Source organism: Protopterus annectens, chromosome 2.part0, assembly GCF_019279795.1.
Source record: "Protopterus annectens isolate FY-2018-M chromosome 2.part0, PAN1.0, whole genome shotgun sequence".
Classification (NCBI taxonomy): domain Eukaryota; kingdom Metazoa; phylum Chordata; order Ceratodontiformes; family Protopteridae; genus Protopterus; species Protopterus annectens.
In genome coordinates, this window is record NC_056728.1 from 1,212,278,619 (window position 1) to 1,212,350,707 (window position 72,089).

Sequence of the window (72,089 nt, forward strand, 5' to 3'; positions counted from 1 at the left end):
GGGTGAGTCAGTAATAACCACTCAGTTGTACACTCCTTCACTGGCTCCTCCAGGGTTTGCATATCTAGTTGATCATGGGACATCCAGGTCACAGTCATGGCTTTATCTCTCTACACCATGAAGATGATAAATCCTGTGAACGCTTAACTGGATTTTCTTTAATTTTATGCTTTTTCCTTATCTAGTTATTCTGTATATTGTAACCTTGTTGTGATATGATGACAGGATGGAAACTGCCTGAATCATTTGGATTTCAGCAGTAGTAGTTTGGGCATTGTGAACAAATGTGTGTCTCTCAGAATTATTGTGTGTGTGTGTGTGTGTGTGTGTGTGTGTGTGTGTGTGTGTGTGTGTGTGTGTGTGTGTGTGTGTGTGTGTGTGTGTGTGTGAAGAGAGGGAAGGGTGCAAGAGAGTGAAGTCCTCCATATGAGGTGGGTGCAAGGAGCTTACCTCTGTAAAAGTATTATATAATATTTATAAAATATAAATATAATTTAATTAGTCTATTCTACATAACTTTCATGCAGCTAATAGTCAACAATACCTTAAAGATAAGCAGGCTGCCCATTAAGGTTATAGCCTAGATATGGAGTCCTACTCCCAACACAGGTATGCTTTCGAAAGACTTTTCTCTAGCATTGTTTTGTGTATTCACATGACTCATACTAAGCATATAATACTTACTGCTGTTATACAAAGTATTATTAAACAGTATGAGAACCAGACAAGTGAGTGACATTATACATTAATAAAATCATAGGTTCATAGGTTGGTACTAGGCTATCGGCCCTAAGGCCTATGCAAGCCTAGCCATAACAATTCCATGGAAATTTTTTCCCACAATATTTACTTCTCTGGGCCCCTGTCTAGCAGGGTGACTGACATGATCCCCGGGGTGAATTTCCTATCTCCCATCCAATCATCAAGGGTCCTTTTGAAGAGGGCCAATGAGGTGCTCTGCTTGACATGTATGGGCAGTCTATTCCAGAGTATGGGGAGTCTCTGGGTCAGGAACCTATCCCTCCAGCATGTTTTGTTCAATGTGATGATAAGGTTTAGATCCCTGGAGTGTGTGGCTCTGAGGGATTGGGATTTCTTTAAGTGGAGCATGGCCAACAGCACAGGGTTTGACATGGCCTTGTATGTTAAGCAGAGATCGCCTCTGAGTAGACGATATGCCACAGAGTATAGCTGGAGTTTTTTTAGACGGTCAGCATATGGCATCTGCGTTGGGCCTGTGATTCTTTTAGTGAGGTATTTCTGTGGCCTTTCCAGCTGTTGCAGATGTTGTGTGAGGTACATACCAAATGGGGCATTATACTAATGAGGGATGAGTACAGTGGGACAATGACCTCCTTTTTTCTGGATGAAAAGCCCTTAGTGATGAGGTGTGCCACGTAGAAGGATTTCCTGACTGTTGTGGTGATGTGGTTATCGAAAGTGAGACCACTGTCCACTTGTGTTCCTAAGTCTCTCATCACACTTTCGATGTTTAGTGTCCTGCCACCTATGTGGTAGTTCATGGGTACATGTTTTTTACCAAAGGGAATGACTATACATTTCTTGGCATTAAGCTTGAGCCCATGGCTCTGGCACCAGGCATCTGTTTCTGTAAGGCTCTTTAATAGAATATCCACATCATTTGGGGATTCAATACAGGCTCCCAGTTTGCAGTCATCTGCAAACTTTGTTAGCCAGAGTCCCTTAATGTTGGCCTGTACTTCAAAGAAGTAGATGCCAAACAAGAGCGGTCCCAGGACTGATCCCTGAGGTACTCCACTTGTCACTTGTCTGGAGCTGGATTTGGAGTTGGCTACTTTTACAGTCTGGGTTCTGTCAGTAAGCCAGTTGGCAACCCATCGAGTGACGTAGGGATTTATGCCCAGCTTAGTAAGTTTATCTATGATTCCAGAGTGGGGGATGGTGTCAAAGGCCTTGGCAAGGTCCAGATAGACTGTGTCATTGCCAAACGTTTACCTGTCAGGCATCTGCTTTCTTTTTCCATCCTCATTTTCCTCTTTTTTTTAAATAAAAAATATACCTGCAGCATAAGAAAACAAATTAACAAATAGAGCATGCATAATCATGCCTAACAAGGCTTAACTGTACTGTATTACATTAGCTTTCAAGGGATCAAGTGCAGCTCAAGTGACAAGAAAAGAGCAAAATGAGTTTAGGTGATGATAAAGTTTTCTTTTTTGTTCATTGTTGTGTGACATCAGAGTAGGTATATTTAAGTTGAGGGGTGTGAGAGTGCCCCCTCTACATGTGCAGGGGGGATGCAGGGTGGCTTGCCCCACTGCAAAAATAAAACTTACCTCTGAGGTTAGAAAGGCTCATTTCATGCATAGCCCTTTATGGGAAAAGTATAAGGCCACCTTTGTGAAAACTGGATGGGGAACCAAGATGGCTGGCATTCATAGAAAAGTGCTTTGCAGCTGTATCATGCTAAATGTCAAGCATCTCATCCTGCAATATGGCCTGTAGTTGGTACTATACATATCAGAGCTTGCATTACAGCAGTAGGCGTAGGAAGGATTGTATAGCTAATTAATGGAGCCATATTATGGGGACAAGTGGCTTTATGTAGGATCAGTGGAGGAGTCACATTAGCAAAGTGCACATGATTTAAGTGGTCAGCATCACAGGAAAGGCAGACAAGGGTACATAAATGTGCCCAAAGCTAGGTATGCTCATGTACAATGAATTACCTCATTGATGTCACATACACACTGGTAGACAGGTTAAGGAAGATGTACTACAGGAAAGTGTTGACCCAGTTCATCACAAAAATGGGGATAAAAGGGAGAAATAGCAGAGCTGGAAAAGGGGAATAGCAAGCAGAGAAATACATTCAAGGGTTCTTCTTCTTCTGGCTTAGGGGTCACCACAGCAGATCATCTGTCCATTCATGATTGGTGGTGGAGTTTTACAGTGTCAAGTTGCCAGCCCGACACCTAACCTTCCACAGAAGGCACACACACACCTAGGGCCAATTTAGAGTGTCCAATCCACCTACTGGATGTCTTTGGCAGGAAAGCAATGTGACCACAGGGAGGACATGCAGACTCCACACAGAAGGCACCCCAGCCAAGAATCGAACTGGAGAATCACTTGCTGTGAAGTGGCAACACTAACGGCTGCACCACCGTGGCTGCCCAGAAATACATTCAAGGGTAACCATAATGAATGACTGCTTGGGAAAACAGGCATTTTTTGTACAAATGTCTCCCCATTTTGTGTATTTGAAAAAGAATGGTAACTGCTGAAGGCAGACAGGAATGGTTGTAGGAGAGACAGAAGGAAAAGAAAAAGTTGAAGTGGCAAATTAACATAAAACATGGAAACAGAGAGGGAGAGGTGGTACTGATACAAAGGGTGGAAATAACACTGAATGAACAAAAACATCATCATCATCATCATCATCAACCCCTTTTTCGCTATTTTTTCAATCACTGCTAACTCTCACAATTCAGTGGCGCTCTTCTAAATTCTCCCACAGTTATACGTCGCAGCCACAGGTCCTCTCTCTCGCTGTCCATCCATCCATCTCTTCACTGATCATCTCTGTTTCTTCTTAACTTCTTCTTGCCTGTTCCCAGCCTTCTTCACCAAAACACCTTCTGCTTTCATGCATGTGTCACAGCCACCATAACTTATTCTCCTTGGCCATTTCTGAAATAGGATCTACTTTGGCTTCTGATCTAATGGCATAATTTCTTCATCTGCCCTACAGTGTACTTCCTACCACTCATGTCAAGCACCTCATTTCCATTATTTCTAGCTTCCTCGACTGTTCTGCCTCCACTGCCCAGTTTACTGTATCATACAGAACTACTGGTCATACCACTACTTTGTACACCTTACTTTTAGCTCTTTTGGAATTCTTCTGTCACAATCTACCCTTAATACTGTGCCATTTGCCGGAAGCACCTCTGATTCTAGCACTGCCCCCCTCGTTCTGACCTCCCTTCTCCTCAACCACCCTCCCAAGTTACTTGAAACTGACAACTTGTCCAGTATTTTCCCTACTATTATGACTTACATCTTCTTCTAATTTCTGAATGTGTCGTGACATCATGTGCCTTCAGTTTTGCATTCCATTCCTCTATCATTTTCTGAAGTTCCTGTTCGCAGTTTGTTGTGATGCCATATCATCTGTATTCAGCAGCTTTGTTGATCTGTCCCCTCTGGCCTCTTTGCTAATGTAGTCCATCATAAGTATGAACAGCAGTGGGCTTAAACCTGTACCCTGATATACAAAAATTCCCACTGGGAACCCCTCTGTGAGTCCAGACACGGTTCATACTTGTATCACTGGGTCCTTGTGCACTCATTTTATCAATGTTTCTGGGACTTGAAACCATTACAGGACTGTCCAAATCACCTTTCTTGTAGCCTTGTCATGCATTTTCTCCTGGCAATGCCCACTTGAACTCTTTCCTCATCTCTATTTTCTTCCTTACTATCTGTCTCACTGCAAACATCGGATCAGTTGTGCTGAATCTGGGTCTGAATCTGAACTGATGATCTCACATTGATATGCTGTTCTGCCCACAGTTGTGAATGACCCCTTTATTCTTGTACACTGACACTAGAATTTTTTTTCTCTTGTCATCTAGGATATGCTTTTCTGTCCATGTCGCTATGACTACCCACAGGAGTCATGCCTCCTGATTTACCTAACATGGCATCAGCAGTGATGTCATACGTATCTACTGCTGTCCTTGACTTCATTTTCCTTAGTGCTGTTCCTACTTCTTGTACTGTGGGTTATTCCTCTGTCATTGCAGGCTATGTATGGAACAGTACAGTCTGGGTAGGGTTTTCCTCATTCAGTATCTGATGAACATTCTCTCTGTCTAGATCTGATGTCTTCTGGACTGATGAGAAGATTGTTGTTGGCATCCCTTATGAATGGTGCCTAATGACTGCCTTCTTATCATTTTATCTTTGCCTAGCAGCCTGAATGAGTTTCTTTGTGTAATCTGCTGAATTGCTTTCCAGAGGCAGGTAGATTCTCTCTCACACCCTGCTATCTTAGACTCTTTGTTAGCCAACTAGTGTTCCTTCTTAGTCTGGTTCATCTTTTCTATCACCCACTTCTTCATGCACTCCTTCTTTCTTCCGATAATGTCCAAGGTGTCTGCATTTCACAACCAGCTCTCCTTATGTACTCTTGTTTCTATACCTGGCTCAGCTGCATATTTGTTCTATAATCTTCTACCTACTTCTCCTTCTAGACGTGCTATTTCCTTGAATTAACTTGCTTTCACTCCAGTCAACTTCCGGTTCTTCAGCCTGGTCTCTGTTTACCTTAGAGCAGTGGTTTTCAACTTTTTTACACTTGGGGACCAGTGAAAATAAGACAATTATTTTGGGGACCACTAAGGCAGAAATTAAAAAAAACATTATTTATAAGGAACCAATTAAAAACAATCACTGTTTGAGCATTGTATGCCAAAGGATATGAAGTCTAAAACTTCAGTCCTTTTTGTGAGGAACAGAACAAAAATATGTGGCAAAAATCTGGACGTTCTGCAAAAATCTGGACAGTTAAGAGGTATGCTACCTACCTCCCTCTTACACACACACACACACACACACACACACACACACACACACACACACACACACACACACACACACACACACATACACACACACACACACATCTACCCTTAGCTCTCAACCAAAAAGGAACAAATCACAACAGAATCAGGGACAGATCCAGAATTAATCAGGGACACTTTTCATATATTAGTATTATTAACTTGACACACTGACAAAATAACAGAAGATGAGTGAATATGTATTTTTCTAAAGTAAAAGAAGTCTGTAACTCTAATCATTGTTATTATTGTAAGTGTAATTCATCATCTTTTTTCCAAAAGTCACCACTTTTAAGTGGGATTAAGAGGGACAGAGCTAACATTTCAGTCAAAATCTGGGATGCCCCTGAATACCAGGGACAGTTGACAGGTATGCGCCTACCTACCTACTTCCCTCTTATACACACATACTTACCAGCACACAAACTCACACACCTCCCTCCCACCCTCCCTCTTAAACACACACTACATACCTCTCAACCTCTTAGCACAAAAAACCTGGGAAAAGCCAAAAATAATGGCAGGACAAAGCCCCAAAATAGGGACATATGTTAAATATTGCTTCTCAAACTTACAAAAGTTGCTAGAATAAAAGGTATTGTGCTATTGTAAATTTTCTGAAGAATATGAATTCTGAAACCCAAATGCCTGTCATTATTTAGTGAATTCTGTCCTCACTGATTTTCCATAATAAACCCCCAAAAATACAAATTTTTTACAGAACAGACTAAAAATATGAGGCAAAAATCTGAACAGTTGAGAGATACCTACCTCCCTCTTTTTACACACACACACACACACACACACACACACACACAAATAACGCACACTTCACACTTGCCCATTCGTGGTCTGCATTTAAAATGTCTTCTGGCATTCAAATTCCACAGACGAAGACATAAACAGCAGGTTGCACAGATGCAAAAGACAGGTCACACACACCTGTCATGTCTGTACGACTGGACACAAATGGTGTTCTTCTTAGAGAAGAACACCTTTTAAAAAAAAAAAAGAAAGGAAAAAATATTTTTTAATTAAAAAATAAGTCTCCCAGCCAGTGGCCCACCTCCCAGCCAGTGGAGACCCTCTCCCAGCCAGTAGGCCCTAGTCTTTCACAGACTGGCAGGAAATTTCCGCTGGACTGGTGGTTGAAAAACACTGCATAAGAGCATTCTCTGATCCCTGTTTGCAGTTGATTGTGACTACCAGACTCTAACCTTATACCTTTTGCTTGGGAGGTGAGTACCTCAACAGTTATATCAACTGTACCTTGCAGAAAAATAGATAGATGGCGGACGGGGAAGACTGGGCAACAATCACTGTATAGGCAGTGGCACACAAGGTAGGAGAAGACATGGCAGTGGCTAGAGTAAAGTACATGGGGAAATGCCATATGGTCCAAAGGCCAACCCACACAGACAACCGTCACTTATGCTATGTGCAGTCTGTGTCTCTGGTTGCCAAGCGGTTGGGATGTGTTAGTCATGGAACTCGACCTGCAATGACAGAAGACACTGCACTATTGTGATTTGGGTCTCCAGCTGTCAGTCCACTTCAGGTAACATCAGCCTACATCTATGGTCACCAGGAGGCCAGAGCACCATTCGAGGACACTATTCAAAAAGGAGCATCCCCTCTTCTGAGGAGTACTCACAGTGGCCAGTAGTGAGACCTTCAGGTCACTTTCTGTATTGTTCTCTCACTCTGTTCAGTAGTAGACCTGATGACCACTGGTTTTCCAGCAACAAAGGCAATAACCAGTTCAGACTGTATTGACTGCTGCTGTTCCTCTGTCACTGCGACAACTGGACCTGCAGAATAATAAGTAAACAAAATCTGCCTCACATGTGGTCTCATTGCTGCTTTTTCCTCATCAGACACTGCCTGTTCCTTGTCTGCTACTCCACCAAGGATGTTTTGCTGTGCTCATATATTTCATTCTTATTGTAGCTGTTTCCGCATAGCCAAGTAATGAAACATGGCATTCAGTACAATTATTTGCCTGCAGCTATCAGGTGATTATTGTAGTATCCACCAAATGCATCAGTGGAAAAGATGCATCCTTTAATTTGTTGAAAACACATTCTTCCATGTTGTAAGTCATGGTAAAGCGCTGTATTTCATGCCATTTCTGCTATGGTTTGGTGGTTATGAATGGAATCATTATCCATAATTCCAGTGTACATTCACCATCTGCTGCAGCACACGATGACACCATTATATGTTACATGCCACCCAATTGTATGGTAACTGTATATTCCTGTTTCTTTACCTGCTTCCATATTCACTTACCTAGCAGATGACCTAGCTGGAAGTCACCTCACATATAACAATATAGGTCAAATGCGTACCAAATATAAGAATCATGGGACCTGCCTGGGTGGTGTATGGAAACATTATAGATGCATTGAAAACCACATGGCAGTTAAAGAAGATGTTCTTCTTGTTGATGGATCTGACACCCTGTGGATCAGGTGAGGCCTTCATGGCAATATGTGTATAATAAATGGCTTCTAGAACATCAGAGAAATGGGCAATGGTGTAAAATGCCCACATAGTGGTGCTTCTGTCCCCTAGAGTCCTTATATATGCTCATCCATATGCTCCAATGTAATATCAATGTAAAATACACAATGCTGATGCCTGCAAAATGTCCAGCATATGCCTGTTTAGGCTCCTGAAAGGTCCCTGTACCCATAATGGTTAAAGCTACACATACCATAGTGACCATTGGGATAGACTGTCTTTGCTTGCCACTTGACTCTGCACTGGGGGGGTCCGACACAATTCAACAAGCTCATATGGTATCCCTTCTACTCAAAAGCAGTCCACGATCTGCTCCTTAGCCAGGTGGTGGTAAGTTGCTAACAATACGATCTGCACTGGCATAGAAGACTAAAGTGCATGTCTTGAGCACTGGCTCTTAGAGTAGCTACTAACATATGTTGCTGTTCTATAGCTGTTGCTGCTACTGCTATTGCAAACATTCTAACATCCTGTACACTGTTTCCTGACCTTCACAATAGATGAACACTACCAGACAATGCACCTACCTTATGTCTTTATGAATCACTCTGGCATGTTTGATGGTGTCATTGTATATTTGCAGTCCCTCTTTTGCAATGGAAACTTCATATTCTATATCATTATGCGGCCATTTAAATATGCTGTACACGTGCTATTTTTTAACCTAACTCGGTTACATTATTTTTCTCTGAATTTCGTATTCCCCCCGCCCTGTTGTGCAACCCATGATAATTTGTGTTGCACACTTTGCTAAAAACAACAGCATGTTCGTTAAGCCTCATGTTTACCCAGTAAATAATGTGCAGACTAGATGAGATGCACTCATCCTTATCTGCCATCGTCTACTTTTCTGTGTGTATTAAATTATAAGTTTACTGTTGCTTAGAATCGTGATTACTGGCATCATTTTAATGACAGAAAATAGAGTTTTCGTAAACAGTACACAAAGAAGAGCTTACAAAAATGTGTGCTGAAAATAGTATTTCCAGAATACAAGTAAAGACATTGTGTTAGAAAATTAGACTATTTTTTTTTTAAATCTGGACCCTACGTTCTACTGGCAAAAGGCGAACACAAGCAAAACTGTCAAATTTCTGATTTGAATAAAAATTCCTGAATTCTCAACCTGTTTGTCTAGAACAAACAGAAATAGCTCACTTTCATAACAAGGGCATACTTTAAATGACTGCCACTTTTGGCATACTACATTTATAAGCAGGTGTTTCAGTAGGTAGAAATGCACTTAGTAAAAAAATCTGCATCTTGCAAGACTTCTTTCTGTGAGTACAGCAGGGGGGATCATTCCTAAGTCCTCTACCAATGTCAGCACATGCTATCAGCAGATCAGCTTTGCAGCAAAGGCAATGACAGCAACAATGGAAAACCACTCCAAAATAAAGCAAAATGAACTCAAAACCATCACGCTTAATCTAACCAGATACTTCAGTTTTTGCTGTACATATAATGACTACAAACTGGAATTTTTGAGACAGCCTATACATGACTGTTAAAAGGCTTACAAATAATACCCTCCTAATTCTCATGGGTAAGCTTTTCCATCATTCTGACATTATTTTACTGTATTAGTGCAATCCATATTCAGTGGCATGTATTTTTCCTTTCAGTACAGCATGATTTCTTTTATTTTGATAACTTAATTGTTTGTTTATTCCAAGCTGTTCAAGCAAATAATTGTCCTTAATGCCTCTAAACAGCAAAAGTAAACTGTGTTTAAGTCTTAAAGACTATGTTTTCCTCATGTCTGAAATCTCTGTCAGTTGAGTCTAGTATTTTTTTATGTTTTAAGCAAGCTTTTGTGTCTCTACTAGCACAATAAATAGGCGGAAGAGGACAGCGTGTTAGTAAACAATAGTAATACATTATTGTAAGAAATAGAGACATACAGCAAAGCACACAGCCTACAAATAGAATTGCCTTATATATATATACACAAAAGTCTGGGTCACATTTCTGCAGACAAGTGACAGAACAGTTGAATCTGTTGTAAATCAAAAGTAAGCTAAAGGAGGTATAGAAGTGCACATGGAACACAAATGATGAAGAAACAATGCAGCAGCATAATTCCTGAATCACAGAACACAAAACACTTGTTACTTCAGCAGAACTCCCAGAATTTAATGTCTGCAGGAGGACCTGCCAGGTTTTGCGGTACAGGGTTTGTCCAGAGCGGTTTTTACATTTTCACTACAGTTATTTAACATTTATTTGTATATGATGCCACACAGCAGTACTACCTCCTGACCTCGACATCTGACTAGAGAAATGGTAAAATGATACCAGTACTGCTAGAAGAGTACCTTCTTCCCAGAATCCCTTGCAGACTTCAGTTAAGCATTTGCTTAGCTTGTTTGCTGAGCAGACCTTATGCTACAGATTTGGGCGCATCTTTAAGAAGTAAGCATGTGGGTCTGTGCAACAGACTGGAGCAAAAGGGAGATACATTGTATACTTAAATCATTTGGAAGTCATCTCTTCTTTGTAGCATTCTACTGACTTATCAACATTGAAATGGAGGGATTTATCTGGTAGACATTTGCACAGTAGCAATTTGTTGACAGAACATGGCTATGACATTTCTCTCACACAAGTTTACTGATGGCCCAGACTGCTGTATGCTTTGCCACAGGGACAGAGATTTTCTGAAGGTTCTGGTTTGCTCCTTTGAGGTTCCCTCACTTGAGACAATGGCAAGAGCAAAGCTTTGCATTTCATGCCATGGTTTGGTGCGTAAACAGCAGCATGGGGAAGGTGCTTACCTCTCAACTTCTCAGTGTAAGAAAGCTAGACAAAGCCAAAGTAATGGGAGGACAAATGCCCAAAAATAGGGAGAGATTTTAAATATTGTTCATATAAACTTAGAAAGTTGTTAGAGTAACAGAGTTTGCATTATTGCATATTTTCTGAAGGATATGAAGTTGTTGTTTGTCTTTTTCCTGGTAAGGGGCTGCCACAGCGGAACTCCGGTCCGCTAATGATTGGCAGTAGATTTTTTACGAAATGCCAAGGTGCCAACTCGATGCCCAACCTTCAATGAAGGCACACCCATTTACACACACATGTCTTTCGAACACTACCCAACCGCAGGAAGGACATGCAGACTAAACACAGAAGGCACTCCCAAGCCAAGCCGAGAATCGAACGTGAGAACCTCTTGCTGTGAGCTAACAATGATACCACCGTACCACACGGCATTGTGAAACTTAAATGTCTGCCACTATTTATTATTATTTAGTCACTTCAATCCCAAATGATTTGGCAAAAAATAAAAATTTTATGAGGAACAAACTGAAAATATGAGTAAAAAATCAGGACATTCTGTGAAAATTTGGACAAATGAGAAGTATGAGAAGGTGTGTATTTCATGTAATTTCTGCCATTGTCTGGAAGTTACACAGCAGCAAAGGGAAAGTGATATATTTCATGTCATTTCTGTTATGGTCTAGTGGGTGAGCTGTTATGAACAAAACAAGTCCTTAAATTTATTAGGTAGGTCCTTTTGGTCCTAGCCAGAGCATAAAACACTGGCTGTCAAGTATTCTGGGTTCTTAGCTAAGCGTAAAACACATCAAAATCAATTCTCAACGCATACACTTCCATAGCTGCTTGTATATAGCTGTTTGCAAAATTGCAATTTCACACTTAAGTCATGCTTATACTGACAAAAACATAGAAAGTGTAAGTGTTTGAAATGTATTGAAATGGCATGTGTAGTCAATAAAACATACAGTCAGGATAAAATCATGGCACACACACCCAGCATCAGTTTCAGTTAGGGAATGTAATGGCTTGTGTTATAAAATACTATGTTGTGACATTTGCATTGTAAAGACATTCTACATGCATTTCAAAAAAAATATACACGTTTACAGAGTATGACAGAAAATAATTCAAACATAGTTCCCCAGAATTATTTTTTTACTCATTGAATTTTGAATTTTTCAGTACTTTCCCAACTGGTGAGCATTTACTAAGCAGATGTTGTTCAGCATAAATCTAATTAGTGAAACAGCTAGCAGGAGCTGTATGCCTTGTTTTAAAGTTCTACAGATGTTTTATTTTCAGATAATTTACATTTGCATTAGCTTTTTCAATATTCATTACAGCTATAGTAGTAATTATCTGAGCAACAGAAATAAAGTAATTTTATTTTATGAGCTCATGGGTCCATTCCAAGGTGGCCTCTTGAGTTTCATGAATTAGAATTCCATCTACAGGAGAGTAATCTGTGTTGTCATAATTACAAAAGAACTGTTGTTATGGTTTGTGTTTATCTATGATGCTCTGTTAAGATGGACTCTTACTTAAATGGTTCATAGTTTTGTTTGCTACATTGTGTTCCCTCAAATCACTTCCTTGTAAGTATTTTTTTCCTTTCTGCACACACACTTGTAAACAACACAATTAAAAGTCCAGCAGGACTTCCAATTTTGGGTCACTAATTTGGAGATGCATGTTAGCCACTGATATGCAACAGTACCTCCTCTTAAAAGAAAACCATACATGCGAGGAGTAGGAAATACGACCTACATTAAGTCCAGACCACTTTTTAGGTAGTACATGGCTATTTTTAGGCAGTACTTGGCTACTTATAAATTGTATACGTCTTTATTTATAAGTGAACTATGTTAGTTTATGCACTAATATGTGAACGGTTTTATGTGCATTTTAGAAATATTAATGTCTGATGCTGATTTATTTCACTGATGGCTTTAAATGTGAATGAAACCTTAATTGGTGTATCATGTGACTTGAGATATATGTATAAGAAGGGGGACTGATTTTAATTGATTTGTAAAGACATCTGAAGAAGTGGGGTTTACCTGCGAAAGCGCTTGTGTTTTATTAAACGTTTTGCTACTGGAAGCTGAAGTCATCTGCGAGTCCTGCTGTTTTATTTGGATATAATATATGCACTAAATACAGCATTTTATTCATGTTCTACATGTAAAGGTGCACACACAGTTACTTTGTTCATCCTATTAACAAAAAGTGATTCAGTTTTGAAAAATATGCTCACTGTGACACATACAATGTGCGTCATGCAATTATATGCTGTTTGTTCATTTTTTTATGTGGGGAAAATAACATTAAGATATACAAGAAGAGAATTGTGAAATATAGTAACTAAAAGCAATGCCAGCAGTTCTTTATGTACAACTAATGCCATAGAAGCTCATTCTTTAAGATTTCTCAGTTTGGTAGATTAGATTAAAGCTGATGCCCTTCTAACGTTGAATGGACATGCTTCTTTAAAACCAATATTAAAGACTCGGTATTTGAAGCATTAATTGGGCACATCACTGGATAGCAATAGCAATGGCATTATAAAAGGGATACTTATGATCTCTGATGAAACTTTACAATTTATTAATAGTGTTTTTTTTAACCAAAGACTGTTTTCTTTACCAGGACTTTTTTTTCTTTTTCTTTTTTGTTCTACTCTGTGTTCTACTTTGCAAAAAATGTTGGTGTTTATGACAGGCTATGAGGCAGTAAGAAGAAAACAAAAATAAAAGCTTTTTGGTGGTCAGAAATGAATGAGTATTTAGTAGTATCCTTTATTTTCATTGTAAAGAACAAATCCTGCTGGCCATGACAGCATATTAGAATTATTATGAAATATCATGTCTTTGTAGATAAGAAAACAAATATCATATCCCAGACATCTCAAATGCGCAGGTGAAAGCTGCTCTCTCTAAAGCTAAAAACACAGCATCAATGGGACCGAATGGTGTCCCCGGCTGTGTGCTACAGGAGCTAAATGAGGAATTAAACCCGCACATAAGGCAGCTGTTTAATCTCAGCCTTACCACAGGATACGTGCCCAAGGAGTGGCATACGGCAACTGTGGTCCCACTCCACAAAGGCGGTGCCTCTACAGACCCTGGTAATTACCGCCCCATAAACTTAACAAGTCTAGTCTGCAAAGCTATGGAGAGGATCATAATGGAGCTCATAAACAAAGATATAGGGGACTTGCAGACATTGGACCCGACCCAGTTTGGCTTCGTCAAGGGCAGATCATACCTTTTGAACTTGGTCGACTTCTTCGAAACAGTCACCAAGGCCATTGATGAGGGAAAGGCAGTCCATACAGCCTACCTTGACCTTGCAAAGGCTTTACACAATACCCACTCGGGTATTGTAGAAAAACTTACCAGCTTAAATGTAAACCCATATGTCACAAGATGGGTTGCAAACTGGCTTAAGGACAGAACCCACAGGGTTAGAGTTGCTGGCGCTATGTCAGACTCCAAGCGGTCACAAGTGGTGTCCCACAGGGCTCGGTCCTTGGCCCCTATTGTTCGGCATCTACTTCTCAGAAGTACAGGCCAACATGGGAGGACTTTGGCTGACAAAGTTTGCAGGCGACTGCAAACTGGGCCATAGTGGAAAGTGCATCGGACACGGATATCCTTCAGAAGGGACTCACGGAAACAGATAGCTGGTGCCAGAGCCATGGCCTGAAGTTAAGCCAAAAATGTATAGTCATACCCTTGGGAAAAAACAAGGTAACCCCAAGCTACCATATAGGTGGCAATCCACTAAGCACAGAAGAGGTTATCAGGGACCTGGGGACCCAGGTTGACAGTGGCCTTTCTTTTGACACTCACATTGCTAAAGTGGTTAGAAAGACCTTCTACATTGCCCACCTGATCATGAAGGATTCACATCCAGATCTAGTGAGGTCATTGTTCCCTGTACTCTTCACTTATCAGACCAATGATCGAGTACAATGCCCCATTCGGGATGTATCTCACCCGACATCTGCAGCAATTGGAGAGACCCCAAAGTTCCTCACCAAAAGGATAAAGGACTCCAAAATCTGTCATATGCTGCCAGATTGAAGAAACTCCAGCTCTATTCAGTCGCATACCGTCTGCTCAGCGGTGGCGTGCCTGACATACAAGGCCATGTCCAACCGGAATTAATGGACATGCTCCACCTCAAAAATCCAAATCCACCAAAACCACTAGAGCAAGCAACTTAAACCTTAGCACGGATATAAATAGGATGTGCTGGAGGGATAGATTTATCACTCAGAGACTCCCTATGCTGTGGAATAAAATCCCAGTCCATGTGAGGCAGAGCACCTCGCTGGCTCTGTTCAAGAGAAATCTTGACCTGTGGATGGGAGATCGTAGGTTTACCCCGGGAATCATCTCTGTGTCACTGCTGGACAGAGGCACAACAAACTAATGGGCACAGTATTTTTTCATATAAGGGGTGGGGTAAGCCACAAAACTTTGGGCTAGGCTTATAAATGCCTTAGGGCAGATAGCCTAGTATAAACCTATGAACCTATGAACCTATAAGTATTACAGGTAAGCCACGTAAAATTGTAATCTTGAGGAATCACTATTCTAGATTGTGTCAAATGGTAGAAATTGTAATTTTTGCAGGGGACTGTGGTATATCTATAGCAAACCTCCCACTTCCAACATTGCAAAAACTTGGAAAAGAGGGATATTTAAAAGTAAAATGATAAACTTACTTTTTTCACTCTACTGCAACTGATCACCCAGTAAACTAGCTCTAATGTGTTAAGACTTTGATATCTTGCAACAGCGACTTTACAAAAGCAATGTTGTAAGACCAGACAAAAAAGTACCCAGTTAGCAATAGCGTTCCCCTTTCACTTCCAGCCCCTCAAGGAGAAGGGGTAAACACAGATGTAAAGCAAGTCAATTAAAATTGAGTTTCATAATTCATGTAGATAACATAGGTCAACATGATTTTGATGAATCACCTTTTTCATAGTGCAAAAGGCTGCTGTAAATAGTTTCAATTTTCTCTGGTAACCAGATGATTGGCATTATTTGACAGCAGATGGTTATGTTCATAAGTTCTTAGCACATAGTTTTATATATATATATATATATATATATATATATATATATATATATATATATATATATTAGGCTAACGACCACCACCAGGGCTTTTATAAGCATAACCATGGAATCCAGTCCAACTGTGTCCCAATGTATGATGGGTGATTATTAGAGGGGGGTTATGTTAGGTGGTTCTTAGGGGTTATGTGTGGGAGGTATGATACTTTGGGCATTATCATCTAGCTTTGCCTATCAGAGACCTGGAGGCCAGACCAATGGTGAATTTCTGATTTTCTCATCCATTGGTCAAGGTTGCACTTAAATAGGGTTAGGGATGGACTGTGCTTCCCATAGATGGGGAGCCTGTTACAGAGCATGAGGACCCTCTGAGACACATATCTGTCTCAACAACATTTCTTATTTATGTCACAAGCAAAGTTTAAATCTTTGGTTCTAGTGGTTCTGATGCTTTCATTTGGTGGATGTGCAAAACATTCACCAATGCTGCATACTAGGTTGCCTTGTATGCCATGTATAGATTTCCTCTCAGTAACCTGTAGAAGACAGAGTAGAGAGATAGGGCCTTAAGGTGATCCATACAGGACAATGTATTTATACCCTGTATTCTCCTGATATGGAACCTTTGTGGGTGTTCCAGCTGTTGCATATGTCTGGTTAGGTAAATACTGAAAGAAGCATTATACACAATGATGGGTCTGATAAGGGCACTATGACTTCCTTGGACCTGGATTTCATATCCTTACGTATAAGTTGGGTTTCACAGAATGTGGCTATTATTTGCTGCTAAACTTTGTACATTGGCACTCATAGATTGAATGAAATCATGGACTACTGAGTCTTATCTATCGCTTATTCCCTTGTCAAGCCCTTTGAGGAATGTTTTCTCGGCTCAGTTACTAATTTGAGACCTGCCCTCATGAGACCTTTTCTTAGGTTGCTGATTGGAAGAAAGATCTTAAAACTGAGTCAAAAACTACCATTAGTGACTACATACAACTCCTTGAATAGCATCATTGAGGTCCACAATTCAGATCTAGTGCTACACTCCGAAATCTAATTCACCTAACTTTAACTGACTTTAAATAAAACTAAAAATGAATTTCACAGAAAACACCAAAGATAAAGCTTAAAAATGATTTTTCAAGGAGGGAAGCACTTCCCTCCCCCCACTACACCCTGAGTTTTTGATGATGTGACTTCCATATTCCTGTATTTATTTATTCCAAATCCGTGGTTACTACCTTTAGGAGAAAGGTGAAAAAACATGAAACTCCAGTAACTCCAAGATTGTAGACAAAGATCCATGCATTCATGCTTATGAGTTTCATCTGACTCTGTAGTGACTTTATGAACAGCAGTTGTCATCCACAGAGTTTACTAGGCAACTAAGGAATGGAAGTTGGTTGCTAGGCCTTTATTCTGTGTCACTCACACACTGCACACACCTAAGGCAATTTAGACCTGTCAATCAACCTACGGTATGGCTTTGTGATGTGAGAAAAAACTGGAATGACAGAGAAAACCTATGCAAACTCATGCAGTTTCTTTACAGACAATCAAACTCAAGAACTTCTTGTTGTGAAATGCACCACTGTGCCACCCTCAATCAAATATACTATGTCTATTTCAGTGAAATCCATATAAGATGAAATTCAATAAGTGGCATACATTTAGGTGAAATACATTATAATTCATTTGGTAAGACACTTCCCATAACTCATAGGTTGTCAAATATTTTGGTTCTGCTACTGTTGTAGAAGTTTAGAAAAGGAGTGGTTCTAGCTCCTCTGATTGCAGTATTTATTATGAAAAGGTCAGAACATCTCAAGAGTAGTCAGGTCCTTTCCTGTCTCATGTTGCCTTTTATTTTATCTTGCATTTTTTGTTGAAATAGATTGAGCAAAAGAAAGAGACATTCATCATGGAAATTATTATGTCATCCATGAAAGTGATTAACTATATTTAAACTACACCTCATGGCATCAGTGGGGTAATTCTTAGTTTATTCATCATTTCAGTTTGCTGTTATAAGACTCATCATTTTTGTACTGCTATGAAATATTAGGCCGGATTCACGAAACCTCTGTGTAAGAGTTAATATGTCTTACACGGAGGCTGCAGTCTAACAGGATGACGTTAGCATGCCATGCATATTCATGAGGGCATGCTGAATCATACCCTAGGCTAACACGGTCCATGTAGGAAATTAGGGGGCGTGTCCGAATGCCAAGTTCTGCAAGGGGACATGCCCCCAGAAGAGTCAGAGTCCTGAAAGTAAACACCCACGAGCGAGTCCGCGGAAATGTCAAGAAACACAACACCACACATGACCCCACAGACTATAAACCCAACTGTAATGTAAAACGTAAAAATAGTAGTTTAATTTTTTTTTTTTTTATAATTTCCAAAATGTTTGCCCGTAGTTGCGCTCGTTTGCATGGGTATGCCCTTCGCTCAGCCACAGTTAGCAGACATTGAAAAGCATATAAGCTCTAAATATGCAAATTAAGCCAAGTAGCAATAGCGTAATGGTAGAGACGTTGGCCAAAGAGGAGGTAGTCACAGTTCGAGCCCCCACAACATCATTCACCATTTTTATTTAAATAAGCATGAAGCAATCCCCTGACATATATATATATATATATATATATATATATATATATATATATATCTATATATATATATATATATATATATGTATATATATATATATATATATATATATATATATATATATATACATATATATATATATATATATATATATATATATATATATATATATAAACTATAATTTAAGTAAAATGTAATGACATGGGCCATGTTTTTCTGAAGAAATCCGACATAATAAAATATTAAAAAAGGATCATAATTGCCCATAGCTGAGCAAGGCTTTAACAAGCGTAATATGAGTGCCCATAGGTGAGCAGTGGTTTAACAAGCTGAATATGAGTGCCCATGGGTGAGCAGCACTTTAACAGGCTTAATATGACTGCCCACAGGTGAGCAGCGGTTTAACAGGTTTAATATAAGTGCCTGGAGTTGAGCAATGCTTTAACACGCTTAAAATGAGTGCCCGTAGCTGAGCAGCGCTTCACCCAGCATAATATGAGTGCTCATAGCCAAATAACATGTCACTCAGCGTAAGCCGTTTGCACAGATCCAAAATGGCCAATCACGGATAAGTGCGGGAAAACCAGCATATATAAGCCCCATAGGCGGGAATACACAGCAGCATAACTGATTGTTGTACCCATTTGCAGTCAGGATGGCAGGTGCAGGAGAGGGAAGTCACTTTAGAGCACAGAGGTGGGGTGTTGAGGAGTCAAAATATATGGTTTGGCTCCTAGTCCATGATCATGAAGCACAACTCATGCAGGGCCAGGTTCACTGGGGTGTATACAAGGCAGAGGCATGGAACCGGTTGGCACATGATCTCACCAGTGCCACAGGCATTCCGAGGACTGGTGAACAGGTCTGTCACCACCATGCGGACCTGAAGCGACGGAAGGAGGACCAACTGAACCGTTGGATCCAGGAGGCCTGCCAAATGCCCACTGCCCCGCTACTGAGTAAGTATCCATGCAATTAAGTATGTAAGAAATGCTATCCTAGCCTATAGTATGGAGAGGTATGTTCCAATATTACTTCATTTATATTACAGCTGCAGGTGTTCATTCCACAAATCGGCGAGCCTATGCCAATAGGCTGCTGAGGTTGCGCCACCAGGCAGGTTAGTAATTATTTAGCTGGTATTGTTATAGAATATAAGTGAGACAGATTGTAAAAGAGTTTAGTGTTGTAACCCAGTAATAAAGGTCAAATAAGCCTAGAATAAAGATTCTGCTAGTATTGTAAGATTAGATAAGTGATGCAGCCTGGAAAATAATGTAATGCAAACCAGTAATAAAGATTAAACAAGTCTTAAATAGAGTTTCCACCTGTATTGTAATATCAGATAACTGCTGCAGCCAGAAAATGAGTGGTAATCAATCAACAAAGGATAGACAAGTGTCAAATACATCCTTGTAAATTCTGCCATATGAAATAAGTGAGTCAGCTGGAAATGATTGTTGTAAACCAGTAATAAAGGTTAATAAAGCCTAGAATTAAGTACCATTCTGAAATGTAAATATAAAATAATTGAGAGAGTGTGAGAAAGACAGTTGGAAGCTACCAAGAAAGCTGTAATAAGTCTGGAATAAAGGTATACTGCAGTGAGTACATAATGAAACAAATGAGACAGCCACAACCAAACAATAATGTGTGAAATAAAATGTAGAACATGGACTGTGTCCGTCCCACAAACTGGATATGTTGTTGTACCCTTGCATTATGGAAATAGTATGGTTGTATGAAATGCTGAACATCCACAGTTGTCTAGACCCATATAAATCAAATGTAGCAGGATGCTGTACCTGAACACAGCCAGATATGAACATATGTGAATAAAAATGGAATGTATATTAATGTAGCAGTAACATTCTCATCACCAACATTCCTAACGTTACATACAGGAAACTGTACTAATACATGTAGGGGATATATATCTGCATCTACTAGGAATGCACAGTATATGTATAGGTAGTTTTAGTTGTTAATGTAATATTTCTTCACCTTACCCTATTGTCACAAATGATGCCATTCCACACCAAACCGGGTATGTGTATTCACAATTAATTCCCATGGACATTTGTCATGTTGGTTCATACATATCTGCATGTACATTGATGCATGTGCCCTGTTCACATATCCAAACATGATGGCCTGTTGCCACCAATCAACCCTGCATGCTGTTGGAATGTGCACTGTTGTTCTAAATATGCATGTGTTATGCTTGCTGCTCAATGTTCGGAATTCATGGGTGTTTGGTCAATGGGAATACTGATGCATGCTGTTACAACTAATTTTGAATGGTGTTGTTTGTTACTAACCCAAAATGCCATAAAATACTGCTAAACATAGGACAACAGGGAAGGCGGATTCCAGTGGACCCACCTCTCCCACCTCAGCTGGCGAGTGCACCTGGCACCAGTGCCCAGGCCGGGACCTCCTCCTCCACTGGCCCTGTGCCATCTTCGGGTGGAAGCGCTTTAGGGGATGGGGCTCATCCCCCCTCTGCAAGTGTGGCCGGAGGAAAGCCTCCACTCACCCTCCATAGGGTCAGGTCTGTGGTGCGTAGCGAGATCAGGCGGTCTGTGACTGATCCCCTACGCCAGCTTGAGGCGAGGGTGGCGCAACTCAAGGGTGTGCCTGCCCGTTCTATCCAGCCCCCAGCACAGCCTCGGCCTGGGCTGTGAAGGCGCAGTGGTAACTGCCTATGGGTGGGGATTTCAGTTCCACTGTTGCCATCTGTGGGCTCATGGGCTCGTGATATCCAAACATCTATCCCTGTCATTTGTGTTTACCCCCCACATGTGTCATACTCCGCCCCTGTATCCATCTTGTTTGTCTTGTCTGTTAACCTCCCCAACCTCCCTCCCCGAATATACCTACTTCCTGTACCTCACATTCCACTCTCACCTGAAAAAAAAATAAAAAAATGGCACTCTGTTCCCACAAAAAATTACGCCCCATACATAGCCGCCCAATTCGCACACATGTCCACTGGACATGTAAACTGATAATTCTAATTGGCAGTACAACATATTTTGTTGTCCTCACCCCTCTCTCAGGGGTGGAAGGTTTCAAATTTCACACCAAATTTCACACATATGCACAGCTGTTGCTAATAAAGAAATGGGCAGCTATGGGCCTTCCCTACATCCTTCCTGCACATCCCAAGCTTGTTTTCCTATTGTCCTACCCTCTTTGTGCCCCCTTTTTCACCACTTTCCTATCTCCCCATTTTCTTTTCTTTAAAAGAAATTAGCGCGGGTGTTAGCGGGAGTAAGCACTTTTAAGCAGTAGTCAGCAGGTGTGCGCGAGTGTGCACTCAGCTAAGCGAGTGTGCGCATGTGTAAGCACCGCACAAACCAGCACAAACCCGCTTACAACTGCTTAAAAGTGCCTTAGTCACTCTGTATGACAAGGCCTGTAGTCTGTTCATCAGCAAAATAAAATTCCCCTGTCAGTCTCAAACCCAGGACCTTGGAAACAGTAGTTTGCATGAATTAACACCGAGCCATGACAGCTATACAAGAGCTTGGTGCTGAAAGAAATATATCATGAAATAGAAGGACTGAATGTAAAGGGAATATAGGAAGGCCATTACACAAAGCTTGTTCCCTCTATGTTTACTGGCAATTCCTGTAGAATTGCATTACAGGAGTGTGATAAGACAAACAGCCATGCTAGGAGGTAATAATGTTAGAGTAGCACCTTACAATCCCCACACAGCATCAGAGCATGATAAACACCGCCATATTTGAATAGGTATGAGGCCAGACTTCCCAACTGTGACTGATTTACAGGGATGTCCCTGATTTGCAAAAAATGTTACCTGTGCCCCACTGACTCCCTGTGAAATGTACTAACAGTGGATAGAAAGGTGGGTAATCCCACATAATGGTGACTGTCAATGATTCTCCAAATAATTATGTATAAAATGCGTGCTTTTATTGTCATTTTGTGATTGGATTCTGAAGAAGTCAGGCATTTGTCTGACGAAAAGTGCTTTAAGTGATTCCAGTAAAGTTTTATTAGTGACTTTATATTTGCTGTCTTGTCGCTTTTTTACGTTTTATTGGTCTTATCGGTGACTGTCAATGAGTTAAAGTAGACACTACTTGCATGTCAGAAATGGTGTAGTAATACATATGCTCAAAATATCCCACAGTCACAACTGCAGAATATCTGAAATATATCATGGGTTTATCCCACTGATATGTACCTTTCCCTGAGGCTGCTCAAATATATACCTGAGAGTATCTGAGGCCTGCAAGTGTCAGAAACACACAGGCATATTAGCCTGTCTGCTGTTACACACTCTGCGAATAGCTGTAGAATTACTTCCACAAGCATGCCCTCATGTAGGAGTACAACACAGAAATATCAAAGGATGTAGCCATCTAACAAACTAATGACAGTATAGCAGTTTATAAGCACTGCATGTGCCTGATATTCATAATTGTTAGTACAAAATACAAGGCCCTAGTACTGCTCAGCAGCAAAATAAAATACCCTTGTACATGTCAAACCCCAGACCTTCAGCTCACCAGACTGCATGCAGTGCCACCAAGCCACAGCAAACATATAAGAACTTACTGCTGAAAGAAATATATCATGCATTACAAGGAGTGAATGTAAATGGAAAATAGGAAAGCCATAGCAACACATTCCAGTAAAGACAAATATCAGGCCTTCAAGGAGTAAATGTAAAGGGAAAATAGTGAAGCCATAGCAACACATTGCAAGAACTACTGTTGTATACCAGTTAATCCACAACTCCCACAGGAAAGTACATACTCCCATGTAAACAGTGTTAGCATTAGCAGGTGTGGGTTAACATACACACTGAGAAGAGTGAACTGGAAAAAACAACAGTCAGGTTTCAGTACAACATGCATTTCAGTGGCTACAACACACCTTAGATATGACAGACATGCCAACCGTCTGACTGACACAACAGTGTGCACAGCAAACCAGCATGGCCCCCACCTTGCAAAACTGAAAGGCCTATGCCTACCTAACCTAACATTTTATAGTAGTGTCCTGAAATCACAGTGAGAACTGCAATTACCACACAGCAGGCTGCATGTAATTAGTAAATGCCGGCCACCAATTGGTGCAGAGGCCATCACATGCACATGTGCAGATACCTACAAAAGCAGCCTGTACTGCCACTCCACACATGCAATAATATCATTGCAGCAACTGGAGGGAGAGAGAGAGAGAGAGACAGAGACAGAGAAAGAGACAGAGACCCAAAAAAAAAAAAAAAAAAAAGCAAGCCAGCAAGCAAGCCAGCCAGCAATCCAAAACAAATCTGTCAGAGACAAAGGTAATGTAAACTACATAATCTAATAATCTACATACTGTGAACCCTCCATATGTGTTAGCAGTCTGTATCTATATGTATATGAAGATGTGCATAGGGCAAGGGACATACTGCAACTGTTAGTGAAGGCTGGACATACATATGTAGTTGAAGGTTGCTATGTGCACATATCAATGTAGGTTGTAGTGTGTGGCATTGAAAACAGCATGCAGTGCAGGTATATGTCATGTGGTGGTGAACTTCTGTGGGACTGAGCCAGTGAGGCCTGCTACAGCTATACAGCCTGAGGACAGCATAATGCATTATGCACAACAGTGTGCAATATCATTACAGAATGGTATGTCTATATATCGATATACATATATATGTCTCTCTCTCTCTCTCTATATATATATATATATATATATATATATATATATATATATATGTACATAGACAAAGAGGTCTGTATAGATACATAGAGATATATGGATAGATAGATAGAGAATATGTATATACATATAGATGTAATAGACAAATACATATATAGATATAAATTTAGATACATACATGTATACAGATAGATATGAATGTCTATAGATATGTATATATATATATATATATATATATATATATATATATATATGGTTATATACAGCAGTGTGTATATAGATATATATACATATATATAGATATGTATATATATTTACACACACACACACACACATATATATATATATATATATATATATATATATATATATATATATATATATAGATATGTATATATGGATATGAATATATTGATATGTATATATAAATATATATAGATATAGATATATATAAAGAGAGAGTGAGAGAGGGGGAGATGCAGGAAGATGTACTGCAACAGGTGCCTGGTGACCAAGGCATGGACAGAACACCAGTGTTGATACTGCAGTACCATACCCCATTCCACAACATGTTACCCACTAACTACCACATAGGTGGTTGCCTGCCTACCACTGGAGGTGTCAGAAGGGAACATGGGACACAGGTGTACAATAGCTTCCACTTTGATATCCACAGTGGCACACTAGTCTTGTAATCCCTGTACATGGTATGTGTCATCACAAAAGGTGTGTCAGCTAGGGAAATGTAAGTCAGTGTACCCCTGTATACCTCACAATGTCCTATGCAGTATGTACCTCCCATGAGAACTACAGCAAGTGGAAAGGCCACAGACATACCTAACAAAGACTGATAATGGCCACAAACACATTCCCTTTGCAGACTGACTCACAAAACCACAGCTAGAGTGCCTTGCATACTGCCTACACAGAGGTTACCAGTGCTGGACATACAGAGTTATGTCACACCCATACCAGTTGTCCAACCGCCATGGTAACACCTCACAATGTGTCCAGCCTACATGACCTATGGCCCTAATCCTTGTCACCGCAGTAAAGAGCACATGCTGGAGGTACAGGTTCCTATCCACCAATATGCCATACCTTGGCCTAAACCACCCAGCATTAACAAACAAGGCTCCTTATTAGTAGATGTCAGACATACCCCTGATGAATGTTATGGAGATAGGTAATATGCTGTGTGAGTCACCTCTGTGTGTCACCTCTGTGTAACTGTTTGACAGGGGCAAGTACAATCACATTACATGTGTCCCAAGGGGCAGGGTAGTATAAGGCTATGCTGCTGTAAGCCCAGGGCCAATAGCATAGTACCTACCTATGACACAATGCACACACACATGTACTCAGTGCAATACCAACTATGTGAGGTGGAATGAGTGTGACACTGACTGTGTGCAAGGTCTGTAATGGTGTGATTACTCAGTGTGACTTTGTGTCTGTCATGGTAGTTTGTGTCCCCGGTGTGAGGCCAGAGAAGGTGTGTCAGTTATTGGGATACAAACATACTAGATTGCCATATGTTGTGCTGTAGTTCCCTGTGTATGACTGTGGTGTAGGTAGGGATATGGCAGCAAAGACTAGGGTGGATTACCAGTGAAACTGTAAATGTGCATTGCATGCATTGCATGGGATGACAATATTCTCCATCCATTAGCTTGATACATACCCCCAGTGTGAGGTTGTGCATTGTACCTCAAACAGTGTGCTGAGTGCTGGTGTATACTCGTTTGTTGTATGGAGTGTGGCAGGCACTGTAACACAGTTGTGGGCTGAGCACTGATATGTGGTAATTTACATGTGTATCCCCTGAGAGACAGACAAATGCTATATATGGCAGTTCAGTGATATCAGTACAGTAGAGTATTACGTGTGCCATATTACCTGCTCACATATTTTTCTTTACCTTCTAGTGTGATGGTGCATCAGCGCAACCCGTGTTATTCAGCTGCAGAGGATGAGGAGATACACCAGAGCCTGGTGCGGGATTTCTCTACACTGTTTTCCAGGACCAGACAGAACCAGCAGGAGAGGGCTGCACTGTGGCAAGACCTTGTCCATCGGGTAAATGACATAGGCATGCATAACCGGACATATGAGCAGGTACGTCATCACTGCAGTGATTTAATTAGAAATGTCCATCAGCGTGCGTCTGATATCCACAGACAACAGCTTGCCACACGTGGTGGGGTACCTATCCACCCCCCTCAACAGAGTGGAGGAGCTCCTCCTAAGTGTTGTGGCTCCAGGCCAACAACAACAACATCCACAGACATGTGTCATGATGGAGGCCGGAGCCACCCAGCATGTGGGCATGGAGTGTGCAAGTAACATGCCATATCTGTAGTTGACTGTTCTCTGCACTGGTAGTTTATGCATGTGTGAAATGTGTACTGTGTGTGCAGCTGTTATCCTGCCTATTCTTGTGCAAGATTGATATTCTGAATATCATCACTACACCTGTGAAAGCCAACTGTTGTTCTACTGTACTGTATCATACTCACAGTATCAATGGCACAGTTGTGACCACTGACAATAACTCTCTTATTTGTGCAGGTCCCTCTGGAGTAACAGCAAGGCAGCCAATCCATGCTGGTGAGTGTGTAATAACAATACTATTAATACCAATAATAATATTAATACTAATAATACCCTCAAACAGTATTGTGTATGTGTTGGAGTGCAGGTGTGTGTGTGTTTGTATCTGCTGTACTGAGGAGTGTGCATGTGTGCCCATGTGCATGTGTGCATGTATGCTCATGTGCACGTGTGCCCGTGTGCATGTGTGCATGTGTGCCCATGTGCATGTGTGCCCATGTGCATGTGTGCGTGTGCCCGTGTGCATGTGTGCCCATGTGCATGTGTGCATGTGTGCATGTGTGCCCGTGTGTATGTGTGACCGTGTGCATGTGTGGTAACACTGTGTACACATTGTAAACTGTGTTTCCTGTCTTCCTCTCACAGGTTCTGGTGTTGCTCTGTTGGTGTGCAGCAGGGAACCTGAAGCCACTGCTGGGGATAGTGATAATGATGATACATGTGTAATGGCACAGGGAGGTGTGACAGGGTCTGTTGTTGGTTAGCCAATCAACAGTACACAGCAGTCAACCCCATTAATGCGCACAGTCATCCTGCCGATACATCCATTGTCACCAATGTCCTTAGCTGAAGGACAGCATACAGTGGGCATTGACCAGGGTAATGTGGTATCAGTGGCACATGCATCCCCTCACAGCAGCCATGGCCAGAGTCCTGACATGGTACCACACAGGCAGATGTCCAGGGGTTCTCGTGGGAGCATCCGTGGTTGTACTGCCCCTGTCAGACATGCCCACAGAGGTCTTTCAACCTCAGCTATGTTCCAGGCTGTAATGTAGACACAGGCACGTATGGAACGGTACACCAGACAGGGTCTGATGGAGCTGAGAGCACATCGCACTGCTATGAATGACACTATGCATGATGTTGCGGCTGCCATCCATACTGTCAGTGAGGTCATTGATAGACATTGGGGGGACACATTAGGTCTGTTCCACAACTACATGTCCATGAGCCAGGGCAATGCAGGATGGTTAAGGTGTCAAGGTGGACATATGCCAGCAACATCATCAGCTGGCAGTCGTCGCGGACGACAACAAACCCGCAGCCGCTCCCATAGTGCCAGTACCAGCCCCAGCAATGCTGGTTCTGTGCTGTCATCAGACCGTCCTAGAAGACCACGTGCACATGGCTCTGGACAGTTCCAGCAGGGACATGTGTCCAGTCAACAACCCACTGCTTCTGATGACAGTACCCAGTCTGGCTTAGTACCTGATACTGTCCGTAGCACCCCTGCCAGGCACAGGTACCATGTCCATGGCCAGAGGCAGTGATCTGTATGACCTGGCAGGTACAGTCTGTGGCTGTCCACAAACACCCGTATATGGCAGCCATGTGGTGGAACTGTGTGCATGCATACACGCAGGCATAATGCTAACACCTAGGGCTAACACATACACACACACACACACACATTCAACATTGCCCCATGTTGTACTGTTGTCCCTCACTAACACACACACACATACATGTCGATTGGATGTGTCAATGGCAGACTCTGGCAAACCAAGTACACACCCTGTGCATATGATGAAATTGTGCCACCTCCTGCAATCTGTAACATTGATGCAGGAACAGGATAGCATGGTGCTGATGCACAGGGTGACTACATAGCACTGTAGTAATATTATCATGTTGTTAACAGTACAGTGTAATGGTATAATTGTGGGTATATCCCAGCATGCCTGATGCATTAACACTATGATTGTCATTGTAGTTTTTTATACACCAGTGTTAATTCCAAAAGTGTAATGTCTGCACATGTGCCACATGGCAGTTGTGTGTACCTGTGCCTGCATGTGTTGTGGAGTGGACAGTACATGTGTGATGTTTGCAGCACACAGTTGCAGGTGTACATTTGTGAACAAGGTGGAGTTGCATTCTCTGCATGTAGATGTGTAGTGCACACATGGCAAGGGTGACATGCACCATGTGACACAGTTGTCATACATTGTAGTTCATATTGGTGGCCACTTTGTGTTGTACTACACATATGTCTCACCTGGGATCACATGTATTTATGACATGGTTTGATAGTATGCTGTGGGTCATACGGTTTACCAATGTCAATGGTTTGCATTCTGGTGGTAAGGCTCAAAACTCAAACCCGCCTACACAGGTATCACAAGGGATAAGAAACTAGAAGTAATGATACCGAATGCCAGACATCTAAACCGCAAGATGCATGCAGTGCAAACCCTACTCAGCATGGAGAATGTTGATATCTGTGCAGTAACAGAAACCTGTTTCAAGGCTCCCAAGAGCACCCTAGCACTACCAGGTTACACCTCATACCATGCTTTACAGCCCTAAAACATGGAACAAACTATGAAAGGAGGGTGAGTATCAATAATTGTCAAGGATACCCACACCCCCAGGTTGGTGCCACAGCATGAAGCATCACAGACTATCCATGTGCAACTAACAGTGGGTAAAACTGCCTTCCAGTTCATAGCCTGCTACAGACCACCCTCCTAAAACCAGGAACCCCACTTGGCCTACTTAAGAACACATGCATATATGAAGGTCTCTAGAAACAACATTATATTGGGCAACTTCATCTACCCACACATAGACTGGGAGCATTACTGTAGCTCCAACACCCTAGGCCAAAGGTTCCTAGCATTCATAAACTCAAATGCTATGGAACAACTTGTTACCACTCCCACAAGAGGGGAAAACATACTGCACCTGATCATCACCAACATGGGGACTCTATGCTCCAGACCAGAAGTGTATCCCTCACTAGTAACATCAGAGCATTGAGTAATCCCACTGGATATTCACATACCAACCCCATCCCCTGCCCAGAAAACCACAGTGAAAAAGTTGTCTAAAGCAAATTCCACACACCTCAAAACCGAGACAGAGGTGGAACCTTCAAAGCCCCCGGGCCTGTGGAAAATATGGCCCAGACTGCTGAATCCTTTATAAACGCATTCTATGAACACCTTCATGAATGCACAGATCATGCAATTCCAAATATAACCAAGACCCAATCCTCCAAAGACAGGCATCCTTTCTGGTGGACCCCAGCCACATAAGAGAAAACAATAGAAGGAGGAAGCTACTACATGATCGAGCAATATCCCACAAAGGAAAGTCATCTGTGATCAGTATTTGGAAAAAAATATGGGCACTCATAAAATCGTCTAAGGCCAGTTTCAAGAGGAAAATTGCACAAGACACTAAGGATAATCACAAGGCTTTCTTTAGTTATATTAGGAATCTGGGTGGAAATTCCCAGATATGCTCAGAAGTAGTCCTAAATGACAAAGAATACACCTAACCCACATACATTGCCAACATCATTGCTGACAGGTTCAGCACAAACTTCTCACCCTCCTCCCCACCATAAGGGCAAATATATATCCCAGCAGAGTGATGCCCCCCTGACATCTCAGATGCTCAGTTGCCCTCCTCAAAGCAAAAACACAGCATCAATGGGAGCAGACAGTGTCCCAGGCTGCATCCTACATGAACTCCAAGAAGAACTAAACACAAACATAAAACTACTGTTCAATCCCAGCCTTACTACAGGACATGTACCCAAGGAGTGGCGTACAGCGACAGTGGTCCCTCTCCACAAAGGTGGTGCCTCAACAGATCCTGGAAACTATTGCCCCATACGCCTGACTAGCTTGGTCTCCAAAGCTATGGAAAGGATCATCATGGACCTCATAAATAAAGATATTGGGGACCTACAAACACTGGATCCTACCCAGTTCAGCTTTGTTGAGGGCACATCCTGCCTCTTAATCCTGGTCAATGTTTTGAAACAGTTACCAAGGCCAGTGACGAGGGGAAGGTGGTCAACACAGCCTACCTGGACCTCGCAAAAGCCTTCGATACAATACCTCACTCGGGCATTATAGAGACGCTCACCAGCAAAACTATAAACCCCAATGTCACTAGATGGGGTGCAAACTGGCTCACAGACAGAACACACATGGTCAGAATTGCTGGAGCCATGTCACACTCCAAACCGGTTACAAGTGGCATCCCACAGAGGTCAGTCCTGGGACCTCTCTTGTTTGGTATATTTTTCTCGGAGGTACAGGCCAACACAGAAGGACTGTGGCTGAGCAGGTTCGCAGATGATTGCAAACTGGGCACCATAATCAACTCACCAGCCCACAGAAGCATCCTACAAAAGGGCCTCATAGAAACAGACAACTGGTGCCAGAGCCATGGCCTCAAGCTAAACTCCAAAATGTGTATAGTCATCCCCTTTGGCAAAAACAAAGTGCTCACAAATTAACACATAGGTGGTAAGCCATTAAGTACTGTTGACATGATTAGGGACTCGGGGACCCGAGTTGATAGCAAACTCTCATTTGACAACCACATGGTTGTAGTGGTTAGACAGACAGTTTCTATAGGCCACCTAATCATGAAGGGATTCACAGCTAGATCAGAGGAGGTCATCATGCCTCTTTAGTCATTCCTCATCAGGCCCATAATTGAGTACAATGCCCCTTTTGTGGTGTACCTTACCAGACACCTGACCTGTAGCAACTGGAAAATCCCCAAAAGTACCTCACCAAGGGGATCAAAGGGCTTGAACAGATGCCTGACATATAAAACCATGTCCAACCTGGAATTAATGGACATGCTGCACCGCAGAAAATCCAAATTCCATGGAGCTATGCGCCAGTGACACTTGGACCTCAGCACTTAAATAAATAGGACATGCTGAGGAACAGATTCATAACACAGAGACTCCCTTCACTCTGGAATAAAATCACAGTCCAGGTTAGGCAAAGTCCCTTAATGACTCTCTGCAAGAGGAATGTTGCTGAGTGGATGGGAGATTGTAGGTTTACCCTGGGTATCACTTCTGTGTCACTGTTACACAGAGGCAGAGTATACTAACCTGGAAAAAGGGCACAGCAAAATTCATTTAAAATGGGTGGCGAATGCCAAACACAGTCGGGCTAGGCTTATAATTGCCCTAGGTCAGATAGCCTAGTATGAACCTATGAACCTATTACATGATGTATCCTCAACTGATACACAGATGTAGGAAACCCAGTGTCAGTGATATCCCTGCAGTACTACACTATACCAGTAGCCATTCTTACTGAGCCCCACACATCCCTGGGAATAATACTGTTTGGCATATAGCAGTCTCACGTACATGCCAACACACTAGGGATATGTTCATCCACGACTGGAAATGCATACAGTGGCCTACAATGCATTCTGCACATGACACACATGACCACCACGAGGGTATCATACAGACAGATACCTGTTGTCCAAGTCATGCTCTATTACTTTAACGCAGCTGTAACTTTGCCATCAGCATGTACTTAACATAGTATTCCAACAGTACCATGTAGGTGGCAGCACCCACCATGTAGAACGGGTAATGGTGTGTACATATGGACAAGTTTTTTCTTGTCTATCCTGTGATATTCACATTTCCAAAGGTATTGTGCTGTCCCTTGGTGTATCGCCTAAGCAAGAAGGTGTCTTTAGGCATATCAGCAACAGTTGCCATACACCTACACTGGATGTCCATTACTCACATACTTTGCTGTGTTATAACATGTGTGACATATACTCCAGACATGAACCCTCACCCACATTAATATATCACAGCTTTCATGAGTGTGTGTCACCCAGTTGGCCTAGGACACAGATCACTGCAGTAGCCTGCATTGTCAACAACATACATGTATGGCGTATGGTCTGGGAATCTGCAGCACATGCTGGCAAAGGTAACAACTGTATTCATATGAGGCAAGCTTCACACATAGGAACTACTGAAGGTCACAGGTACATATCTGTATGTGGCACACACATACCTGATGTGTGCATTGAAATTACTGTTATAATTATATGTCATACAATAATAAAAGCAAAACCCAACCCACATGGACAAACTGTGTGATAAACACACACATGGCATTTGTAGGATTCAAACCCCTACCTAACGATGTTATGACACTTGAGAGAGACAAATTAGCACAGCGCACTATTTGCATGACTGGGTGGTTTTGCTTCTCCTGCTGTATTTATAGGGTGCTGACATCATCAGTCTTTACAAAGAGGAATGAACATCATGTAGTGTGTTATTCCAGTTGTTAAAAGGGCCATTTCTTTCAAAGGAAATTGCACACACACATACTGAGCATTTGCAGGATTCAAACTCCTACCTATGTTTTGACACTTGAGAGAGATCCATTAGCACAGCACGCTATTCGCATTACTGGGTGGTTTTCCTTCTCCTGCTGTATTTATAGGGTGCTGACATCATCAGTCGAGGAATGAACATCATGTAGTGTGTTATTCCAGTTGTCAAAAGGGCCTTTTCCTTCAAAGAGAATTGCACACACACACTGAGCATTTTCAGGATTCAAACCCATACCTAATGATGTTATGACACTTGAGAGAGACGCATTAGCACAGCTCGCTATTCGTGTTACTGGGTGGTTTTCCTTCTCCTGCTTTATTTATAGGGTACTGACATCATCAGTCGAGGAATGATCATCATGTAGTGTGTTATTCCAGTTGTCAAAAGGGCCATTTCCTTCAAAGAGAATTGCACACACACTGAGCATTTGCAGGATTCAAACCCCTACCTAACTATGTTATGACACTTGACTGAGATGCATTAGCACAGCACGGTATTCGCATTACTGGGTGGCTTTCCTTCTCCTGCTGTATTTATAGGGTGCTGACATCAGTTTTTACAAAGAGGTATGTACAGCTATTCCTATCCCTCAGTATGGGGGATAACAATATATATGCATTAACAGATGCCTAGTTCAGGGTCACATATGCACATCGGCACTGCCAGGTTATGTTTTATACCATGCTTCGTGACCACAGGACTTGTAACACACAACACAACTAGGGGGTGTATCCATATACATCACAGATAGACACACCTCTGGGTTGTTACCACTGCACTAAGCATAACAGGCCATACATATACAACTACCATTGTGCAGAAGTGCCTTTTGGTTTGGTGTGTAGTTCAGACCCCCCCCCCCCATATCCAGGAACCACACTTGGCTTCCCTGGGAACAGTGTAGGATATGAAGGTGTTCACATACACCATTACAGTGGTTAACTTCAGGTACAGGAATATTGACTGGGGGAGCTACTCAGGCCTCAACAACATCACCCTACAGCCACTACAATTTGTGAATCCATGTGCTATGGCAGAAACAGTCACCACAGCCACAAAGGGGAATACATATTGGACCTGATCATCAACAACATGGGGACTCTATGTTCCACACCAGAGGTAGACCACCATTGTTAAGATCTCACCATAACCAACTTTCCCTGGACGTCCATATCCCATCCCCACCCCCAGGCAAGGAAATCACTGCAAACAACGTATTTCTCAAAAGCAGACTTTGCACTTGTGAAGACTGGGGTGGAATACTTCAAAGGCCCCGTGCTGGGGGATTATACAGCCCAATCTGCAGGATCCTTTACAAATGCATTCTATGAGCACCTGCAGGTTTGCATTGATCATGCTATCCCAAATAAAACCAAGACTCCGCCACAACAGGAGACCTGTCTGGTTGACACCAGCCATATATAAGCTGTACAACAGAAGGAGGGAGCTATTACATAACAGAGCAATATCCCACAGAGGGAGGACATCTCTGAACAGCATTGGCAAGACACTTCAATCCCTCAAAATCATAACTTGCAAGTATTGACAGTGAAATTGCCCAGACACTACAGATAAGTCTCCCATCAGTCTGGAATTGAATCCCAATTAATGTTAGACATAGCCCCTTGCCAACCCTCTTCCAGCAAACTCCAGACACATGGAAATGACATTGCAAATTCAACCCCTGGGATCTCCACTGTGTCCCTGCTTGATGGAGGCACAGCAAACTAGCCTTAAACGGTGCCTTCTGTGACATACTTTACAGAGGTACAGTAAGCTACTGTACTGGGGAGGCAGGCACCAAATACACTCTGGCTAGACTTATGTATTCCCTAGGTCAAACAGACTAGTATCGGCCTCTGCACCCATATGTTTATGTTTGGGATGCACAATATTTGTTGCTGATAAACTGTTTGCAGGTCTTTATTGCCATAGCTTTCCCTGTTTCTATGAACAACTTGTGTATCTGTGGAAGATGTTTGATCATGGCAGGGTTCTAGTATATTACTTATGTTTCTGTTGTCATTTAACTGTGTGCACTGGGCAGATTTCTGTATTGTGGGAGGTTCCTGGCTTTAAACATACAAATGCCAGATATGTGTGGCCGACTGCTATACTGAGACATGACCTAAGTGTGTGAGCATGTCCAGTTCAGGCATATTCCATGGTTTGTTGCATGACATATGTCTCATTTATCAAAGTGTGTGAGCATGCCCAGTGTGACCTTTCCATATGTTGAGATCTGAGGTCCACTACATTTATGGTTGTGTGTGAACTTGAACAATATTTGACATTTATAGTCTGTGTGTTGGAAGTCATGTTGTGTTCTTACTGCCCAACTGCTTTGTGTCTGAACCCAACAGGGATTATGCTGTGCCTGCAGGGTTTCCATGGGATAGTTTGCATACACTTGTCAACATTCTTTCATACTGACAAAACACTGTAATATTGTCATAGTGTAGTGGTTCAGTCCTTTCACTCTGGTGCACAGTCTCCTGGGTTTGAGTCCCATCACTGCGTTAAATATTCATACTGAGCACACCAGACTGGTTAAGGGCCAGTTGGGCAAATATGACCATGTTGCATTTTGTTCAGCTATGGCCTACTTAAACCAGGCTTGTCCAACATTACTAGTGTTTTCCGCAACTTGGGTGGACATTGACAAACACTAGGCTATGTGCCCTAGGGCATTTCTAATCCTAGTCAGAGTGTGTTTGTCCTTCAACACACATTTTAACTGGAGTTTGCCATGACATTTTTCAAGGTTAGTATACTGTGCCTCTGTCTAACTGTGACATAAAAGTGATACCCAGGGTAAACATACAATCTCCCATACACTTATCAAGATTCCTCTTGAAGAGAGTCAATGAGGGACTCTCTGGCTAACCTGGACTGGGAGTTTACTCAAGAGTGGAGGGAGCTTCTGGGTTATGGATCTATTACTCCAGCATGTCCTATTTATTTCAGTGCTGAGGTTCAGGTCTCTCATGTGCATAGCTCAATGGGATTCAGATTTTACAAGGTGCAGCATGTGCCTTGATTCCAGGTTGGACATGGCTTTATACATCAGGCACAGATTGCCTCTGGGCAGGCAGTATGCCACTGTGTGGAGCTGCAGTTTGTTTAATCAGGCAGCACATGGCATCTGTTAGAGCCCTTTGATCCTCCTGGTGAGGTACTTTTGGGGTCTTTCCGGTTGCTGGAGGTGTCTGCTAAGGTACATCCCACAAGGGGCATTGTACTCAATTGTGAGCCTGATGAAGGATGACTGAAGAGGCACGTTGACCTCCCCTGATCTAGATGTGAATACCTTCATGATTAGGTGGGTATATGAAATGTTTTTCTGACCACTATGGCCACGTGTTTGTCAAATGCGAGATTTCTATCAACTTGTGTCCCCAGGTCTCTTATTACTTCTTCTGTGCTTAATGGGCTTCCACCTATGTGGTAATTGGTGGGCACTTACGTTTTGCCAAAGGGGATGACTATACACTTTTTTGTGTTTAGCTTGATGACATGGCTCTGGCACCAGTTGTCTGTTTCTATGAGGCCCTTTTGTAGGATGCTTGTGTCAGCTGGAGGTTCAGATATGGGGCCCAGTTTGTAGTCATCTGCAAACTTGTTCAGACACAGTCCTTCCATGTTGGCCTGTACCTCCGAGAAATATATACCAAACAAGGGAGGTCCCAGGACCGAGCCTTGTGGGATGCCAGTTGTAGCTGGTTTGGAGTCTGACATGGCTCCAGCATTTCTGAACATGTCGGTTCTGTCCTTGAGCTGGTTTGCAACCCATCTAGTGACATAGGGGTTTATATTTAAGCTGGTGAGTTTATCTATAATGACCAAGTGGGGTATCATATGGAAGGCTTTTGCAAGGTCCAGGTAGGCTGTGTGGACCATCTTCCCCTCATCAATGGCCTTGGTGACTGTTTCAAATGACTCAACCAGGTTTAAAGGGCAGGATCTGCCCTTAAGAAAGCCACACTGGGTAGGGTCCAGGTCCCTAATATCTTTATTTCTGAGGTCCATGATGATCCTTTCCATAGCTTTGCAGACCAAGCTAGTCAGGAGGATTCTGGTGTGATAGTTTGCAGTATCCATTCAGGCACCACCTTTGTGGAGAGGGACCACTGTTGCTGTACACTGCTCTTTGGGTACATATCCTGTAGTAAGGCTGAGATTGAGCAGTAGTTTTATTTGGTGTTCAGTTCTTCTTGGAGTTCATGTTGGACGCAACCCGGGACACCATCTGGTCATATTGATGCTGTGTGTTTTGCTTTGGAGACGCTGGCTGTTACCTGAGCATCTGCAATGTCAGGGGGCCAGCACTCTGCTGGGATAGATTTTTGGCCTTTTGGTGAGGGGGGGGAGAAGTTTGCACTGAACCTGTCAGGTCAGATGTTGGCAATGTCTGTGGGCTTGGTGTATTGTTTGTCATTTTGGACTGATTCTGAGCATATCTGGGAATTCCCACCCAGGTTCCTACCATCAGTAAAGAAAGCCTTGTGATTATCCTTAGTGTCCTGTACAATTTTTATCTCGTAGCTGGCCTTAGAGGATTTTATGTGTGGCCATAGTTTTTTGTCATAATACTGTTCAGAGATGCCTTTCCTTTTTGGGTTTTGCTCTATCATGTAGTAGCTTCCTCCTTCTCTTGCATGGTTTGTTAATGGCTGGGGTCCACCAGACAGGATGCCTGCCTTTAGAGGATTGGGTCTTGGTTTTATTTGGGATTGCATAATCCATGCATTCCTGAAGGTGTTCATAGAATGCATTTATAAAGGGTTCTGAGGTCTGGGCCATATTTTCCACAGGCACAAGGGCTTTAATGGATTCCACCTCAGTTTGGAGGAGTGCAAAATTTGCTTTACACATGTTTTTCACTGTGGTTTTCTGGCCAGGGACTGGGGTCGGGATGTGAATATTCAGTGAGATTACTCTATGGTCTGATCTTACCAGTGAGGGATACACTTCTGGTCTTGGGCATAGTGTTCCCATGTTGGTGATTATCAGGTCCAGTATGTTTACCCCTCTTGTGGGAGTGGTAACAAGTTGTTCCATAGCATTTTGGTTTATGAATTCTAGGAACCTTTGGCCTAGGGTGCTGGAGCTAGAGTAATGCTCCTAGTCTATGTTTGGGTAGTTGCAGTCACCCAATATAATGTTGTTTGGAGAGACCTTCATATTTTCATGTGTTCTCAAGTAGGCCAAGTGGGGTTCCTGGGTTTAGGAGGGTGGTCTGTAGCAGGCTACGAAGTGGGAGGCAGTTTTAGCCACTGTTACTTGCACATGGATAGTCTGTGCTGCTTCATGCTGTGGCACCAACCTGGGGGTGTGGGTATCCTTGACAATTATTAATACTAACCTTCCTTTCGTAGTTAGTTCCATGTTTTGGGGCTGTAAAGCATGGTATGAGGTGTAACCTGGTAGTGCTAGGGTGCTCTTGGGAGCCTTGAACCAGGTTTCTGTTACAGCACAGATATCAACATTCTCCATGCTGAGGAGATTTTGGACTGCATGCATCTTGCAGTTTAGACTTTTGGCATTGGGTAGCATTACTTCTAGTTTCTTATCCCTTGTGATACCTATGGAGGTGGGTTTGTGTTTTGAGCCTTACCTATTCAAGGCACTATGGGGGTGACAACAGCCTTTGCCAGTATCCAAAAGGCCAGTGGTGATAGGTGCAAGCCATCCCTAGCATAGCATCGTGTCTTGTTGAGCATGTCATCCCAGGCTGACAGGCATTGGATCCCCTTTGACTAACAACAATACTTAAGCCAATTGTTGTAATTGATCATCTTGTCTTCATATTGTGGCATCATGCTTGGTGAGGGTAGGATGTTACTCAGGGTCATCAGGTTTGTATATACTACATGGTGTTACATTGCTTAACACATGGCAATCATGCCTCAGGTGGTGCTGCAGGGCTGCCTATGTTGGATGCACATACTACAATCCCTGTACATGTTTGGAAGCAGGTTGTGTCAACTTAGGCATCCCTTTTACTATATGTGTGAGTCAGTGAGAGGTATCATTTCCAGGGTTCCTACTGAGCCAGTGTATATGCTATGCATTGCCTCTGTGCCAAGGCCAAGGCATACTGGGCATGCCTCCTTCTGCCTACTGGGGCAGGCTCAGGTTGTTCCTCCTCTGAGTCACGCTCTGCCTGTGATGGCCTTGGCACTGGTGGGGGGCTGTTTGGCCCAGGCCTATGCTGGTCCTACTGCTGCTGTTTTCACAGGATCATATTATGTAGCATAGCACATACCATGACAATTTGGGTACATGTAGTTGGTGAGTATTGCAAGGCTCCACCAGATGTGTCTAGGCACTGGAACTGTGACTTGAGCACCCCAAACACACGCTCGATTACATTTCGTGTTTGTGCGTGTGCCTCATTATGGCGTTCTTGTTCAGGTGTGTGTGCACTTCTGATGGGTGTCATCAGCCACGGCTCCAGTGCGTAGCCAGCATCCCCCACTAAGTGACCATGTAGGATGTCCCCATTGGCAAATGTCTGGTACAGCTGCGTCAGATGCCAGATATGGGAATCATGGTAGCTTCCAGGGCAGCCAGCACACACATTCATTATTATGCCCTGGGCATCACACACGACCTGGCAGTTGATGGAGGGGAAGCCCTTGCGGTTAATGTAGGCCCTATCCCTCTCACTGGCTGGTGCTTTGATGCGTATATGCGTGCAGTCTATTGCACCCACTACCTCAGGGTATTCTGCTATTTGCTGGAAGAGACGCATATTGCTGGCCAATACCTCACAGGAATTGGGGAAATATACATGATCACCGACATGTGCGGACATGGCATTCAGCAACTGGTGCAGTACCCTGGATGCTGATGCCTGAGATATCCCCATCATATTACCAGTTGGTCTCTGAAAGGTACCTGTTGCTAGTATTCTTAGGCCAACACATACCTTGGTTTCCACTGGGATGGGTTCCCCTCTGTTGGTTCTGTGTGTGAGGCGTGGCCTGCACAGCTCAACAATTTGCTGCAGGAGGTCTCTGTCCACTCTATAGCACTCCACTATCTCCAGCTCATGTAACCCCTGGTTAGTGACCCTGGGCCTGTACACTCTTCTCTATCTCCTCACTGTGGGTTGTCCGGCAGCATTTGCATTGACACCACCCTCAGCATATTGCATATGTCACCTTATAACAGCAATGGCAGCCTCTAGCATTTTTTGTCTGAGTGAAGCTTTTTCAGTTTTCACTTCTAGTAGCTTACTCCAGTGTTGCAGTGTCTCTTGAGATAAACAAACTGCACTGTTGTTTACAGAGTTTTAAGTGCTGGGCTGGGCTAGTGTTCTGCCTGTGTAATTGCCTGATTTCAGTTGTTTTCACCTGCTAGCTCAACTTGCATTAACTGGTAGCTTCCTGCATGTGTTGTGCTTCCTTTTTCCTTCTGTTTCCTCAGGTGGTGCGACGCGCATACAAGCGCAAACACGCTCACAGCAGCTCACACACACGCACACATGCTTAGACAGACTAAAACTTGCTTATTCGGGTTAAATGCGGGCACACCGGCGCAAACTGGCTTACAGGTCTTTACACAGTCTTATACATGCTTACTCCAGCTTAAACGCATGCACTCACACTTCCACGCACACACTTTGTCTTAGTCGGGTTTACACGCGAGCACACGCACGCATGCCCACTCAGCAAGAAACTTTGGTGTTATTCACAGTATACACCTTCCATTTCTTGGATTTCCCTGGCCTACCTGTTGACACACCTCTTTCCATGATGTCTAACTGACACCTAACACATGCCACTGTCCAACAATGAGCTTCACTACTTTCATACATTCCCCCCTGGTGATGTCACCTATCTCCTACTCTGTTCCTCCCCATATCCTACTCCTACACTCCAGTGACAGTGCTCATTTGCTATGTAAAAGTGTGATTTATTATCCTAACACTCATTTACATAGAATTGCCTACTAATGCTTGGTTACATGTCATAGACTGGGCTTCTCACCTTAGCAACCCCTACTCGGTGGCCATGTTGTCTTCAGCCTGATATTCCCTTACATTGTAATTTGACAATTGTTATAAATTCCCTGTTTGTGGATCTTATTGCCTTATTTTATGATTTTTTTAGCGCACCCCGTTTGCGCGATGCTGCGCTACGCTTAAACATGGGAAATTGGCGAAAAAAAATTGTTTTTATCTTAATTTTGCATCAAGGAAAATTTACAATGGCCGTATATTTGGCCATTGGCATGCTTCCTCAACCATATGCAACCTTTATTTGGAGCAGACAAGGCTCCATTGTGCTATTTGCAGAACGGTACTCAGTTGTCAACTGAGTACATTTCTGCAGCTAACACGTCTCGTACTCGGACAGGTTTCTGCTTCCTGGATTGCAAATTTACCTCATTTGCATGCCTTTCAGCTGCAAGTGAGGTAATTTGCATATCACAGCCCTCTCCATGTAGGAGACATGTTAGGAGCTCTCTTAAACGCCCCTTCAGGCTATTTGTGGATCGCTCGTTGGGCATGATGGGTGCATGGAGTCTTACTCTACTCGTAGACTCCGTGCAAGCCATCGTGAATCCGGCCCATTGTTTGCTTTTTTTTTCTGCATTATACATTATTACTTTCATTTTTTCTTATACTTAAAAGGCCTGAGTCATGAAAATGTTTTTTAGATCAGTGCACTTCTACAGATATCACATGTAAAATAAAATGAAATGTTACCCCATCTTACTATGTCTGAATTTTGCTATATACTCATTTTGTATATAATACTGATGATTGAAAGACCATAATGTTTCTTCTGCTCTTTGAGCTTGGGTAGTGGCTGAAAAGGGTCAATAAACAAGTATACTTACCTGATGAACAGATAGTAAATAAAAAAATAAATACAATAACGTTACCATTTGTGGGAAACCAGCAGCTGATCATGAAGGCACAATCTGAGACATCAGATATAGTCCCCACAATGGATAATGTACGAAGTATCCACAAGACTGCTACAGCACAATGAAATTCTATAATGGCATTATTTAAAAAAAAACAATCAACCTGCTTTAAATAGCATCATTTTATGCTGGTAGTTAATTAATTTCACTTTCATCTCTTGCTGCTATCGTGAGTGTCTGGTGAATGCCTGAGTGATATACAGTGCATACGTATACCAGTACAGGTGGTGATGCTTTATGGGAATGAATGAAGTGTCCTTTTCTTTTTTATTGCAATGTGTAGTCTTTTTGTAATGCTGCATTTGTAATTCAGCTGATCATTTCTGGGAAGCATATGCAACATCATTTAAGTTACCTGCAAATTTTTGAATTTTTTAACAATATTTAATGTACCATTTATACATTTAAATAAATGCAAGTTGTTTTACTGTATAATAGCTCAGTATTGCCTATTATATTTTATGCAAGTTGAGCACAAAGGAATGATTATGTGAGTCAGGGCTAACACGGTAACCATAGCTATATTTTTTCTGTACCTGCACTGTTCTGTATATCAGTACAGTTCCTGAACTACATTGTGTGGGGTAATACTAGATTGGTCATGGATACACTGATTGCTATGTCCAGTCATTGATTTCTTTTTAGAACATCAGTTATGTGTCATTGTTTCAATAAAGCATATTAGTGATGGCCACTGTCTGTAAAGGCCGCATTTTTCACCATATTGTACACCTCACATGTGAACAAAGAAGTCTTTAAGCCACCTAGGTGATGATGATGTCTGTCTCATCCTCAAGGGCATTTCCCCTTATGTATAAGGTAGTGTTTTTGTAACGCTTGTGATTAATGCAGAATAGGCTGTTAGTATGGGCAGGAGAGGAAGGGGACTGATGGCTAATGTGAAAGGCAGAATCATGTGTTTCCCAAGGTTGTGCACAGTACATGACCCACCACTTGAATTAGTTTTCTATGAAGCACAGAGATGATTCCATGTACAGTGTTCTGGAATTTTCAATAAGGAAGGCAAGTGACTTTAAAATGTTTAGATTATGTGGTATTTTCGGTGATGACACCATATTTGTTAGGTGTCCATGAAGTTTAAGGAAATCCATGAAAATGTATGTTAAGAAAGGACCACAGATTATATAGGTTCAATAGCATTTTCTTCAAACAGAATGATAGGTGATCTCATCTATACTATTAAATTGTAATTATTACTCAGGGCTCCAAAAACAGAATTTGTAGTTCAAAACCCAAGACCCCTAATCTTCTTTGTTATTCACAAGATGCAGCCCCACAATAGGGAGATTTATGTCTCAGTCTAAGTGCAGGTCTTGTCTTGCTTTGTTGAGGAGGCAGACAGGCAATATCCTCTGTTTATACTCCTTTCAAATCACTTGACTAGATGAATAAATAGATGTGAAAATACCAGTGCCTGCTCTTCTTCCATTGGAGATAATAGACCTCTGTTTTTGGAATACCACTATTTAGGAAGATGATTATTTTGCAGGCATTGGTCCAAATAAAACAGAATCTTTGCAATATGAAATTGTATGTATTTGAGATAGGAATGATTACATTCCTGGAATGAGTGATACTGGTGTAAGTCTCACAGATAAAAACAGTATAACCACCATAAGTTGTGCATGATTCTTAAAATAAGGATGGACATAACTTGAGACAGGTATGTACATACACAAGTATTGATGAAAAATGGATTTGGGGGTAATAATCTGAGTCATGCTATGCAAAAGCAGTAGAGAAATCAGATAAGAAGCATGGTACAATTCCTTTAGAATAAGCATGGATCCCAAAGAAAAGCCTTAAGATATATAATAAACTCATTATCAAAAAGTCCAGCACAAAACGGGGTCTAAATCACACTACTATTTCACTAATTATTCCTCTGTTTTAGACATAAAGAAAAATCCTGGGCTTTCTCCCTTTGGGCTTGTTCTTCACAGCCTAGTTACCCCTAAGTGGTCCATTCATTCTGATAAAAAAAATATTTAAATCTCAGTGGTAAACGTACATGGAACAAAACACACCATTGATGTCCTCTTACTGATAGCTGTTCTACCTAACATATTTTGCACCTCTGAAAATGTTTAAGTACTTTTTTGTCTCCCCTTGCATCATTCTTCAGAACTATACACAGTGACCCACATCTATCACTGGGCCTACCAGCCACCTTACTAACCCCCCCCCCAACTTTCTCTGTTTAGGGTTTGAGCTGCAGCACAGCTTAAGGGCATCTAAGGTTTGGCCAACTACTTCTGTCGGGGGGGGTCTTTATGACCAACCCATTCTATGCCCCTTCTGCTGCATTTGCCACCCTCATTTGAGGGTTACTTCCCTTACTGTACGACCTCTTATCTTAGGAAGTGTCAAGAGTGAATACATACCCTCCTGGGATGAGCCTGCTGGACCCTCTCTGACAGCACCTCAGGTAGCTGAGAAACTAAATGAACCAAGGTCACCTGAGCTGTAGTTGGGGGTTTTATCCTTGGATGATATAACACTGGTTTTGCATCTCTGAAATTTGTCTAAAAAAGCATTCCACTGAAAATAAAGACATTTATTTATTTATTTATTTACTTTTATTTATTTATTTATCCTGTGCTGGCCAGGTTAGTCATACTAAGCTAGTAACTTTTATCAGGGGAGAGTGACAGGAGATCTGAGGTGGTATTTATACTACTAGGGGAAATTTGGTCAAGGCATCGGGGGAACTTCTCTTACTCTTCATTCTTGTGAGTGGGACCCATTTTGTATGAGGACTTCCTGTTTCCATTCCAGATGGAGAGGTGGCCCAGAGAAACAGGGAGGCAGAAGGAGAGAGAAGGAGATGATGGGGTGGTGAGAGAAGAAGTGAAGAAAGCAAATATCGAGACCAGAGAATGTGTGCAGAATTTGGATGAGATGTTTCAAAGAAATCTGTTTGATGGAAATGAGTCAGCAAATGATGGATGCATAATTACAACCGTCCAGTTGGGATGGTTGCAGGATGATTTACTTAAAGAAACGGTGATGCAGACTCAGCCAGAAAATGAAGGAGATGTTTTTTGGGAAGACATTATGAAGAAAATACAAAAGGAGGATGCAGAGACAATGCAGAAGAATAATGGTGAGATGGAAATGAAAACATATGCCAAGAAAGTAAAAGGAGGCAAACGGGGAGTAGCAGAAAAGAAAAAGGCAGAAGAAAATGAAAAACAGAAGTAAGTATTAAGGATTCAAAGTAAAGAAGACAAAGAAATAGACAGGTATGAAGTATGGAGCAATGTAATAGCTCATTTTGGTACAAAAGCATCAGTTAAAAGCATTTATTCTTATTAACAGACATTTTCTGACATTATATTTGAGACTATTTTTCAATGGAAAATTTTCTTGGAGAATATAAAAAAAATAATAATTTGTGGAATCTTTATGTGATAAAAGCATTTAACAGGGAAACATAAAAGAAAATTCAAGTACAATTTTGAACAGAGGTAGAAAGAGAGACTTTGAAAGGACATTTGAAAATGTTATGTAAAGAAGTACTGGACATTGCCAAAGTTTATGACAAAAGGGGTTTATGGAGTGGTGGTTAGGATTGTAATATTGTGTTAAAATGAAAAGAAAAATATAAATATATATATATATATATATATATATATATATATATATATGTGTGTGTGTGTGTATGTATATATATATATATATATATATATATATATATATATATATATATATATATATATATATATATATATATATATATAAATATACCAAGCATGATAAATGTGGAGGGGAATAGTGATATCATAAAATACTGGGGGCAGTCCAAAATACATACACACACACACACACACACACACACACACACACACACACATACACACACAATTTATATACACACACATATGTGTATATATATATATATATATATATATATATATATATATATATATATATATATATATATATATATATATATATAGCTACAACAGAAAAAAATCCACAAAACAAAAGCTGAAACCAAAATTAGGTAATGGATGTGCAGTAAACACTAAACAAAACCCAATGCATGAAGTACATGAAAATGCTCTTTAATGAACCATTAACAGCACAACCTCATTCACATTAAGCACTTTCATCCACACTAAGGTGGACTTCATCCTAAGGAATCACAACTGTTCATTAAAATATTTAAAAAACTTTTGGCACCAAACGTCACTCCATACACAAAATTTAAAGTGACACCGTGCCCATTTTAACCATTCATATAATCACATACAAAAATGCTCATTCCCTATCCATTCAACAATAAAATTCATTAAGAAATAATCAATATAAATGATAAATATTGCATGTATAAAAAGTAATGAAATATATAAATACATGAATAAAATTGTTGTAAATAGCTGAGTAAATATTGAGAAGCTGAGTACATAATGACCAGTACATTTCAATGAAATATAAAAAACAATCATATCTAATCATATTAATACTATATGACATCCTCATATAATTTCTAACCTACATGGTTTATATAAATATGAATATAAAACTATAAATCTAAATTTACTAAAAATATGTAAACATTCACATTTACATATATATACTCACACATATGTACATATATATAAATATATACATTCATACATATACATACAGAAACATGTACATAATGGGCTGTGTCATCCTAACTAAACTAGCGCAATTGCAAAATAGGCTTTATGGTAATATACTCATTAAGTCCAGCTTCTCTAGCAGCATCAGTTAGTATTTGCCACATAATTTCTCTCTTACACAGGAGGGCCCTAATATTATCACCACGTGGGTCTACTGTAACTTGATCAATTATCGCAAACTTAAAAGTACGAGTGTCTCCATGTTTTACTATATGCCTATATAATGCATTATTCATGTCCTTAGTTCTAATACTATATAGGTGATTATAAATTCTCTTTTTAAATTGACGTTCTTTCTTACCTATATAGTAACCAGGGCATGACATGTATTTAGCTAAATATATCACATTTCTACTATTACAATTACCATGCCTAAAATTAATACTAGTCCTAGAAATATTCTCTAAAGTCACCCCAACCGTATCCAATATCGCATAACACTGCCTACAACAACCACATTTACTAGTATAAAATAAAAAGCAGGACTGGCAAAAGATGATAAAAGACGAATTTACTTCCAAAATACAAATAACACAAAATAATGCACGTCGTTATAAAACACAAATCCAATTGCAAAGTCAATTCAGTAAGCACTTTCGTTTGACATTTGCCAAACTTTTTCAAACTTGAACAACATCACTTCCAGTTCTATAAATACTACATAATGTTGACATAATGAATCTAATTAAACTGTTTAAAGCAGCAACGGAAAATAAAAAAAATATATCCCTTGTACTGAAATCATTCATTAAAGAAATGCATCAAAAAACATCAAAAAACATCACGCATAACACTCTGGCAGTGTTCGAATATACAATCAGCTGATAAACATGTAATGCAAATATATATTTTAAATAATTAAAATAAATTAAAATAACAATGAGTGTAACCATTAATATGAAACACAGGACACAAATCATATTGTAAATTACATCTTAAAGCTACCATATCTTACGTTTTTAGTTAATTTGCTGTAATGTATATATATATATATATATATATATATATATATGAATACCAATAAAAACTATATAAATAACACATCATAATGAACCTAAAAAATATGTAAATATAATAAATATAACTATATACAAGTCATTATCTATCTAGCGATTTTAATTTTAAAATACTAGCTATAGAGCTATTACTATTCATACCAGGCCAATTCTGTGCATCAAGCCGTATTTGCCATTTTAATTCTAGCTTCTCTAAGCGTGGTTGCCAAGCTCCACCCCTTTCATTCATTTTTAGAATGTCTAAAACAACAAATTTAAACAAATGAGTGGTATGTGTATTAATATGTTTAGCCAGAGCATTTAATTCATTTTTATCGCATATTGCTCTAATATGTTCACCAATACGCTCCTTAAACTTTCTCTCTGTTTTTCCAATGTAAAACATATTACAGTTACAACATAAAGCACAATAAACTAGTTTTTCACTAATGCAACTGGCTCTATCTTTCAATCAATTTTTACTTCGATTGTTTCAAATACATAAGGGCAGTATTTACATCTACCACACTTAAATGTTCTTCCATGTTTATTATTAATGTATTTATTCTCCAGGCTTTGTTTTAAATGAATGCCTTTTTTATATATTATGGATAGACTACTATCAAAATAATCGTGTAAGGATGGATCAGTCACTATAAGTTGGCAGTTCTTCTTGACAATGTTGCAAATAGCTGCACTGTCAGAACTATATGTTGTTATAAAGCTTCTTGAAAAACTTTTACTTTTTGACATATTTGATACATCAGTATTATTTAAAGTGATTTCATTCAAATCTAGTGTCTTATTTAAATTAATTGACTTTGTCATGATAGTATTACTTACTAAATTTGGGGTACTAATTTCTACTGAATTTAACAATGGTTTAAAATGCAAATTATCACGCTTAACTATTATTTCAGATATTACTTCATTTATCATCCTTTCTGGGTAACCTCTGTTTTTAAACATATCATATAAATTCAGGCATTCGCTAATAAAATCATCTCTTTTGCTCACCATTCTGGAAGCCCTAACAAACTGACCTTTTAGAACGGCTCGTTTTTGACTATAAGGATGGCAACTATTAAAGTGCAAAAAGCTATTACTATATGTCTTCTTGCGAAATATTTTTGATGTCAATTTTTTATTAAAATAATCCTTTTCCAGTCGCACATCCAAGAATGCTATTGAATCTATATCTATTGAGGCTGTAAATTTTAAAAAAGAAGTTGTTGAATTTATATATAATAAAAATTCATCCATTTTTTCTTTCTTTCCACTCCATAAAATAAAAATATCATCTAAAAAACGCAAATATAATTTACAATAATTAAAATATATAGAATTAAATATAAATTCTTTTTCCCATATATTCATAACTATATTTGCGTAAAGGCCCCACATGGGGACCCCATGGCTACACCTTCATTCTGTAGATAAATTTTATTATTAAAAATTATAAAATTATTTCATAAAACAATATTTAAAAGCTGATCAAATAAATTAATTATATTTTGTGTTAAGCCTTTCTCTTCTAAAAATAAATTAAACAATTCCATTCCCGTTTCATGTGGGATAACTGAATACAAGTCTTTGACATCAATAGTTAAAAAAATATCATTGTCATTATATGGAATTGCCCCCATGATAGATAAAAAAATCCCATGAATCCTTTAATAAGTGTTTTTCAGAATAAATGTATATTTTCAAACTTTTATCAATGAATTTTGCTATTGGATAAGTAACGGAGCCTTGGGCGTCAATAATCGGTCTAAAAGGGGTTTTTTTTAAATCTTTATGAATTTTTGGGACTCCAAACATAGTTGGAGTCCTGGGCTGATCAACATTCATATAATTAAATTCATCTATGCTAATATCACCATCAATACAAAGATCATAAAGGAGCCCTCTAATGCGCCTATAAGCCTCATTTAATTCATTAATGGAACTCACAATATACATATTGTTATTCAAAATATATTCTAGCTCCTTATTATAATCATTAATATTAAAAATTGTCATACCCCTTCCTTTATCTGGCTTAATAAATTTTATATCTTTATTTTCAACTAAACGTTTTAACATACTAGATTCTTCTTTTGTCAAATTATATCTTTTATTTTTTGTACCTGATGTATAAAGTGCCCGAAAATCCAAATCACACAGTCTTTCAAACATATCTAATGTTTGATGGAGTGGGGGGTTATAGGAACTAGAAATAAAAAATGGTTTAGTTATCTGTTCAGTATTATGAAATAAGAAACTTAAATTTAATTTTCTTACGAACAACTTTAAATCTATAATGGAGTCAACAATATTCATTCTTTTACTAGGAATAAAAGTTTGTCCATGTGACAATAAGTCACAAATGCTATTACCAAATGTAAACTCAGAATAATTATAGACCGTGAAGTCTTCAGTTGAATTCATATAAAGTACCGGGCCATAATTGACCAGAGTCTCATTCTCTAATACCCTCTCCATTGTCCCTTGTTGTAATTGTTTCTCCCCCTGGAAAAGGTTCCTCGACCACGGGCCTGATTCTGAGGCCCCCAATTCTTTCTCTGATTCTGATTTTGGAAGTTCTGCTGGCGTTGCATAAACCTTTCCGACCTTCTTAGAGGTGGAAAGGATTCTGTTCCTAAAAAATCAGCATCGTCTTCAAAATCACAGTCTTCACTATTTAATTCGGTATTGGTGACTTTCTCATCATCTCGGACAACTAATTTGTTGCCCCATAGCTGAGAGGTAGGGGGAGGGGGGTAAGCTATACCTTGTCCATAAGCCACCACATCACGGTCTAGTTTTTTAAGTTTTCTGTCTTTAATTATTTTCATTTTTTCATCTATGGACTTAAAAATACGTTTATATTCAAAATCATTAGTTGTAAAAGTTGGATCCTTTTTTACAACTGCATCAATGTCATTTGCTTGTTTCATTAAATGTTCAATGGATTTCTTATTATCACAAACAACCAAAGTCATATAGTCTATGCCAAACTTATCAAATAATTTGATAAGGTCAATGTGTAATGGTGAAATTTTACTAATTCAGATGGAAATCTCCATACACGCAGACATTTCGGAACTATGTTTTTCTTAATACACTCTTGAAAATAGTTATTGTCCATCTGTAACTTTTTTATTTTCAATAAAACATAGTCTAATTTAGCCAATTTATCATTAAATGATCTTGGTGTACCTGTATCACTATTGCTATTGCTGGTTAACCATGTGGAAAATTCATCGCTTCTTCATTTTGATACATTTGTAACACCTGAAGTAGACGGCTGATCCGATAAAGCGCCATCATTACAATTTGACGAACTGGAGAGCCTAACATTAGACTCCCCCAAATTAGTCCCATTAACATCTACAAATGGATTAGAATGAAGAGAAATATTTGAACACTGCGACAGACTCCGCTGTTCTAGTCTGTCCATCCTGTCTGTTAATTTTTGAATCAATTGCGTCAAGCTTCCAAGTACATTGTCCGTTGCTGTTTCAGTTTCCATCTCAGCGATATCCAAATAAAAAACTGAGACAATAAGAATCACCACGAAACAACCAACCAAAAAATAAAAAGCAGGACTGGCAAAAGATGATAAAAGACAAATTTACTTCCAAAATACAAATAACACAAAATAATACACGTCGTTATAAAACACATATCCAATCTCAAAGTCAATTCAGTAAGCGCTTTCGTTTGGCATTTGCCAAACTTTTTCAAACTTGAACAACATCACTTCCTGTTCTATAAATACTACATAATGATGACATAATGAATCTAATTAAACTGTTTAAAGAAGCAACGGAAAATAAAAAACATCCCTTGTACTGAAATCATTCATTAAAGAAATGCATCAAAAAACATCAAAAAACATCACGCATAACACTCTGGCAGTGTTCGAATATACAATCAGCTGATAAACATGTAATGCAAATATATATTTTAAAGAATTAAAATAAATTAAAATAACAATGAGTGTAACCATTAATATGAAACACAGGACACAAATCATATTGTAAATTACATCTTAAAGCTACCATATCTTACGTTTTTAGTTAATTTGCTGTAATGTATATATATGAATACCAATAAAAACTATATAAATAACACATCATAATGAACCTAAAAAATATGTAAATGTAATAAATATAACTATATACAAGTCATTATCTATCTAGCGATTTTAATTTTAAAATACTAGCTATAGAGCTATTACTATTCATACCAGGCCAATTCTGTGCATCAAGCCGTATTTGCCATTCTAATTCGAGCTACTCTAAGCGTGGTTGTAGGGATATTTTTTTTATTTTCCGTTGCTGATTTAAACAGTTTAATTAGATTCATTATATCATCATTATGTAGTATTTATAGAACAGGAAGTGATGTTGTGCAAGTTTGAAAAAGTTTTGAAAAAGTTTGGCAAATGCCAAACAAAAGCGCTTACTGAATTGACTTTGTGATTGGATTTGTGTTTTATAACGACATGTATTATTTTGTGTTATTTGTGTTTTGGAAGTAAATTCGTCTTTTATCGTCTTTTGCCAGTCTTGCTTTTTATTTTTTGGTTGGTTGTTTCGTGGTGATTCTTATTGTCTCACATTTACTAGTATGTTTACTCTGATCCTTTCTTATTCCTAATATGGGTCCAGTCTCTAATTTCATCTTTGTGTTAGCTCCAATTTTATGGACAAATATAGGTACATCACCTAATATTTTCTTTATCTCTTGATCCACGACTATTATATTCCAGTTCGTCCTCACTACGTTCTTTATATAGTTAACATACGGGGAGTATTCCTGTACACAAGCTCTATTATATTGCTTAACAGTACATTTCTCCATTGTTCCCAGATTCTTATCCAATTCTTTACCTAATAAAGGGGGATATTTCTTTTCTCATTCACCCACTACATAATTGGCAACATCATTCAACATAAATATGGGATAACCCCTAGATATGAACATAGTTTTAATATAATTAACTTAATCTATCATATCTTCATAAATAGATGTCACGTGGGCAGCTCTATTACATTGTCCCTTATATATATTCTTCATCATGTTCCTAGGGTGATTACTGGTGTATTCCAAGTAACTATTTGAAAAGGTACTTTTCCTAAATATTCTAGACTGAAAACCATGACTAGAATTAGAAATATATGTGTCCAAACAAGATATGCCTTCTGAACTACAAGTAAAAGTAAATTTTAAAAATGTACTTGTACTGTTCAAAAAGTCAATAAATGACCAAATACTCTCCATAGATTCATCCCATAATATAAAAATATCATCCAGGAACCTGGAGTAATAAACCACATGTTTGTAGTAACTGCTGCAAAATAGCTTAGTAGTTTCCCATTCCAACATAACCAGGTTGGTGAAAATGGGGGCACAGCCTGCCCCCATTGCCACCCCCCCTGGTTTGTCTGAAATTCTCCCCTTCGAAATATATACAATTGTGATCCAATACCATAGACATCATTTCCATAACTAAACTTATTTTATCCCAATCCAGATTAGAAAATTTTCTTAAACTGTTACAGAAATCATCTAAACCCTGTTGCTTGGGTATACATGAAAATAAATCTATGACATCTATGGTAATAACAATTAAATTATCTTTCCATATATTGGTGGTTAATTTTGCCAAAAATGCCCATGAATCTTTAATCAGATATAGAATGTTAGTGTAAATAGATTTTAACCATCTGCAATATAGTAAGTGTTGGTGTCCTGTATGTTTTTCGATAATATGAGATTCAGTATTATGAGTTTTCAGTATTTTAAACTTTCGAGATTTTGGGTTCAGTATTTTGAGATTTGAGATTTTGAGCTTTCGGGATATAGAAGTGGACCCACATATATACATATTTTTTTGTGTGTGGAAAAGAAGGGCATTTGATAACTGTGACAAAAGAAAGTGTTATATTTGTGGGAAATGGGACATGATGCAAAAAAAGTGAATTGAAATGTTATAAATTTAACAAAATTGGACATTGACACACAGGAAAATTGGATAAGCTTAGAATGGAATATTAAGAAAGCTAACACAGTAATTAGTTATGAAACCATGAATTAAATGAAAAATGGTTAATTTCTGTAAATACAAATAGCATTAAGAATATAATGAGAATAATAGGGATTCTGGAGTGGTGTAATGCATGTGATGTAGATGTAATTATATTAAAAAACACAATATTTTTAGCAAATGAAGAAAGATTACAAACAGAGAAACTATGCAGAGGAAAGATAATCTGGAATTTGAGGAATGAGAGGTGCTCTGGAACAGCTGTATTCTTTAGAAATACAGTAAATATATTAGATGTAGCTTTAGCAAAAATTGGAAGATTAACTATTGTAGACAAAGTGGAAAGAACAAACAGTTATATCATTATATGCTTATGCTAATTTTAAAGAAAGGGAAAGCTTACTGCACCAGATGTTAGACTGTGTGTGATAAGTGTGAATATTACAATAACATCAGACCTTAATCGTGGCTTAAGAGGCAAGCATTAAAAGAAAGAAAATGATATAAGAAAATGTTAGCAGTTATAAGATGTAGTAAGTTAATTGTCCCGGTCCACTTCAATAAACACACAACACCGAATGACATTTGATGACCTTTAAGTGAAGTTAAAGACATGCAGGTAGGTACGTACGTGAATAGGTGTGCCTTGTTTGATGTTTGGGTGTCGGGCTGGCAACTCTACACCGTAAAAATCCACTGCCAATCCTTAGCAGACGGGTGTTCTGCTGTGACAACCCCTAACTGGGAAAAGTCGAAAGACAGTTTTATTAAACTTCCATAACCATGATTGTAAAACCAATAATTATAACTTTCCATCAAACCATGACACAGGTGATAATAACATTCATGAAAGAAAACATAAAATAACCATAAGGGCAGCAGAACTACTCACCCTTGATAAGCAGCGTCCCCCACTTGCTGATTTATCTTTGCACTAGCAAGGCAGTGTTACCCCACTCACCTTCAATTTGTTGAATTACACCACCATCCAAATAAGCAGCTCTGCTTGCTTATTAACTTATCCAACAGAGCAACTGCTCACTTTCCTTCCCAACTTATTGAATTGCACATCCAACACCAGAGGGGAACAGAAGAGGGCAAGACTGCCCCTCTTATCCACTCACCAGCCTGACCAGTCTGTTCACTTTCTCTCTGGCCACACTTCCAACAACCTAACCACCATTAAAAGGCATTAAGCCAAACATCATTTGGTGTACCCCATTTTGCGTAAGCAAACTGTTTCCATACCATCACCTCTTAAATCCTTATCACATAAACAAATTTAGCAAGTTACCTGACCAGCAAAAAGCAAACCACTGATCTCACTCCAAAGCTAAAGTAACAAACTATAACCAAGCATTCCCACTATATATGAGTAAAATACCCAGCTGCCCCACTACCATACCAATAATAGCTTCATAACAATTCCCAAGTCATTACCAGCCAGTTAGACAAATAACAAGCCTACTGCCACTTGAAACCATGCAGCAGCAATTGCATACTAACGTTAAATTGACGCTCCTTTTTTTACTGCCCAGTGAATATCATAAAAACCTAACATCTATTTCAAAATTCCATTTAATAGCAATCTTGCCATCACACCAAATACCCATTATAAGCAATAAGACATTCAAACCACCCTCATGGCCCTCTAGCAGTATGACCCCCAATTGCACCAGAACTATAAACCCAAACCAGGCAAAACTACACATGCACCATATACCACCAAAACCTGAAAAAATGCCTAATCTCACCAGATCAAACCAGGTCAGTGACATGCCATCATACCTAACTGCTGCCTCTTGATCACCCAGTGGTTATACTAATGACCACACTCTCCTTTCCTCTTAATGAAGCAATTGTCTAATAATCCCCTTCATCATATCCACCATCCATCAAAAAAAAAAAAAAAAAAAAACATTCACACATTTGGCAACCAAACCCCTTGTTAACAACATCAATACATTCACGAACCAATAACCACACTAACTGTAGAACAACTGACCCTCCATATACCAAACCCCAACCCCAGAAAACAACTTTCTTTCATAGGAAATGACAGCAAATGTTCCCCATGTAACACCTCTTCTACGTGCATATGAGCCACCGTCCAGTATTTAGCAAATTAACCCAACCCCATCTTCCATGAAACTGCTGAAAATCAGAGCTAAAACCTCCTTCACAAGAACACCCCACATTGTTCACAAGCCTGAGCCAACTTTCTCAATCCAAACCACTAATCTCCTACCCCTGATGACTACAACACAATTTGACCAAGATAACACCCCCTTTACCATAAACTTTCTTCATAAACCAGACCCATGATCCTGCCAGAAGCATCTAATCCTTCTAACCCTCACCTAACATACCTAAACTGCCAGCACCAACAAACCCTGCCACTACCATAACAACAAAAACACCCCCCTTAACCAAATGAAAATGGACCCCACTTCCCCCAGTTTCCTCCGCATAACTATGATGCCTGCTAAATATAAACCAACTCCCCTGACAACCCTGGGGTCCCACTCTACACTGCCCTCAACACACCTCGTCCTCACTTCTCTCCATACTAATCCCCACCGCAACAAGCCTGACATGGATTAATGAGTACGTACAGGTAGATCCCCTGTGCCCTCCTTGTGCACCACTCTGGCCAGGCAGCATCCCTCTCCTTCAGGTTACCTACTAATGCGATTCTGCATTCCTCTTTTTACGACCTCATTGCCCATCACTCCAGGGGCTACTGGTACAATGTCTACTGTGCACCCATCTCGCATTAATCCGTATAAGAAACTGTGAATTCACTGCCACAAACCAAATTATCTTAACATAGAGTGCTATTAAGAAGACCCACCACCATATTCCGCCAATCACTCTTTTAAAAGTAACTGTGACTTAGGGCATCCTTTCTACTCTTTCCTCTCTATTTTCTTTTTTTTCTTTCTATTATAACCTACTTAACCTTCCCAGTTGAAACTATTAATATACCAGAGGGGCAGAGGCATCCTCTGTATGGTGTAAAATAAGAAACGCAAATGTCTGTCACAATCCTGTAATCTCAGTCGTCACTGCCTTATCACTAATTGCTCTTGAAATTGATTAGGAGTTGCAGTATGTTAAACTGCTTTCTTCCCAGCAACTCCTGCTATGACACTGTCCAATGAAATATGGCATTTATCTAAAATGACGTATGCACAGCATGACATATCTTATGTAATAGCATCAGATTTTGAATGGCTTCTGGCCTTTGCTGAAATACTGTTTCTCTGTTTTGCTTAAAACTCTTGGCAAGCGCACTAGAAGTCCTCTCACGGTCCTGCTAAATCATTTAATATTAGACCCCATTTTGAAGTTTACTCATTTATATCTTGTCTGCTTCCATACCTAAGCTGTTGCTCTAATGCATTGGGTAATCTGCCTTTAACTAACTTTGCCTGTTAAGAATATCTTATGTGGCTGTATTATCCACGATGAGTTGTGTCTTGTTAGACTGCTTTGGGGAGTATCTGTTTTGTACAAGTATGCCCTGCTTGTCTTGCTGTTGTCATTAGCTGTACTGCTAGCATTTCTCAATGGGTGGAGCCATACCTGTCAGCTATCTCTGATTTTCCTGGACGTCCCTGATTTTGACTCACATTGTAGCTCTGTCCCCCTTAATCCCCATTAAAACTGGTGACTTTGAAGGAGGGGTGGTGAATTACACTTCATAACTAATGACAATAATTAAGAGCTATAAACATTTTACTTCAGATAATTTATATTAATTCACATTCTCTTATCCTGTCAAAGTCTCAAGTTAGTGCTAAAATAAATATATATATATATATATATATATATATATATATATATATATATATATATATATATATAAGTCCCTGCTCCTTCCAGGATATTTCCTTTATTCTGTTGAAATCTGAGAGCTATGCATGGAACACGCAGGTGCATGATTAGCATGCTCGCGTGCTACCATGTAATATACTTCCCTAATTAAAGAAGTGAACCGGCATCATTTAGAAAGCCTTATATACTTTCCTTCTCTTGCAAGTTTGTCAACAGACACATATTGCACTTGATTCCAAAGGACTGCCAATGGTACCACAGTCATTTTACAGCTGTTACATACTGAGCTTGGGCAGGGCACATGCTGTGCCCATGTGTAGCACTGCCAGTTAGTTACACTTCCTGCAAATCAAACTCCCACCCATATAAATCACCATCACCCTCCCTTCTGTCATTATTTATTTGTTTATTTTCCCCCTTCTTCCCTCAACTCATGTGAACTACTAGCCCTTGCTTTCAAAACATCCCCCACCCATACCTCTCAACCTGTTAGAGCAAGAAATCTGGACAAAGCCATAAATAAAAGTGAAACAAATGGCCAAAATTAGGGGCATCTTGTAAATATTACTCTTGCAAACTTAGAATGTTGATAGAATAACAAGTTTTGTGTTAGCATGAATTTTCTGAAGGGTATAAAGTCGGAAGCTCAAACATCTGTCATTATTTTCTAACTTCACTCTTAATGATTTACCACTAATTTGCCAGAAAAACAAAATTTTATGACAAAATTCCCCCGAAAAACATAAGGCAAAAATCTGGATATTTGGCAAAACTCTGTACAGTTGAGAGGTATGCCCCAACCCTGTAATGATCAGCACTCTGAAAGGCAAAGCAAATGAAAAAACACCAACACCTACAGAAATGAACAATACCAAATCCCCAGGGCATACCTCTTAACATGGCAATGTAAAAATTCTGGACAATGGGATGAATAAAAAGTGTGACAAAAGCCCCAAGGGAAAAAAAATGGGGCCAATTATTTTATACTGCTCTTACAAACTTAAGTCAATAGCATAACAAGTTTTGCATTAACCTGAATTTACTCCATGGCATGAAGTCTGAAACTCAAATGTCTGTCATTTTCCACTTCAGCCTGCAATGGTCTGCCACCAATCTGCTAGAAAAACACAATGCATGAAAAAAAATGATCAAATATGAGCCAAATCTGTCACTCTGTGAAAATCCGTATTGTTGCAAAACACGGTCGCTACCCTCGCCTTCAACCCCAAATGACTTGCCACGCAGTTCCAGAAGGCAAACCTCTCTCCACCCCTCAGTGCAAAGAATCTGGACAAAAAACCCAAAACAGGGAAACAAAAGGCCAAAGAAGGACCCATCTCAAAACCACACCCCAAATACAAAAGCTGCCAATGGAACTGGAGCCGAAACATGCACGCTGCCCACCAGTTATGCACTCCACTATACGAAGGGAAACCCAAAAGCACAGCCCAACACTGCAACCTCAGCCATCCGATCAGCCCCCTCCACTGCTCCACAACAGAATGCCAGCACAACATCCCCCATTTTCTGCCTGGAAGATGAAATGAAGAAACAAACCCTCCCATCCTCACATACTCATTCAAATCCAACCAATAAAACACAATTCGCAGTAGGCTTCCAAATATCCCCTTTCACAGCCAATTGAGAGTCAACAGCGAATGGGGAAGCCAATGAATTCCTCCAACAAAGCTCACTGAACTGGGAAACAAGGGCTCAATAACAAGGCAGCCAAACCCCAAATGTCAGCTAACCAGTGGTTATGAGACACATACAAAACACGAGCAGCAAACTCTGGAGTGCTGAAAGAAAATCTAGACCCCTTAGTATCATCTTTCTTCTTTTCGTTTGCATTCTGAGAAACCAGGCACCAATAACAACACCGGTACTCACCCGGAACGCCTCAAAGGCACACTAACCACTGACAGCAATACCCCAACCCATTTTTCAAATACATCTGTGGAAATCTGTACTGCTTAGGGGAACACTACCTGATGGTGAGAAGTATCAGCATACTATGGATGTGCAGGGTGCCCTGTTAACAAAAGGACTCCAAGCCCGCGAAGAGCTACTTGTGGCTTACTCTACATGACCTAGCACAGGAATGCTATGGATTTTACTGCCATTAATGACTACTTACCAGAAAAGGAGGCTAGAGAAGAAGGAAAGGAGTTCTAGAAGGATCACTCTACATGCAAGCGGAATAGAAAACTACTGTGGCCCTAACTTCCAGGTAACTGATGAACCTCTTAAGAGCATGTTTTTTTTTAATAACTGTATAAATATGACCTTATTGTATTTAACTTTTCATTATTTTTTTTATTTATTTATTTATTTTTTTATAAACAGAGCTCCCTCTCCAAATAAAGATACCATTATACTGGCCACTGCCTGAAGTACTCAAAAACTCCCTCCCATGCTAAAATGCTAAAAAAAACAAAGTAGCTATAACTCCAATACCATTGCAGCTCCTCACTCAGACCAGTAAACCACCAACCAACACAAGCCCAAAAATGAATGGGCATGTACTATATAGGGGATGGGGAAAAATACACCATAACCACTAGCGGTAAAGTTATAGGCCCACCATGTCAACGCCTAAAGCATGTAGCCTAACAGAGACAGCTTTGCAGAAAAGAAACCATCACTGAATCGCAGCTCCTAACATCCCGCAACCCAACCAACTAAATAAGCCAAGGAAAGGAGATAAAAAAAAACCTATATGAATCACCTGCCTCCTCAACAGACACTAACCAATAACCCGAGGCCTACCTGTTCCCCAGGAATACCTACAGGTCGTCTTGGATGTCACTTGCCCCTAGCAAGTTCATGCCAAAAATGTGAATCCTTCCTCAGTTACACTTGACAAAACCCTGTAATCCCCTCCCTACCCTTACCTCATTTCCTCCTAAACATCCCTCCATCTCATTTAACCATATCCTCCCCCTATTCTCTCAATCTCTGCTAATCTATGTATCTAGCCCCACTTGAAGATGTCCCAGGACAAAATAGTCTGTTCCAAACCTCATTTATTTGAGACAAAAAATTCATGGACTTACAAAATGGGTAGATATAGAACTGAAATAGATTATGTTATAGTATCCGAGGGTTTAGTTATAGGAGAAGGGGAGGCAGTTGAAACATGATTTTCTGATCAACTTGCAATATGACTAGAGATAAATGAAAAGAAGGAATGTATAAAAATAGAAAATAAAAAAAATAAATAAATACAATAGAAAGGAATAAAAAGGATACATTAGAAAGCATGCAATGAAGAAGGAAAGATTAGTAATATAGTTATGGAAAGATCATATCACTATGAGAACATTTTATAAAAATTAGTTAGAATGGTGGATAATATGTAAGAAAAAAATTTTAAGAAAAGTAGAGAAAGAAAACTAAAATAGAACACATAACAATGCATTGGAATATTTATACATAATGACAGAAAGCACTTTGACAAAAACAAAGACAAAAAAAGTTCTGTAAAAAAAAAAATCAAGAAAAAATACAAAAATTGTTATGTAAGCAAATATATTTTTACAAGGAAAAGGAGAAGTATCAAGTTACTTAAGCAGATTCAAAAAGGAAGATGGTAGTGCGATGAGAGAAATAAAAAATGTAAAAGGAGAAATAGAATGAACTCAGGAAAATATTATGACTAGTGAAGTACAGTGCATAGAATAAATGTTTAAAGAAAAAAAGAAGGTAGTGAAAAAACATGGAAAGCAAAACCTTAACAGAAAAAGTGAATAAAGAGCTGGAAAAGGAGATTTCTGCAAATAAGCTAGTTGAAGTACTAGGACAGGTAAATATAGATTTGGCTACAGGGCTAGATGGAATATGGTATGAATTGTATAAAAATTTAAGGGACTGGCAAAAACATCTTTTTTAAAGATCTGAATGAATGGTTGAATGAAGGTTTTATGTGTAAAAAATTATGTAGTAAAATACTTAAATTCATATGTAAGATGGAAGATAATTAAAAAACTGGAGACTGATAGTATTGAATTATAATGATTATAAGATCTTTATGAAAATAAAATGAAAGAGATTTGAAACTAAAATGGAAAATATTGTGGAAGATAGCATGCACAGTATAAAGGGAATGGTTTGTCAAGCATCATTAAACTAGAGAACTTCTTGCTGTGAGGTAACAAGTTATGAATATGACAGTATGTGAAATAAATTACAAAATGAAGGAGTCAGGGTATATAACATCTGAAGGGTTAAGAATTCCAGTTCTGTTAACATATGCATATGGCATTATAATAACTGCAAAAACTAAATTTAGAAAAAGTAGTAATCATGTGCATAAATAAGTGTCAAGAGGTGATATAGATGGCTTTAATTAAAGAGAAAAGTAAAGGTTTAGGTAATGAAATAAATATAGGGAGTACATGTTTTACAACAAATTAAATCTCTGTGTTAGGTATAACATTTGGGAATAAAAATGTAAGTAGAATTCAGTGAGGAAAACAACAGAAGAAATCAATCAAACCAGTCATTTCTGAAGAATATTTAAATTACTATTCAGAAAAAAGGCTTATTTGATAAATTCAGTACTGATGGGAAAAATGGCATGCTTGGCATGTGTATTTATGTTGTCAAGAGTATTTGAAAAATAATTATTGCAGATATCTGTTTTATTTATATGGGATTCAAGATTAAACCCAATAAAAAGAGGAGTATTGTATATAAATAAAGAGAAAGGATGTTTAGTGTTAATTAGCCCAGTGGTAAATGCTGCTTCATTTAATTTGTACAAAGTGTTAAAGTGGATAAACGAAAAAGAGAGATTAGTAGGAAAACTGTACAAACATAAGTATGGTAAAACAGAGCAAAAGAGAAAAGGAGTGTATAAATAAAGAAATAAAATGTTATCAAGACAAATATTTTTGTGAAAATAAAAACTGATGATATAGAAAACGATAGAAAAGTATGGTATAAGAACATTAAGATAAAACACTACTACGTAAAACCATAGGAAAATATAACATGAAAAAAATAAAGCTATAAAATAAGAAGCAAATGGTATAATCAGAAAGTAGAATGTCAAGATTTTTTTTGTGGGGACTACTAATAGATAAACTGCTTTTAATAGGAAATATGCATATAAAAAGAAAAGTGATAGAATATGTTTACATTGTCAAGAAGAAAAAGTATGGAACATGTGATATGAAATGTAAATGAGAAAGAAAGTTCGATTTCAATATAAATAAGGGCCTCTACTCTTTTTGATAGGTGCTGTGGGATATTTTAAATCCACCTGAGCTACCACCATCTCAAGTAGATGGGGTCTCAGTTTAATGTCTCATCTGAAAGACAGATGCCTTCAAGGTATAAAATGTTCAGAAATTAATGTACTTGCAAGGATTCAGAAGAATTTTTTTTCAAGGATAATATTAGTTAGATACTTGACTCCATCCAGACATACTACCAGTCCCAGGATAAGAAGTGATAATAATTAACATGAATCTTGTTGACATAAATCCTTGAAAATCACCCATTCTACATGAGATGATCCTTTCTCTGACAAAAGAATTATCAGGGAACTGACCAGTGTGCTAAAACAGTTGGCCTGGGAAGAATCAAAGCAAGAGTTTAATGTCTGATCACCCATTTCTGTGGAAGGGTGTTAGTCATCCACTGCAGCAAGAGCTCTACCTGTAGAATGTCCAGGTACTACAGAGCCTATAACCTTGGTCTCGAATCCCAAAATCACCAAGGAGTGTGCATGCATTAAGGTTGGACACTACACATAAGTAAAAAAAAACATTCAAAATTTGTCTACTTAATAGGTATTGCAATGCACTTTATGGCCAATGAGGGAAGATTTTATGAACATACAAAAAAATATTTTAACCCCTTCTGGATGATAGCATAATTCCTGGCCCTCTCCTCTCGATCTTTAAACCCCACAATCCTTGGAGTCAGGTGGCATGAATGATTCAATAGAAGATGGGGCTTGATGTTTATGGGAAGAAAAATAATAATGAAAAAGAAATGCCTTAACCACACCATGGATAGAGGGATGAGGCCCTGACTCCAAACGTAACTCATATTCAAGCAGTGACATTGCCTTAACCACACCATGGCATAGAGGGATGAAGCCCTGACTCCAAACGTAACTCATATTCAAACAGTGACATTGCCTTAACCACACCATGGCATAGAGGGATGAAGCCCTGACTCCAAACGTAACTCATATTCAAACAGTGACATTGCCTTAACCACACCATGGCATAGAGGGATGAAGCCCTGACTCCAAACGTAACTCATATTCAAACAGTGACATTGCTTAACCACACCATGGCATAGAGGGAGGAAGCCCTGACTCCAAATGCAACTCATATTCAAACAGTGACATTGGCTTAACCACACCATGGCATAGAGGGATGAGGCCCTGACTCCAAACGTAACTCATATTCAAACAGTGACATTGCTTAACCACACCATGGCATAGAGGGATGAAGCCCTGACTCCAAATGTAACTCATATTCAAACAGTGACATTGCCTTAACCACACCATGGATAGAGGGATGAGGCCCTGACTCCAATTGTAACTCATATTCAAACAGTGACATTGCCTTAACCACACCATGGCATAGAGGGATGAAGCCCTGACTCCAAACGTAACTCATATTCAAACAGTGACATTGCCTTAACCACACCATGGCATAGAGGGATGAAGCCCTGACTCCAAACGTAACTCATATTCAAACAGTGACATTGCCTTAACCACACCATGGCATAGAGGGATGAGGCCCTGACTCCAAATGTAACTCATATTCAAACAGTGACATTGCCTTATAGAGGGATGAGGCCCTGACTCCAAATGTAACTCATATTCAAACAGTGACATTGCCTTAACCAGACCATGGATAGAGGGATGAGGCCCTGACTCCAAACGTAACTCATATTCAAACAGTGACATTGCCTTAACCACACCATGGCATAGAGGGATGAAGCCCTGACTCCAAACGTAACTCATATTCAAACAGTGCCATTGCCTTAACCACACCATGGCATAGAGGGATGAAGCCCTGACTCCAAACGTAACTCATATTCAAACAGTGACATTGCTTAACCACACCATGGCATAGAGGGAGGAAGCCCTGACTCCAAATGTAACTCATATTCAAACAGTGACATTGCCTTAAACACACCATGGCATAGAGGGATGAAGCCCTGACTCCAAACGTAACTCATATTCAAACAGTGACATTGCCTTAACCACACCATGGCATAGAGGGATGAAGCCCTGACTCCAAACGTAACTCATATTCAAACAGTGACATTGCCTTAACCACACCATGGCATAGAGGGATGAAGCCCTGACTCCAAACGTAACTCATATTCAAACAGTGACATTGCCTTAACCACACCATGGATAGAGAGATGAGGCCCTGACTCCAAATGTAACTCATATTCAAACAGTGACATTGCCTTAACCACACCATGGCATAGAGGGATGAAGCCCTGACTCCAAACGTAACTCATATTCAAACAGTGACATTGCCTTAACCACACCATGGCATAGAGGGATGAAGCCCTGACTCCAAACGTAACTCATATTCAAACAGTGACATTGCCTTAACCACACCATGGCATAGAGGGATGAAGCCCTGACTCCAAATGTAACTCAAATTCAAACAGTGACATTGCCTTAACCACACCGTGGCATAGAGGGATGAGGCCCTGACTCCAAATGTAACTCATATTCAAACAGTGACATTGCCTTAACCACACTGTGGCATAGAGGGATGAGGCCCTGACTCCAAATGTAACTCATATTCAGACAATGACATTGCCTTAACCACACCATGGCATAGAGGGAGGAAGCCCTGACTCCAAATGTAACTCATATTCAAACAGTGACATTGCCTTAACCACTCCATGGCATAGAGGGATGAAGCCCTGACTCCAGATGTAACTCATATTCAAACAGTGGCATTGCCTTAACCACACCATGGCATAGAGGGAGGAAGCCCTGACTCCAAATGTAACTCATATTCAAACAGTGACATTGCCTTAACCACTCCATGGCATAGAGGGATGAAGCCCTGACTCCAAACGTAACTCATATTCAAACAGTGACATTGTCTTAACCACACCATGGCATAGAGGGATGAGGCCCTGACTCCAAATGTAACTCATATTCAAACAGTGACATTGCCTTAACCACTCCATGGCAGAGAGGATGAGGCCCTGACTCCAAATGTAACTCATATTCAAACAGTGACATTGCCTTAACCACACCATGGCATAGAGGGATGAGGCCCTGACTCCAAATGTAACTCATATTCAAACAGTGACATTGCCTTAACCACTCCATGGCATAGAGGGATGAAGCCCTGACTCCAAACGTAACTCATATTCAAACAGTGACATTGTCTTAACCACACCATGGCATAGAGGGATGAGGCCCTGACTCCAAATGTAACTCATATTTAAACAGTGACATTGCCTTAACCACACCATGGCATAGAGGGATGAAGCCCTGACTCCAAACGTAACTCATATTCAAACAGTGACATTGCCTTAACCACACCATGGCATAGAGGGATGAAGCCCTGACTCCAAATGTTACTCATATTCAAACAGTGACATTGCCATAACCACACCATGGCATAGAGGGATGAAGCCCTGACTCCAAACATAACTCATATTCAAGCAGTGACATTGCCTTAACCACACCATGGCATAGAGGGATGAAGCCCTGACTCCAAACGTAACTCATATTCAAACAGTGACATTGCCTTAACCACACCATGGCATAGAGGGATGAAGCCCTGACTCCAAACGTAACTCATATTCAAACAGTGACATTGCCTTAACCACACCATGGATAGAGGGATGAAGCCCTGACTCCAAACGTAACTCATATTCAGACAGTGACATTGTCATGACATGGCATAGAGTGAGGAAGGCAGACTCCAAATGTAACTCATATTGAAACAGTGACATTGCCTTAACCACACCATGGCATAGAGGGAGGAAGCCCTGACTCCAAATGTAACTCATATTCAAACAGTGACATTGCTTAACCAAACCATGGCATAGAGGGAGGAAGCCCTGACTCCAAATGTAACTCATATTCAAACAGTGACATTGCCTTAACCACACCATGGCATAGAGGGAGGAAGCGCTGACTCCAAACGTAACTCATATTCAAACAGTGACATTGCTTAACCACACCATGGCATAGAGGGAGGAAGCCCTGACTCCAAACGTAACTCATATTCAAACAGTGACATTGCTTAACCACACCATGGCATAGAGGGATGAAGCCCTGACTCCAAACGTAACTCATATTCAAACAGTGACATTGCTCAACCACACCATGGCATACAGGGATGAAGCCCTGACTCCAAACGTAACTCATATTCAAACAGTGACATTGCTTAACCACACCATGGCATAGAGGGATGAGGCCCTGACTCCAAATGTAACACATATTCAAACAGTGACATTGCCTTAACCACACCATGGCATAGAGGGATGAAGCCCTGACTCCAAACGTAACTCATATTCAAACAGTGACATTGCCTTAACCACACCATGGCATAGAGGGATGAAGCCCTGACTCCAAATGTAACTCATATTCAAACAGTGACATTGCCTTAACCACACCATGGCATAGAGGGATGAAGCCCTGACTCCAAATGTAACTCATATTCAAACAGTGACATTGCCTTAACCACACCATGGCATAGAGGGATGAAGCCCTGACTCCAAATGTAACTCATATTCAAACAGTGACATTGCCTTAACCACACCATGGCATAGAGGGATGAAGCCCTGACTCCAAACATAACTCATATTCAAACAGTGACATTGTCTTAACCACACCATGGCATAGAGGGATGAAGCCCTGACTCCAAATGTAACTCATATTCAAACAGTGACATTGCCTTAACCACACCATGGCATAGAGGGATGAAGCCCTGACTCCAAATGTAACTCATATTCAAACAGTGACATTGCCTTAACCACACCATGGCATAGAAGGATGAAGCCCTGACTCCAAATGTAACTCATATTCAAACAGTGACATTGCCTTAACCACACCATGGCATAGAGGGATGAAGCCCTGACTCCAAACGTAACTCATATTCAAACAGTGACATTGCCTTAACCACACCATGGCATAGAGGGATGAAGCCCTGACTCCAAACGTAACTCATATTCAAACAGTGACATTGTCTTAACCACACCATGGCATAGAGTGAGGAAGCCAGACTCCAAACGTAACTCATATTCAAACAGTGACATTGTCTTACCCACACCATGGCATAGAGGGAGGAAGCCCTGACTCCAAATGTAACTCATATTCAAACAGTGACATTGCCTTAACCACACCATGGCATAGAGGGATGAAGCCCTGACTCCAAACGTAACTCATATTCAAACAGTGACATTGCCTTAACCACTCCATGGCATAGAGGGATGAAGCCCTGACTCCAGATGTAACTCATATTCAAACAGTGGCATTGCCTTAACCACACCATGGCATAGAGGGAGGAAGCCCTGACGCCAAATGTAACTCATATTCAAACAGTGACATTGCCTTAACCACACCATGGCATAGAGGGATGAAGCCCTGACTCCAAACGTAACTCATATTCAAACAGTGACATTGCCTTAACCACTCCATGGCATAGAGGGATGAAGCCCTGACTCCAGATGTAACTCATATTCAAACAGTGGCATTGCCTTAACCACACCATGGCATAGAGGGAGGAAGCCCTGACTCCAAATGTAACTCATATTCAAACAGTGACATTGCCTTAACCACTCCATGGCATAGAGGGATGAAGCCCTGACTCCAAACGTAACTCATATTCAAACAGTGACATTGTCTTAACCACACCATGGCATAGAGGGATGAGGCCCTGACTCCAAATGTAACTCATATTCAAACAGTGACATTGCCTTAACCACTCCATGGCAGAGAGGGATGAAGCCCTGACTCCAAATGTAACTCATATTCAAACAGTGACATTGCCTTAACCACACCATGGCATAGAGGGATGAGGCCCTGACTCCAAATGTAACTCATATTCAAACAGTGACATTGCCTTAACCACTCCATGGCATAGAGGGATGAAGCCCTGACTCCAAACGTAACTCATATTCAAACAGTGACATTGTCTTAACCACACCATGGCATAGAGGGATGAGGCCCTGACTCCAAATGTAACTCATATTTAAACAGTGACATTGCCTTAACCACACCATGGCATAGAGGGATGAAGCCCTGACTCCAAACGTAACTCATATTCAAACAGTGACATTGCCTTAACCACACCATGGCATAGAGGGATGAAGCCCTGACTCCAAATGTTACTCATATTCAAACAGTGACATTGCCATAACCACACCATGGCATAGAGGGATGAAGCCCTGACTCCAAACGTAACTCATATTCAAGCAGTGACATTGCCTTAACCACACCATGGCATAGAGGGATGAAGCCCTGACTCCAAACGTAACTCATATTCAAACAGTGACATTGCCTTAACCACACCATGGCATAGAGGGATGAAGCCCTGACTCCAAACGTAACTCATATTCAAACAGTGACATTGCCTTAACCACACCATGGCATAGAGGGAGGAAGCCCTGACTCCAAATGTAACTCATATTGAAACAGTGACATTGCCTTAACCACACCATGGCATAGAGGGAGGAAGCCCTGACTCCAAATGTAACTCATATTCAAACAGTGACATTGCTTAACCAAACCATGGCATAGAGGGAGGAAGCCCTGACTCCAAATGTAACTCATATTCAAACAGTGACATTGCCTTAACCACACCATGGCATAGAGGGAGGAAGCGCTGACTCCAAACGTAACTCATATTCAAACAGTGACATTGCTTAACCACACCATGGCATAGAGGGAGGAAGCCCTGACTCCAAACGTAACTCATATTCAAACAGTGACATTGCTTAACCACACCATGGCATAGAGGGATGAAGCCCTGACTCCAAACGTAACTCATATTCAAACAGTGACATTGCTCAACCACACCATGGCATACAGGGATGAAGCCCTGACTCCAAACGTAACTCATATTCAAACAGTGACATTGCTTAACCACACCATGGCAGAGAGGGATGAGGCCCTGACTCCAAATGTAACACATATTCAAACAGTGACATTGCCTTAACCACTCCATGGCATAGAGGGATGAAGCCCTGACTCCAAACGTAACTCATATTCAAACAGTGACATTGCCTTAACCACACCATGGCATAGAGGGATGAAGCCCTGACTCCAAACGTAACTCATATTCAAACAGTGACATTGCTCAACCACACCATGGCATAGAGGGATGAAGCCCTGACTCCAAATGTAACTCATATTCAAACAGTGACATTGCCTTAACCACTCCATGGCATAGAGGGATGAAGCCCTGACTCCAAATGTAACTCATATTCAAACAGTGACATTGCCTTAACCACACCATGGCATAGAGGGATGAAGCCCTGACTCCAAACGTAACTCATATTCAAACAGTGACATTGCCTTAACCACACCATGGCATAGAGAGATGAAGCCCTGACTCCAAACATAACTCATATTCAAACAGTGCCATTGCCTTAACCACACCATGGCATAGAGGGATGAAGCCCTGACTCCAAACGAAACTCATACTCAAACAGTGACATTGCCTTAAACACACCATGGCATAGAGGGATGAAGCCCTGACTCCAAACGTAACTCATATTCAAACAGTGACATTGCCTTAACCACACCATGGCATAGAGGGATGAAGACCTGACTCCAAACGTAACTCATATTCAAACAGTGACATTGCCTTAACCACACCATGGCATAGAGGGATGAAGCCCTGACTCCAAACGTAACTCATATTCAAACAGTGACATTGCCTTAACCACACCATGGCATAGAGGGATGAAGCCCTGACTCCAAACGTAACTCATATTCAAACAGTGACATTGCCTTAACCACACCATGGCATAGAGGGATGAAGCCCTGACTCCAAACATAACTAACTCATATTCAAACAGTGACATTGCTTAACCACACCATGGCATAGAGGAGGAAGCCCTGACTCCAAATGTAACTCATATTCAAACAGTGACATTGCCTTAACCACACCATGGCATAGAGGGATGAAGCCCTGACTCCAAACGTAACTATTCAAACAGTGACATTGTCTTAACCACACCTTGGCATACAGGGATGAAGCCCTGACTCCAACCTTAACTCATATTCAAACAGTGACATTGTCTTAACCACACCTTGGCATACAGGGATGAAGCCCTGACTCCAACCTTAACTCATATTCAAACAGTGACATTGTCTTAACCACACCAAGGCATAGAGGGAGGAGGCCCTGACTACAAACATAACTCATATTCAAACAGTGACATTGTCTTAACAGCACAATGGCATAGAGGGATGAAGCCCTGACTCCAAATGTAACTCATATTCAAACAGTGACATTGCTTATCCACACCATGGCATAGAGGGATGAAGCCCTGACTCCAAACGTAACTCATATTCAAACAGTGACATTGCTCAACCACACCATGGCATAGAGGGATGAAGCCCTGACTCCAAACGTAACTCATATTCAAACAGTGACATTGCCTTAACCACACCATGGCATAGAGGGATGAAGCCCTGACTCCAAAAGTAACTCATATTCAAACAGTAACATTGTCTTAACCACTCCATGGCATAGAGGAGGAAGCCCTGACTCCAAATGTAACTCATATTCAAACAGTGACATTGCCTTAACCACTCCTTGGCATAGAGGGAGGAAGTCCTGACTCCGAATGTAACTCATATTCAAACAGTGACATTGCCTTAACCACTCCATGGCATAGAGTGAGGAAGCCCTGACTCCAAATGTAACTCATATTCAAACAGTGACATTGCCTTAACCACACCATGGCATAGAGGGATGAAGCCCTGACTCCAAATGTAACTCATATTCAAACAGTGACATTGCTTAACCACACCATGGCATAGAGGGATGAGGCCCTGACTCCAAATGTAACTCATATTCAAACAGTGACATTGCCTTAACCACACCATGGCATAGAGGGATGAGGCCCTGACTCCAAATGTAACTCATATTCCAACAGTGACATTGCCTTAACCACACCATGGCATAGAGGGATGAGGCCCTGACTCCAAATGTAACTCATATTCAAACAGTGACATTGCCTTAACCACACCATGGCATAGAGGGATGAGGCCCTGACTCCAAATGTAACTCATATTCAAACAGTGACATTGCCTTAACCACACCATGGCATAGAGGGATGAGGCCCGGACTCCAAATGTAACTCATATTCAAACAGTGACATTGCCATAACCACACCATGGCATAGAGGGATGAGGCCCTGACTCCAAATGTAACTCATATTCAAACAGTGACATTGCCTTAACCACACCATGGCATAGAGGGAGGAAGCCCTGACTCCAAATGTAACTCATATTCAAACAGTGACAATGTCTTAACCACACCGTGGC